This window comes from Eschscholzia californica, unplaced genomic scaffold (assembly GCF_041429995.1).
Source record: "Eschscholzia californica isolate CP2 unplaced genomic scaffold, dmEscCali1.0.p SCAF_3, whole genome shotgun sequence".
Lineage (NCBI taxonomy): Eukaryota > Viridiplantae > Streptophyta > Magnoliopsida > Ranunculales > Papaveraceae > Eschscholzia > Eschscholzia californica.
In genome coordinates, this window is record NW_028238420.1 from 15,903,287 (window position 1) to 15,975,375 (window position 72,089).

The following is a 72,089-nucleotide window of genomic DNA, read 5'->3' on the forward strand; positions in this document are numbered from 1 at the left end:
CGAAACAAAATTAGGTTGTTGCTCTCGATGGTGTCTTCCTAGAAAGGAGTGATTCAAGAAGACAAGTGAAAGAAATATTCGAATCAGATTCAAACCGAGCAACAAAAGAACACCGAATGGGAGTACGAAAAACTCGCCAAGTAACTTCTTAAAAGAGTTAAGAAGGTTCTACGATATTGTTCAAAACCCCACTGAGCCTTTATAAGACCCACCAAAACTATAGCAGAACCAGACTCTGAAAATTGGCTAAGAGTAAAAAAGGAATAAAAGTAAGAGTTGGTATCTAACATTCGTAAAGAAACTCAAGGGTGATTTTCTGATCAGAATAGTTAGACTCTTGTTAAAAAAAGAAGGTAAGTGGGAGTAAAACAAGACAGTTTTACGTCCTGTATGTGAGACATACTAGAATTGAAAAAAGTTAAGGAACTAGCTCAATATGACACCAAACGTGGGTAAATAAAATTAAATGGGCATCGAAATCTATAAATTTATAGATTAACAGATGATAAGACTCGTTCTAACTAGAAATACTCTTAGAGAGAGATTCTACCCATCTCTCATGGAACCCTGCTTAGCAAGAAATCAGAATTTGGAAGTTCTGATGAGCAAAAGCACACATGAGGGAAATACTAATGTAACGAGACATGAGATCGATTATAAAGATGATAGATGTTTACCCGCACATCTAGAAATACAGAAGTATTTAATGTCGTCACCCATAAATAATAGAGAGATTCCTAAGATACTTGGAACATCTAGGAGAAAATCTCTAAAAGTGAAAGTTGAAGAAAGTCATAAAAGAAACCTTCCGAATATAAAGATAAGAATCTTTTAGGAAGGACAACCAAGTGAAAAAGGTTTTTTCACAGTGGGAGTCGTTGAAAACTCTCTTAGTATAGAAATTTATAATGTGGACTTAGGAAGTTTTAGTCTCAGTTTAGTCTTCAACAAGATAATAATAAAGCAGAGTGAAATAAAACGTGAACAGAATCCAGAACAAAACTATCACCCTAGATCGGACATGGAAGATATGCGAATCTAAGGAATTAGGGTCACGAAAGACTGCCCTAAAAGACTTGTAAAATTGGGCATGTAAAGGAATTTACGTGGGGAACTCACTTTTACAAACTCTTGTTATCTGAAATAAATTAGTTTATTCTTCATCTAAATTGTGGTTTAGAATTTACACGACAATCCAAAATAGTGGAAAGTTCCATGTAGGTTTATTAGATACGTGATCTAATGAAAGAAATCCTGCTAAGTGAACATGAAAGCGTTCCATTATATTATATCCCTAGTCCTGGTCATTGGTTGGACAACAATGACTTAAGAAGACTAGCATGAGTAATTGACAAGATATCGCTGTTTCTTGGGCTACAGGAATAAGGGTATTCAAGTCAACTTCATGGGTGTATAAAGATACACTGGAAACTCACCAAGTGAGAGTGCTTCAAGAGTTGAAGATACGAACGTCATGACTCTCATTTACCAAATTGGAGAGATTTCTCAAAACATGAGTACTCGCTCATCTTATTTAAGGGATGTCGAGCTTTGGTCTCGTCAAACGCCGCGTCGTAAAAGGATATTATAAAGACGCATGCCAGCTAAGACAGGATAGACATTAAGCTGAGTGGGAGTACAAGAATGGAATATGTCTTCCTAACGAGAGTTAGGATAAAGTATCTCTAGGCCACTTGAAGAGTGACAACTGGAAATCCATGGTCGTGCTCAAATGAATTAAATAGTTAATCATTTTATTTGACAGTCTGTCCTCCCGATCAAGAAAGTCTGATAAACTGTGATATATCAGATGAGATATGCAAAGACATAGGAATCGAGCATTGCACTTGTTTTAAGTATAAGTGGAAGACTGAAGGAGATATATTCTAAGTCTGAAGGTATGACCTTCCTGATAGAAATATATCCTAAAGGTCTGAAGGTATAATCTTCCGAAGGAGTATCCTTCGACCAAGATGGCAATGCGTACGATTTGGCTTATAGGATAATGATGAACTTATTTAGAAGATCAATCAATCCGGTTCAATTAGGAGTCGTAATGCTTAGCTAGAAGCCGCTTACGATTGTCGGATCACTTCGGTTATCCGCGGCTAACATAAACTGGATCCTACAACAGATTACACATAAGAATGGTAACTTGAACAATGAGAACAAACTGATGGGAATTAGTATATAGTTGGATATGATCTAGTCTGATAATACTTAAAAGGTAGAAAAGAATCGGGCTTGAAAGAGAAGACCGAAAAGGCAAAAACATACTTTTTGGGCCGGGAAGGGAATCCCTTATAGGGATTCCCTTGGCCGGCCATATAAGAGAAGTGGGCCTGTCAAAACAAGCCCATAAGGGGTTGTTGTGGCCGGACACACTAAAGAGGCCTAATTAGGGGTTTTCCTTAATTAGGGAATCCTAGATAAATAAAACTATTTTGTGCTTATCTTTTTTGAGGGACTTTTGGGATTCCTTATTTGAGTAGGACTCTACTAAGGTAATGCCTATATAAGCCTCAGTTTAGAGTTCAGAAAAGGTGTGGAAATTTCTCAGAAGGAAATCACTCTCTTCACACAACTATTGGAGAGAGAAGATTTTAGAGAAAAAGTTCCCAATCTATCGACCAAGTCCAGAAGAAGGAGTTCTTCATCTCAACCTTCAAGAAATTCCTAGCTGACTGAAAGGAGGGAGTTCAAGTTATACATTCGGTGTCTCAAGTAGAGGAGTTACACTTGAATCTCTATATCTTTCGATTAGTTCGTGGGAAAGAGAATCCAGGTATTCTTCTTTCTTCTAGTTCATTGATTAGTTCATTATGATCCTGGACAACATAGTGTTAATCATATGATGATTGAGATTCCGCTTACAACACTAATAACATGATTAGGATATGTATTAGATACATGTAATTCCCAACATTGCTTGCTCACATTCCTCTTTAGATGAGGTTTCTGAAAGTACCGAGATTGGTGTGTCTAATACTTCTGCTTTTGTTCCGAGAACCTTTCTCAGATTTCTTTCCCATTGTATGAAGAGTGTGTTATTCAATTTCTCAAATATTGCAAGGACGTTGAAGATTTCTTCGTTTTTGTAATCCTAGCAAAACTCTAATTTGTCATATTATTCAAGAAATCGTCCCCGTTTGAATAATATTATTCCAAGACCCTGATTTTCGAAGTTAAGCGTACTATGGCAATGCCCTTAACCCCGTTGTCCTGGGTGACTGAATTCTTTATTTATCATACATATGACTCTTGGTGGATGAGTCACACTTAATGTGTCAAACTCATCCTTTGCCTCGATATCCAAAACGTTTTTGCTGACTCGTTGAGAATAACCATTTAGAGGTGTAGACCTCTGCCATAGGTCTACCCATATTGTCCCGAGGTAAATTAAAAGATGAAGATGGCACCCTGCTTTGGCAGACCCACCATCAATAAACAAGAGACTTATATGCTTTTATCATGCATGCATGCATTACTGTGAACTCTAACATAACCATCCACGCATAAAACGTAAATAAATAAGTAAATGCGCGTGAGAAAATAAATCTAGCAGACAAGATCCTAGTATGGCTCCTAACCTAAAAAAATTTAATCTTCTTAGGAAAACTTCTTGTTTCGCCTGGATCTCCATTCTCGAACCTCCATTGATTTGTCCCACTTGAACCACAATCTCATCCTTTGGTTCTTCAATGGATTCTTTAGGCCTTACTGTAATTACAAGATTCAATGATTCACAGATCATATAATTTTGAAATTAAAATTAATTATTACATCGGGCACACATTTGTGCTTAAAAATAATAATAGAGAAACTTCTATGACCATACTAATCTCCGCATTCATAATCATACATACCCAGTAATATGACATTCATAATATAATAAATCATGTATAAGATTCGTTTGGTCTAGATAGCTATTCAGGAGAAAATATTGACATCTAAATGTCAAACGGGCTCTTAAGTCTACTTTCGTAAAATTTGAACGAATGACACGTTTCGTTTCTTCCTTAATGACTTCTAAAATCGTGTTTAGGAAAAACTCCGTTTGGGCTTTCGGATGGCCCGGGTCAATTTTGAAAAAATCATGTACGTGGAACTATAAGAAAGATTGAGAAAAAGACGGAAAAACTCCTACTCGAGTCGACACCCGAAAATCTTAAACCGTAATCCGAGTCCAAACTCGGAATGACCCGGGACAAGTTCCAGTCAAGGCCCGAGACACTCTCGGCCTAGACCCATAACTTAGTCTCGGGTCGGACCATGATATGCTTTGGCATATGCCGAGGCGCCGAGCATGCCTTGGCCTAGGCCCAACACGATCTGGCCCTTTCGGACCGAGATGCATCCTAGGTCGTCTCGGGTGGAAGGCCGAGATGTCTATGGTATGCCCAGACGCGTCTGGCATAAGGTCGAGTCCTAAGCCATCTCAGACTGGAAGTCAGATTTGAAATTTTTTTCAAAACCTTGTTAAAGCATTAAACTTTCTTTCAAAAACTATTTTCGAAAAACCGAAATTTGAAAGCTTTAAACTTATTGAAAATCTTTCAAAACCTATTTTATTAAGCCTAAATCTATTCAAACTAATCAAATTCATGTTCGAATATCTAAATGAACTTATCTATCTAACTAACCAAGTCCGAATTTAATTCGTTTAGCCAAAGTTAGTACGTGCAAGAGGCTCTGACTCCACTGTTGGGATTTGGTGTTACCTCGTGTTGTTAGCGAAATCTCAGACGTCTAATACTAGTTTCCATGATCACGTGCAAGAACTAAAAATGAACTAGAATGGGAAGAAGAATACCTTATTTACTCTCGAACTTAGATTTCGGCGCCTTTTTGGAAGATAAAGAGCTTCACAGTAGGTTAACTTGAACTCCCTTCCTTTAGTCAGCTAGGACCTTATTGGAGGTTGAGATAAAGAACCCCTTCTTCTTGACTAGATAGATAGATTGCGAGTTTTTATTTAAAATCTTTTCTTTACTTGATGTTGTAGAGATTGGTTTTCTCTAGAGAAAATTCCACTCCTTTTCTGTTCTCTAATTAATCCTTATACAGAAAAACCCTAATTAGAATCATATTCAAACTAAGATTCAATATGGACCACAGAAAAGATGAAGTCAGAAACCTTCTTACTGGGATTCCTAGATGGAACCAATTTCCATCTAGGTTTCCCCCTTTACATGTAGCCGCCCAGATCAGCCCATTAGTGGGCTTGGCCTGGCCGGCCCATAGCTCTAGCCGGCCATAACATGGCCAACCCCTTTAACTTATCCCGGACATTCTCTTTCGGGCCCGATACTTTCTATCTTTGTCTGAACTCTTCCGAACCTTTTGGGCATGTTTAAGTTGGATCTGATCCACTTACTTGGCAAGTTCCCTCTAGTGAATTCTCCTGTTCAAGCCACCACTCTTTGGTGTCACCCGTTGTAGGATCTGGTCTATTTTAGCTGCGAATCATCGAAGTAATTCGACGACCGTAGTTGGATTCTAGCTAAGCATTACGATCCCTAATTCAACCGGACAAGATGATCTTCCGTTTAAAGTCATTGTAATCATATTCGATAAATTGAGCGCACTGTCACCTTGGTCGAAAGACACTCCTTCGGAGGACATCTCTTTAAGAGCAAAAGGATATATCCTTCAATATCTTGGGTCAGACGGAGAGAGAATGGCTCATCTTCTATGGACATGAGAGGTGTTTTGGTCGCAATTCATAAGTGTATCTTGATGACCCTAGTTTCAAAAAAAGTTTAGTTTGTTAATTAAATTAGATAATTAACCCCAATTTCAAAAGCACCTCATTTTCCTACTAACCAATCAAACACTTGAAAGGGTCTATGTGGATAAGGCCCAAAATAAAACCCAAAAAGGGAGTAAGGTCCTATCTTCCCACAAAAAGGGAATTTAGTCCTTTATCACTTTGGACTCAATTACCATAAGATAACAAAATCTATTCCAACTCAATCCCTCCTCAATTCCCGCCCAAATCAATACCCTTGACCGTCATTTCTTGAAACTCTTACCAAAACCATCTCTTCATTAGTCTTTCTCTCTCTATAAACAGGTTATTCCTCCCTCACATGAAACCGAGATGAAGCATATATCCCTCTCCCTCTCTCTCTCTCTCCCTTTTTTTAGATCTCTCAATGTTTTTTGTTTCTTTACCTTCCATTTCTGAAGGTTCATTAAACACATTGGAACACGCAATCGGAACCCTAAAAGTTAGAAATAAAATGCCATGAATGATTCATCATCTACATCTTCAAGCTTCTTTTTATTCATCTTCAAGTTCCATTAATGTTTGTTAATGCTTCATTAAGGTCCCGCAATGCTCTTGAGAAGCTTTGGAGAATCTTGAAGCTTCATCTCCTTTTTTTTTCTTTATGCTTTCATTTGTACCGTTTCATTTTCAAGGTTATGTTTCATCTTCTTCATCTTTTTTTAGGATTTCATCTTCAAAGTTATGTTTCAGCTTCCGTACCATTTTACAAATTGTTGATTACAAAACACATTTTGTATCATCCATTTCATATATTTTCTTTTCATAAACATGTTTCAAATTATGTTTGTATTATGATTTCCCATATTGTGATTTACAAAACGAGATTTTCACCCATAATAATGTGCAATTTGATATACGTGGATTCCCATCAGTATTTTTGTCATATTTTTTTTTTAGTGTGCATTTTGCTCTATACAAAAGCAATTTTGCAATACCTTATCACGACAAAAGATAATACCACAAAATACTTTTTGTATGGTATGTTTGTCCTTGATTGTTTCAATCACATCATTTTCAAATATAAATACAATATGGTAAAAGCAAAATATGTTTGCTTCATATAAGAGAAAAAATAATAATGCATTTGTTGTTTATTTGTAATGTTATTATATAAATTTCCCCTCTTATTGGTAATACTTGAGAAAAATGATAATGCATTTTTTGTTCTTCTGTTTTGTGCGTCATATGTTTATATGTTTGAGTTATCAAACACATGATAACCGAAGAACATTCAATCAGTTTTCACTACTCACCTCCTCAACATCAGTACTTCGACTAATAACAACTCTGACCCCAATATTCTCAATCTTTTTCATAACACCATTACTCAGCCCAGAATCAAGAGCTTGTCAAGATTCCGGATCAAGAGGAGATTAATAGGGCCATAAAGAGTCTTAAAAAAGATGCGCCCCCCAGCCCAGATGGATACCCTCATTTCTTCTTTCAATCTAACTGGGACACGGTTAGTCCCAACATTCATAGCCTAGTTCAAGATTTCTTCAACTCTGCGGAGCTCCCTTAGAAGACTAACCACACTCATATTTTCCTGATCCCCAAAACAATAGCTCCTCAAACCCCTGCAGATTATAGACCTATCAGCCTCCTCCAATACCACTTATAAGGTCATCACTAAAATTCTGGCAGATAGACTTAAATACTCTTTACAGAATATTATCTCCCCCTTCCAAGCAGCCTATATCCCTGGTAGATAAATCACTGATAATGTTATCATTGGTCAGGAAATCATACACTCACTTAAAACTATGAAAGACGCTACTGGATATTTTGGACTTAAGCTTGATATGTCCAAAGCTTTTGATAGGATTGAGTGGAATTTCCTAACAGATATGAATACTAAATTGGGATACTCGGATCACTGGATCAAAATGATTACTCAATGTATTTCTACTTCCTCTATGGCAGTTCTCGTCAATGGTCGTCCTGGCCCCATTTTCCAACCCTCGAGAGGGATTAGGCAAGACCCGCTCTCTCCCTTCCTATTCACTATCGCTATGGAAGGTCTGAGTCGCCTCATTAGTGCTGACCTAGATAGGGATAATTTTAAGGGTTTCCTCACTAATAATCCTAACCTTACTATTTCTCACCTTCTTTTTGCGGATGACTGCATTATCTTTGGTCGTAACTCTTTGGATAATATTCATACACTCAAAACCATCCTTAAAACTTTTTGTGAAGCTTCCGGGCAGATGATTAACTGCAGCAAATCCAATATTTTTTACTCTAAAAATTCCCATACTAAGTTCAAACGTCTGATTATGCGTACGCTAAAAGTCAAATATGCGACCGCATCGGAGAAATACCTTGGGGCTCAATTATTTATTGGGGCTCAAAAGAAGAAGATTTTCAACGACATTCTTCAGAAGATCAAGAATAAATTAGAGAAATGGAATCACAATTTCCTATCTCAAGCTGGGCGCACCATTGTCATTTCGACAATAGCGGCGGCGGTACCCCGATACCAAATGCAATGCTTTGCCCTTCCCAAAGGCATATGCAAAAGCATTTCGACAATGCAAAAGTCGTTCTGGTGGGGTAAGTCCAAAGGCATATGTACCAAGTCTTGGTCCACTATTTGCCTTCCTAAGAAGCTGGGAGGTCTTGGGATTCACTCCCCGGAGCTGGATAATCAAGCGATGTTAAGTAAGCTTGCTTGGAGGATCAAATCGGAACCTAAAGCAATTTGGGTTCAATCCTTAAAAGCTAAGTATTTCAATAATTCTGATAATCCTGGTCCAGCAAAACCTCACCACTTCTGGCATTGGAAAAACATAAGTAAATACATCAATCACATTGATAATTACATCACTTGTGAGGTACACAATGGAGAACAGATAAATATTTGGAAGGATAACTGGATCCCCTCGCTACCCAACCCCCCAAGTAATAACTATAACTCTCGCATAACTAAGGTTTCGCAGTTGATTGATCAGGATAAATGGAACGAGGATCTTCTCAATAATATCTTTGATGTCACTACAAAAAATTTGATCATGTCGATTCCAATAACAGGAGAAAACGATGATCAACGAAAATGGACCCTAACTAAGTCAAACAATTTTACGGTCAAATCCATGTATCAGCATCTCTGTACGAGCATGAATTCGCCGAAGCCGATATCACCAAACTGGAATTTTATCCGGTCTATCCCTGTAGTCCCTAGAATCAAAGTGTTTATATGGAAAATATGTGTCAAGGCTCTCCCCGTTAGGGAAAGAATAGGTAAATACATTGACAATAATTTGAATTGCCCTAATTGCAATGAGATTGAATCCATAGAACATGCTCTGCTCCATTGTCCTTTGGCTAAAAACATATGGTTCTACTTTAATATTATATCTGACAAAATCACCTCGGTGGCAGAATGGATATTCTCATGGGAACAAAAATCTCAAAATAGTAACACTGCTAATAACATTCATTATGCTACTATCCTTTGGAATATATGGAAAACCCGTAGCGATCACTGTTTTCAACACGAAATTAATTCGATAGACAGAATCAAAACTATGATTATAACCTTCCCCAAATATCAATCTAATAATATTAACAAAAATCAAATGGAACAAGATAAATGGAAACCCCCTGAAACGTCTTTTGTGAAAATTAATGTGGATGCTTCTTTCATCGACATTCAGAATGTTACAGACACTAGTTTAATTATTCATGACAAAGAATCTAAATTCATAGAAGCACATGCTACTACCACTAGAAGCAAAAACTCTGAGGAAAGCGAAGCCATAGCTATCCTTAACGGAATGTTATGGGCTGAAGAGAATCAAGATTACATCTAAAAACTTTAAAGATGTCTGCTCCTCATGTCAATTGGGAAAAAGTCAAAGACTTCCTTTTCCCACATCAGAAAGCTCTACCACTGCTCCTCTTCAGTTGGTGCACTGTGATATCTGGGGTCCAGCACCTGTACCAACAAAGACAGGTATTAGATATTACATCATGTTCCTTGATGATTATAGCAGGTTCTTTTGGGTTTATCCCATGAAGCTTAGATCAGAAAGTTTGAAATGCTTTCAGCATTTTCAAACACAAAATGAAAGGTTATTCTCTTTGCCAATCAAGCAATTTCAGAGTGATGGTGCACCTGAACTTAGCAAAGGGGAGTTTCACTCTCATCTCACAAAATGTGGAATTGTCTTTAGAAGCTCATGCCCATACACACCTGAGCAAAATGGTCGAGCAGAGAGGAAGAATAGGCAAATTACATCTGTGGGTAATACTCTATTGTTTCAAGCTTCTATGCCTAAGGAGTTTTGGTTTCATGCCTATGCTACTGCAACATATATCATTAACAGAACTCCAAGTAAGCTTCTCTCTTACGAAACCCCATATGAATTACTTTTTGGTAAGCCTCCTGACTATACTATGATTAGAGTATTTGGGTCACTTTGTTATCCCTATTTAGGAAATACTAAGAATGATAAACTTAGTCCAAAATCATCAAAGTGTATATTCATTGGCTATAGTCCTACTCACAAAGGATATAAGTGTCTAGACATTGAGACTAGAAAGGAGTATGTCTCTAGACATGTCATATTTGATGAATTTACTTTTTCCTATGCCACTGAAAATCTTTCTTCTCATTCAAGTTCAGAGAGGGACATTTCTCTGCCCTATCAACTCTTTCAATTACCCTCTCTTCTAGCTAATGTGGATATGTCTGTTCCCTCTTATCATTCGACCTACTCATTAGATGATCAGGTCTATCCTTCTTCTTCTAGTGGTTCCACAACAGAACCCAGCACAACTTCCAATCCTGAACATAATCCCTCTCCCATCACACAACCTCAGGAGGTGGAGTCTTCTACACATGAACCCATACCCTATCCTAACTCACACTATATGCAAACAAGACTAAAGAGTGGCATTATTAGGCCAAAAACTATTCCAGACCATGTAGGTCATTTCTCTACTCCTCATGCTTTTACTTCTGTTCATAACCCTATTATGCCTTCTATAGAAGAACCATCTAGCTATAAAACAGCTATTAAGGATCCAAATTGGAAGAAGGCAATGGAAGAAGAGTTTCAAGCCTTGCTGAAAAATGAGACATGGTCTCTCATACCCAAACATCTAGACATGAATGTTCTTGGATGTAAATGGGTTTTCAAAGTAAAATACAATTCAGATGGCACTTTACAGAGATACAAGGCTAGGCTTGTGGCTCAAGGTTATAATCAACAAGAGGGTATTGACTATATGGAGACATTTAGCCCAGTGGTGAAGATTCAAACTGTTAGAGTGGTTCTTGGCTATTTCTCAAAATTGGCCTATTCATCAGCTAGATGTATCAAATGCCTTTCTCCATGGGCATCTAAGTGAAACAGTCTATATGAAGCAACCACCAGGGTTTGCAAATCCCAAATATCCCGAGTTTGTGTGTCATCTCCACAAAGCTCTTTATGGGCTCAAACAAGCTCCTCGAGCTTGGTTTACAAGAATTGCCACCTACCTTCAAAATTGGGGATTTCTGAAAAGTGCATCTGACACCTCTATGTTTGTTTTTCAATTTTCTGGTCATATGATGATTCTCCTTCTTTATGTGGATGATATCATCCTTACTGGTTCCTCTTTAGCCTTACTTGATAGGTTGCTTTCTGCTTTGGCTAAAGAGTTTGCTATGAAAAAGCTTGGAAATCTCCATTATTTTTTGGGTATAGAGGTGAAGAGAAAAAATTCCTCTTTACTTCTTACCCAAACTAAGTATTCACTAGAGCTCTTGGATAAGTCAGGACTTTCTGATTCCAAGCCTAGTTTGGTTCCTATTTCAGTTGGAAAGAGAGTTTCTAAGCTTGATGGATTACTCATAGACAATCCAATATTTTTCAGAAGTATGGTTGGGGGATTGCAGTATGTCACATTGACTAGGCCTGATTTGACTTATAGTGTCAATTACCTGTCCCAATTTATGCATGAGCCACGAACAACTCATTTGGTTCTTCTCAAAAAGGTCCTCAGATACTTGAAAGGAACAATTGGGGCTGGTATAACTATTGAATCAGGAGATGTGTCTATCTTAAGAGGTTTTTCTGACTCTGACTGGGGAGGATGTCCTGACACTCGAAGGTCTACAAGTGGATACTATGTCTTTCTTGGTTCTTCATTGGTGTCATCGTCTTCTAAGAAGCAAGTTACTGTCTCCAGGTCCTCTACTGAAGCTGAGTATAGAGCTCTCTCTATGGCCACATCTGAGCTCTTATGGTTGTCCTATCTACTTGAGGAACTTGGGATTAAAGTCACTATACCCTTTACTCTCTCTTGTGACAACATGGGAGCAAAATATCTTGCTTCAAATCCAGTATTTCATGCTAGAACCAAGCACATAGAGATTGATTATCATTTCATCCGAGATCTTGTGATCAATTCGACTTTGGAGATCAAATTCGTAGCATCTGAAGCTAATCTTGCTGATATTTTTACAAAGGGTATTCTCTCTTCTCAATTTGATTTCTTTAGGAGCAAACTCATGTTTCTTCCCACACAGAATCATTCGTTTGAGGGGGGCTGTAAGCAAGAGTATATGGCTGAACAGTGAAGAAGAAGGAAGATGAAGTTAACGACTTTAACTAACACTCGATATGGGCGCTCTCACTCTTAATCTGCGGCACTCAGTTCTATACAAAGAAGCGCACGTGAAGAGGGTGCTAATAACACAAGTGTTAAGTCCAACTAATCAAAGATTAGTTAGTTAATTTCTGTTAGGTTTTACTTTCTCTCTCTAAAACTGATTTACACTTTCTGTTTTCAGTTTCTACGCATTGAATATTATGACTCTCCATCATAGACAAATGATTGATATTTCTAATGCCTACTGTTTTCTTAGATCATTCATACGGCACTAAAACGAAAAAGTCATATTATATAATAATGTATATATATTAGTCCATAATAGTATTAAAAATTTCAACTGCAATGCCATATTTTCATTATAGATTTGTAATTTGTTCTTACATAGGTCATGGTTATTTGCTTGATGTGCATGAACATTGATAAATACCCACAACCTGTCATAATGTATTGTCATGATGCTTAGGTTTAACAAAACAATTTGTACTTAATCTGGTCGAATTTAGCCAATAAAAGGCTCATCCATATGGGTAGAATTACTTTTTTTTTTGATGAGAGGGTAGAATTACTTGTTCAGCATGATATTGTCTGTCTAATTGAGTTACATATTAAACAAGTCTTCCTCTCCCATACAACACATCATTCATCAGCTTTAGCAAAATTTACATCACCCACAAAATGTTTTTATCTTCTTCACATCTCTCCATCAGTTTTTTGGAATTCTAAATACACAAATTTGCAACAACCTCATGCACAATCTTTTGATCTGCTTTCAGGATTGCTATCTCACTTGCCGGGAGCAAAGTTGGTGGCGTAAGTGTTAGAATATTTCACCTTATTATACATGCATATAACCAAATACAAATACCATATAATATGACATGTATAATTTAAACTAGACATGCTCTCCACAAGATTCAAAGAGATTAAACTTAATCACGGAAGCGTACCTTGATCCATAGCTAAAAGTTGGTTGGGTAGGGTTGATCTTCCACTTGGTTCTTCTTCTCCTTAGAATCTCTCTTGTGATGAAGGGATTTCACACTTAACCAAAAATGTAGAGATTAGGGAAGAAGCCCAAATGGGGACCATAACCCCTATTTATAGACTTTTATTTCTAATTTGGCCCCTCATCAAATTAGAAATCACTTAATGGTCTCTACACGTTTATTCCATGACACTTTGATACCTACTAGTCAAGTCAATCCATATTAGACCACTTTACGACTTGACAATTTACTGAGATAGCCATACACATGTCTATACATATGTGAGCCCACATATATTGGAATTTCTTCCAACAATCTCCCACTTGGGCCACATATGCTATCTAGAAATGTGTACATCCTTATGAGCTCAAAATGTGCTATCAAATATTAGGTATCCCAAACAATCTGGTCCATCAGTTGTGCTAGTATGGGATTAAAGGGACTTTCGTAACATTCAATCGTCACTAAATCCATCAGTAGTCACACATACCAACATAACCAAATGACATAGATCAATCATGGACGCGTAGCATGGAAATTACATGCAATGTGATCTTACCATGTCTATTTCCAACTGGTTCTACCGAAACTTTATTGAGATCGACCTTAACATAATATCACAAAGTGTAAAATAACTGAATACCTTATTTCTGCAGAAAATATCCAAAACATAGAGCAATGTCTAAATAACACCAAACCATATGTGTACAAACTCCCACTAAACCTTATTACCATATAGTGATATAACACCAATGAGAACAATGTTCTCATTAAACACCTTCGGTGTTAATCCCTCAGTTAGCGGATCCGCAATAATGGAGTTTGTCTTAATATGCTCTATAAGAAACACACTCTATGTTCTTTTATTCACAACCGAGAACTTTAAATTTTAGTTCTCATTGTTGTTAATATGAATCAGATGCAAAATAATTGTCACAATATGACTTTAATGGTATTTTAATACCCTTAGAATGACATTTTTAGTGACAAAATACTGCAATCCTAATCCAAAATTGGATGTCTTAAAACTGCTACAAGTTCTATTACATGATCCAAAAGAAGCTATGGGTGTTTAATTAACACTCTTCCTAACATAGCTCTTTCAGTAAATAGATGAATGTAGCCTTATACTGATTTGTAATTATTTGCATCCACTATAGTCGGAATCAAATGCTTTATGATCTCCCAGAGGATCCGACTTCTTGTATGTGAGCATATAATCTTTATTTCTCTGTTAATATCTGAAAACCCTTTTGACTGCTTTCCAGTGATCCATTCCAGGATTACTTACATATTTGCCTAACATAACGACAATGAATGCTATATCTGAACGTGTACAAACTTGAGCATACATCAGACTCCCAACTGCTGAAGTATAAGGAATCTGTTGCATTTCTTTAATTTCCAGATTGGTTTGAGGGCATTAGTTTAGACTAAATTTGTCTCCTTTAGCGACTAGGGGGTCTCCTGGTTTCGACATATAAAACCAAGAATACCAAGTTACTCCCACTGAACTTGTGATACACACAATCCTCAACAATATTTGTCTCAAAACCAAATGAGAATACGACTTGATGAAATTTGTAGTACCACTGACGGGAAGCCAGCTTTAGCCCATAGATGGATTTCTTTAATTTGCAAACCATATATATTGTTTCATCAATGTCTCCATTGAGAAACGCCGTTTTGACATCCATTTGATGTAGCTCAAGATCAAAATGTGTTGCAAGTGCCATAGTTATCCTAAAAGAGTCTTTCAAAGAAACTGGAGAGAAAGTCTCTTTATAATCTACGCCTTCCTTTTGAGTGAAGCCTTTAGCCACAAGACGAGCCACATTACCTTTCGAATCCCTTTTAGTTTTAAAAATCCATTTGCAACCAATGGGTTTCTTACCTTCAGGTAATGGGACAAGATCCCAAACTTGATTGTCTTGCATTGATTTGTATTCTTCATTCATGGCGTTGATCCATTTTTCAGAGTTAGAATCCTGCATGGCTTGACGAAAGTTGATTGGATCATCTTCTGTCAATCCACCAGTGTCCTCATGTTCTAGGAGATATACTACGTAATCATCCGAAATAACACTTCTACTCTCTCTGTTGGATCTCCTTAATGGCACTTCCTCTTGAGGTTGTTGAGTTTGTCCTTCAGGAACAACTTCCTGAACTGGAGTGAGGAGTTGTTCAACATTGTCTTCTAAGGGTTCCAAATCTCCTTCTTCGACAATCGTACGCATGAAGATTGGTACATTGTCAGAAGTAGTACTAGAGATCACAATCGATTCCTCCTCAAAGACAATGTCTCTGACCTTATTTCTCCCCCCAAACTCAACATCCTCAAAAAACACTGCAGTTCTCGTCTCAAAAATAGACTTTCTTGTGGGATCATAAAATTTGTAGCCCCTAGATCGCTCCGAGTATCCAATAAAGTAGTTGCTTATTGTTTTGGAGTCCAAATTCTTTTCGTTCGGCCTATAAAGCCTTGCCTCAGATGGACATCCCCAAATATGTAGATACTTTAGACTTGGCTTTAGCAACTGCTTTAGATGGTACTCTATTAAGGATTTAAGCTGCTGTCTTTAAGGATGTATAGCTTATCATAAGCACTTAGGGAACCAGTACCACACTTATTTGAATTTAAAGAAAGACTAAACTGATTGTTTCCAAATGAACAATGATAACCAAATTTGTCCAAAACAGAAACTGAAACCAAATTTAGTCTGAATGACGGTACAATAAAAGTGTCTTTCAAATCCAAATAAAAACCAGTTCCTAATAATATCCTGAAATGACCCGTTGCCTTGACCCCTACTGCCTGCCTGTCTCCCACATAGATGTATCTTTCACCATCAATTGGCTTTCGGTAGCTCAGACAACCCCTTCTTGGCACGCCAAGTGGCATACTCGGTACATTCTTTCTTCATATGCCTAGGTTTTCCGCAAAAGAAACAACCGTTTTGTTCCTTAGGCTTCTTTTGCTCTGGACCCTTAGCAGCTTCATTATCCTTATTCCTTTTCTTGCCCTTCCCTTTTGAGGTACTGGCCAAATGAGCACTTTCAGAGTTCTCATGCTTCACTCTTTCCTCTTCTTGCACACAATTTGAAATGAGCTCATTAAGAGTCCACTTCTCCTTCTGACAGTTGTAACTGACCTTAAATTGACCAAATTGTGCAGGAAGAGAATTCATTACCAAATGCACGAGTAAGTCCTCAGACAGCTCGAGCTTCAGTGCCTTAAGTTTGGAAGCTATATGAGACATCTTCATGATGTACTCCCTTATGTTTCCCTTGCCTTTATACCTCATAGAAGTCAGGTTCGCCAAAAGCGTTCCTGTTTCTGCCTTATCGTTCTTTTCATACCTTTTTTCGATTTCGGCAAGGAAATCAATGGCCTTAGTTACCTCAGCAGAGATTGCGCCTCGAAAAGCTTCTGGAATGCCGCGCTTAATGATCATGAGACTCATGCGATTGGAGCGATCCCACCTCTCATAGTGTCTCTTTTCATCAGGAGAACTATCATCCGTAAGAGGGGCAGGTTGCTCCACCCTAAGTGCAAGATCCAGATCCATGCAGCCCAGAACGATCAGAACGCTCTCTTTCCAGTCCTTAAAGTTGTTCCCATTGAGAATGGGAATGTTGTTAGCATTCATTGGTATATTTGCAGCAACTACACAGAGAATAGACATAATAAATTTACATGTTCACATCATAACTAAAGTGAGATTTAAAATTTAAACAATAACTTGATACAAAGCAGAATACCGAGCACAACATTAGCATCAAGTCTTTGGACAGTAATACTAATTTGTAAGTGGTATCTCTGTTGCAGTAATCAAACATAGACGATAAATCCTGTCATAAACAAAGTTTTCTCAATGAAAATTCTACATGTGTACTTTAGTTTTATTGTTTTTAGGCCATTAGCTAAATGTACAATGAAGATAACTATATAAGCAACAAAGATCTCAAAAAAAAAAATATCTAAGCAACAAAGACCTAAAAAGGAACAAAACAAAAGGAAAAACAACAACATTTCAAAATTATCAATTAAGTGACTTAAATGACCAAAGTACTCTTTTGTGTAACTAGTTATTTTATTTTCTCTTTTAACTATAAATACATATATTTTCTATTACCTGGTGCAAATAAAATATTTTATAGAGTATTAAGCTTGGACATAAGAGCCTTTAGCCCGGCCAAAAACTCCATTGGTTCGGCCAAGAGAGGAAAGGCATTCAACAAAGAGCTTGAAGAAGAGCATCAGCTCGAAGTTCCATCGGGAATTTCTTCGAACACCTAGGGTGCATTGCAAGCACAAACCAATATTGTGAATCTACATTATGGAAAGCTGAGAACCGAAACACATTCTTAAGCAGTGGCGGATCCAAAAAATTTAATATTGTCGGAGCACTTTTAGTTTTAATAAAAAAAAAGATCCAAAAATCTAGATGTAATGTTCAAGCGAGTCTCTTTATATCTTATAACTACGACACCGACCAACTCGACTATTGGTGACTTGTGAGTTGCAATCACTATATATACAAAATATATGTATAAATTATCTTATTTACATTCAAATTTTATAAAAAGAATAAAATGTGTAAATTTTATTTTAAAAGAAAGAAAACCGTTTATGTCTTGAATATTGATCACCGCATCATATGTTTGTAAAAATGTAAAAAAAACAAGAGACAATAGATGGAATCTAGAAAAAATAGTCAAAATATAAACATAAAAACGAAATAAAAAAAGAAGACGTAATAATATAAAGAAAAATGACTCTAACAAAGTTAATGGGAGTCAACATCGAATTGACAAAGAGAAGACCTAAAAAATAACTGATTTATAATTAGGGGTTGAAAGGAAAAGTAGAAAAAACTAAACAATAACTGATAACAAAAGAAGGGGCATAATCGAATTTAACCAAAGAAAGTTTAATGAAAATGAAAAAAAAAACATAACTAAAAAATTGAGGATGATGAGAGTTGAACACTAGTCTCATGGACAGTCAAATCTATCTCAACCCATCCCATGAAACCTTATTGCTTTTCACATAACGGTTTTTGACTTTATATATTATTTACTTCTATTCGATATTATAAGTAAACGTTGGGCCCGTGGAGGCACGTGCTTCCACGAGCCCCTACGTGGGTCCGCTCCTGTTCATAAGAAAGAAACTAGTAAAACAGGTTGAAGAACAAAAACTCTAAGGTCTTTGAATAACAAGAACACAAAACATGAAGCCGAGGTTGGAGATCAAAATGGATACTTGCTGTTTCTTCAGTTATCAGGAATGGCTTCAGGGTATTTAAAGAAGATTTAAGTTTTTTGAAAGTTTCTTGAGAAGCTTCAGGTGTAATATGGCAGTAAAGAGCTGGAAAGAACAAAGGTTTTGATGCAGGAGCACTCGGGTCGGGCCCGTTAACCGTGGGCCTCTCGGCCATATAGGCCAGTCGACCGTAACGTTAAGTTTTAGTAAGAGTCTTAGTTTAGTAAGATTCGTATTGAATCTAGGTTTAGGAAGTTGCATTATTTCAATATTTTCAATATTTAGGGAAGTCTAGTTTGAGTCTATCTAGGAAAGTCTAATGTTCTATAAAGGAGGTCTAGTCTGTCTTTATTATACATGTTGAAGAGAAAAACCAATCAAACTTAATAAAGTTTTCAGTTATTTAGAGTTATTTGATCGTTATTTTATCGTTCTTCGTTTACTTTTATCGTCTTCTTTTAATTCCGCTGCGACTACATCAAGTGGTATTCAGAGCCATCAAAATTCTGGATTTTTTTTAAAAAAAATATTATAAATAAAATATATATGGATACATCTCCTCTTGAATGTTGGAAAAGTTCTCCACGTTTATGTTGTGATCCCATTCGAGATACAACTCAATTTTATATTGATCGGTTCAGAAATCAAGATGTTCATGACAAAGATAAGGTCTTTTTGATTGAGAAACATATGTCTGAAAGAATCTATATATGAACAACTCAATGGAGACTTCTTGATCAAGGTAAACAATTCATAGATAATTGGGCTATATTTAATAGCATCCTAAAGTTTGATTTTCTTCCTCTCGATGAATATTTTTCATATATAGAAACAGAGACTGAATCGAGTTGACGGTTCTCTAAAGTTACTTCGATCATTGTGTCCGATGATATTGAAGGAGAAGTGCTTGACATAAGGAACAAAATTCGTTCGACGACGGAGAAGGAAGAAAGAAGTAATTTTCGTTAGTTAGACGTAAACCCGAGTGGTGATAGGAAGCACCCATGCCTAGCCGAATTATTTGATGCATATGCAATTCCGGGAGAAGACATCATTGTTTCGAATCATAAAATTTTCCCTTGGTTCGAATTTAACACTCAAACCCTAATCGGAAATTCCACCATCTCTCCATTACCACACACCAACCGTCCCTCCTATATTGGTTCTACCCACCAAACACACCACTCTTCATCCCCATACCCGCTAACAACCGACAACCCCATAAACAATTTCCCTCCACACTACCTAAGTGTTTCATCACCAAACCCTAAAGCTGATTCCATTGATATTGATGGTGAATTTCTTCTCATGGAACCTCCACCAAATTACAGAGATTGTGATAAAGATGATTCCATCGATATTAAACACTTTACATCCTTCGAAAATCTAGAGGGAAGACAAAAAGGTCAATCTGTTGAAGGTTTGAATCAACTTCAACAATATCTCAAGAAATATGGTTACGTAAATCATAACAAGGGAAATGATAGAGTGACTTAGAAATTGGTACTTAGAGGGTGACATATTTCCTCATTTAGAAATAAAAGCAGTCCCCACCGTAGTCAAACTTTGAAAAAACCTTGTCTTTTATTGATTCCACATCAGCTGGGCATTAAAATGCCCAAAAAATTGGGCTCTCTAGCATCTCCCAAAATGACTATGCATACTCATGCACATGCAGACCATGAGAACGTCTTTGATGAGGTTTTAGAGTCAGGAATCAAGGCTTATCAACTCCATTACAGATTAAACCCCACAGGAAAACCTAACACTCCAGCTGTTAATCCAACGATGAAGCATAGATGTGGAAACCCGGATTTTGTTAACGGCGTAAACTTCATGCTTTCCGACATCAAGAAAGAGCATACCCGTAGCTTGTTACATATTGTAAAACACTGTGCTACTTATCCTGGAAACCTAATATGGCCATTAGCATCAAAAGTTCTACTCACATACAGATTCAATTCTACAGCAAACCCAGACCCTTCTATTCCCATTGAAACTCAAAGAGCAATAATGAGAAGAGCTTTTTGGACATGGTGTTACTCCATTCATATTTACAGAAGCACCTGGTATTGTTTCTGATATTGAGATTGGTTTCAAGAGACATGATCGTCGTGATAGTATTGCTCTTGATAGCCCATCACGAACTTTAGCTCATTCTTTTGCGCCAACAGATAGAAGATTTCATAGTGATGCGGATAAAAAATGGATTGATGATCCTGGTTCAAATTCAGATGGAATTGACTTAGTATCCGTTTCTATACATGAAATTGGGCATATATTAGGATTACAACATAGTTCAGATCCAGATGACGTCATGTTTGCCTCTATTGCAGGAGCCTAGAAGAGATCGACATCCTTCGGTGTTGTTTTGAATGAGATGGGATTAGCTTCTGTTCAAGTATATAAGATTGATGTAGTTGCTCAATTATTTGAAAAAGCAAGGATCATACTTGAACAAGAGTGTCTCAATATAAATCATACTATGAATCATCAAAACTTCGGCGAGAGAAACATATGGCGAATCGAGCTTATTTTTGAGTTGCATAAACTCATGGTTGAATTTTCCATCGAGAGGAATGTAGTGTTTATGATTTTTTTCATCGAACTACAAGATGACAGAAGCTCGACTTTACCATACAAGAGGCCACACATGTGCCTGTTCATTGACGCCTCTATCATGTTCGATAATATGCTCCTTAGGATAATCAAGGAGATAGGAACTTTGGCTACATCGCCTATTGCACAACGAAAAACTGCGGCCAAAACAACTAATTTTGGTGATATATTGGTTTGGAAAGTAATTCAATTTCCAAGTATTGATCACGTTAGAGTATATAAACTACATGAAGATGAACGTGAGAAAGTAAACTTTGCGTGGCATATCAACACTACATGGTTCTATATCGATATCTTAGTTAGCGTTGGTTATGCTTATACTTTGGCTATTGATGAAGTATTTTGGAGATTCGTTACAATTACTCTTCCGTCACACTTGCTCATAGAACTTCACACTTTCTTGAAGATTATGAAGTGGATGAGCCTACTGTGGGAAGATGGCGAGATGAACGTTTCTTATTCACATAAACTATTTTTGTGAGACTCATCACAATGTAAGAATGCGGATGCTGATTTATTGCCAAGTGTTGATTTCTGGAATATTCGTTGGAAGTGGGAGTTAGGAATCGCCTTGGTGGAATTCATCTTGTGCGGATACATCCAACTTTTTTTCATCAAACGGTTCGGGACGAACCTCGTGGGAGAAGGGGAAGCTGATGCAGGACCACTCGGGCAGAACCCGTTAACCTTGAGCCTCATATAGTGTAACGCCCCAAGCCTTAGCAGTTGCCGATATTGTCCCCGCTTTAACCACCTCATATAGGTATGGGGTTTTGTCCTTGGCGAAGGCACCACAAGCCTACCCAAAAGGCCTCGGTATGGGCGACGACACACGATTCGCCCGACCATCAGAGTACGCAGCGACGCCGTGGACCCCCCACAACGATTTTGTCCTCACTTAGCCACCACTCAGCGTGGTGTGAGGTTTTGTCTTGGCGAAGGCACCACGACCCTCCCAAGAGGCCTCGGTACTTACTAAGCTTGAGCTTACACATATAGCCCAGTCTCTGGACACTCTTGTGAGCAATGTGGGACTATTACAATCCCCCACCCTCAGCGAAGAGTCGTCCTCGGCTCTATTATGAGCAATTGTAACACCCCTATTTTCTACATATATCAAACTAGGTGGGAATAACAAAACTCTATGTCAATTTTGGGTTGGGCCTAATATGAAGAGTAAGTTAGTGTGGGCTTGAGCATCATAAAATAGAAGTGGGTTTGAAGGAAAACTAGGGCTGCTTGAGTTAATTATATAAAAAGGGTCTAGAGCTCTTTTTGTAGATCTAGAACAAAACTTAGAGAGAGAAAGAGAAATGGTATTCTTTGGAGAAGATTTTGATGAATAAGTTGAAGAAATTTATGTATTGCTTATGTCATGGTTAGTATATCTTCTTAATCTTCAACAAGCCACTCTTAGTGAATGAAGAATGGATAAAGAAGAAAAGAGGTAGAGATGGAGTTTTCTAGAGAGAGAAAGAGACATGATTGTGGTCTTGATGTCATCTAAGGCAAAAGAGGTAGATTTCTTATCTCCTAATTCTTTTGTAGACTTTTCAATTTATTCCATGATAGGTTTAGTATTGTTAATCACTTAAGTTCTATAAAGAATGATTTAATGATTTAGATATTAGTTCTATCTTGAATTCCATAAAATATCTATATAGGACAATATTGTGATCTAACTTCAAAATTAGATCTGGATTGATTGGTAACGAATCTAGGTGTCTATCTTATATGGTTGGAAAGGTCTGCTTGTCTACTTTCTATTGGTTCAAACGGTGAGTTAATTGGAGTTCCGAGCGAGGAGTTACAATAGTTTTCGTACGAGGTGTCACAGCAGTCCCTACTGTATTTCGGTCTAGATTAAAAGTAAATCTGATATTGATTGATAATGAATCTCGGTGTGTATCTTATATAGTTCGAAAGGTCTGTTTGTCTACTTTCCAGTGGTTCAAACATGGAGTTAATTGGAGTTTCGAGCAAGGAGTTACAATAGTTTTCGTACGAGGTGTCACAGCAGTCCCTACTGTATTTCGGTCTAGATTAAAATTAGATCTGGTATTGATTGGTAATGAATCTCGGTGTGTATCTTATATGGTTGGAAAGGTCTGTTTGTCTACTTTCTATTGGTTCAAACGGTGAGTTAATTGAAGTTCTGAATGAGAAGTTATAATAGTTTTTGTACTAGGTGTTGATACAATCTCCAATGAGCGAATTGATTGAGATAATTCACATGGTTTCTATTCTTTAAGCAATTTATTTCCTAGGTATATGATACCTTATATTGGTGAGTCTACATTTGTTAACTATTATTGTTATTTGTTTGTTTGAGGTTGTAATTCACGTGAGGATCTCTCATGAGCATCATCCATTTTGACTTGCCATTTGTTGTTGGCTTGAATGATTTGGTGAACTTGTTTGTAATTCTTTATTAGAGCCAATGTTTTGTGGTGTGATGCTATTATGATTGTATGATGCTATTATGTGTTTGATGCGATGGATGTGATGGAGGGTTGAATGAGTTTATGTGGTTGGTTCGACCCTCTCTACCGAAGGTGATGTAGGTATAGAGCGTATGGGGTCGGTGCTAACACAATGGATGACCTTGTGGACCACACTCTCATTCGACTTATGTTTGTTGTATGATTCTATTATGTGTGTGATGTGATGGAGGGTTGTATGAGTTTATGTGGTTGGTTCGACCCTCTCTACCAGAGGTAATGTTGGTATGGAGCGTATGGGGTCGGCGCTAACACAATGGATGACCTTGTGGACCACACTCTCATTCAACTTATGTATGTTGTATGATGCTATTATGTGTGTGATGATGGAGTCGATGGAGGGTTGTATGAGTTCATGTGGTTGGTTCGGCCCTCTCTACCGGATGTGATCGAGGTATGGAGCGTATGGGGTCGACGCTAACACAATGGATGACCTTGTGGACCACACTCTCATACAACGTGGACACCAACTTGTCATATCATTCGATGAGAGTTCGATGATTGTGTCTTTTGGCATAATGTTTTGTCGACTTACTTGTCGAGTTAGGGTTCTATAAAGGTCTATCTTGGTGAATAGTGTGATCTTTTTATATCTATTGAAATAGAGAAAGATTATTATCACGAGAGTTAATATTGGATTAGAATACGAGGACGATGAAAGCTAATAACCAAGAACATAAATTACTAATTTCTACATGCGTGTGGTAAATCTCGTTGTATTATGTTAGCTGTCACGTTAAATTTCAGATAACGCCACTAATGAATATGAATGAAATACTTCCTTGATTGGGGATTGAGCTTGCCTACCCGAGACTTAGGTTTGAGGAAATCTACTGCAGTTAGGTTTTAACCCAGCTATTTTGTTTTTCAGGTATTGATTGTGCACTCATGGTAGGCATCGCTCGTCGATCCAGTTTGAAGGTCTCAAATCTTCGATTTCAAGGCGGGCTTGAGATTTGGGATTTGGGGCGCTACATATAGGCCAGTCGGTCGTAACGTTAAGTTTTAGTAAGAGTCCCAGTTTAGTAAGATTCGTATTGAATCTAGGTTTAGGAAGTTGCATTATTTCAGTATTTCCATTACGTAGGAAAGTCCAGTTTGAGTCTATCTAGGAAAGTCTAATATCCTATAAAAGGAGGTCCAGTCTGTCTTTGTCATACATGTTGAAGAGAAAAACCAATCAAACTTAATAAAATTTTCAATTATTTTGAGTTATTTGATCGTTATTTTATCGTTCTTCGTTTACTTTTATCGTCTTCTTTTAATTCTGCTGGACTACCTCAGGTTTTTTGGACAAAGAATATGAACTGGCAATGGAAAAGAGGTGTGCGCTTGAATTTGATGAGATGGGACGGTTGAGTATAATGGTGAGAGAAACGTGGATGGTCGACAGATATTTTAAAGATTTGGCGAGAATTTTGTTAACGACAATATCATGATTTTTTTTTTGAAAAAATACCCTTTAATGTCTTTTCGTCATAGCTTTTGACGCATTGGACCTGCCCACATTTTTTTCGTCTGACACAGACTATCCGCTTATTAGCGTTTTGGTTTTTGGCCTTTGGCCCAAACCCTCAAGTTTATAGCATTGTAGTCTAACTTTAACCACAACTACTAAGGTTGTGTTTGTTTTTAAGAGTCTGATATCTGAACTGGATACATAATTGTACAGGCGTCTCCCTTTAAAGTTACTATAGGTGCCTCTCGTGAGTGTTTGAGCGTACTGTTGCGTTTCCCTTTGGACTGGGCCAGCCCGAGAGAAGTCAGACTGTCCAGATAAGTCAAACCTAAGGTTTCTACTTTGTTAGTTTCTTAATCTCCAAATTTAGGGTTTTATTCATCTCACAAAAATATTCCTTTTAATTTCAGCTTCAATTTTGTTTAGATAAGTCATATCTATTACTAAAATTATATTCTTTTGTGTTTAATCTTTTTGATTTATTAATGGATTTGTGTTGATTTAATATTCTGGAGTGAAATAAAGAAGCCCAAGAGGAAAAGAAGAATTGGGGGTGCCAGTTAGAGGTGTTTCGGAAGCGGCTACAGAGGGGAGGCGCTTACAACAGTTTTGGGAGACGCCTATAGAGACTCCTTTAGTTGTTTAGCATGGTAATGTCTGTCTAAGAGTCACATATAAAACAAGTTTTCCTCTCCCATACAATGTGATTTCAGCTCGAAAAAGAAATCTAATTTTGGTTAAAGGTTTGTTTTCACTCTCAGATCTGATTTCACCTGGGAGAGAAATATATCCACCACTATGTTAATTTACCTACTGTTATGTCTCAACTTTTTAGTAGTTCAGTTTCCCAAGAAGTTAATGGAAGAAATAAAATAAAATATGTTCACAATTACTGCACACAAGTACACAACACATCATTCATCAGCTTTAGCAAAATTTACATAACCCACAAAATGTTTTTATCTTCTTCACATCTCTCCATCAGTTTTTTGGAATTCTAAATACACAAATTTGCAACAACCTCATGCACAATCTTTTGATCTGCTTTCAGGATTGCTATCTCACTTGCCGGGAGCAAAGTTGGTGGCGTAAGACCAAGCGTTGTTGTTAACAGGGTCAGCGAGATGGTCGGCCAAATTCTCCAAAGGTCCCTTGCCAGTCACAATTGCTTGAACAAAGAACCCAAACATGGAGAACATTGCTAATCTCCCGTTCTTGATTTCCTTCACTTTCAACTCGGCGAAAGTCTCCGGATCATCAGCAAGTCCAAGTGGATCAAAGCTGCCTCCTGGGTAAAGTGGGTCAACAACCTCTCCTAGTGGTCCACCTGCAACACGGTAACCTTCAACTGCACCCATTAAGATCACTTGTGTAGCCCAAATAGCCAAAATGCTTTGAGCATGAACCAAACTAGGGTTACCCAAGTAGTCTAATCCTCCCTCACTAAAAATTTGTGAACCAGCCTTGAACCATACGGCTTCACCGAACTTTACACCGTTACGTGAAAGTAATTCAGGGAAAACACAACCTAGGGCGCCAAGCATGGCCCATCTAGAGTGAATTACTTCAAGCTCTCTGTTTTTAGCAAAGGTTTCTGGGTCAGCTGAGAGCCCAGCTGTATCCCAACCGTAATCGCCGGGGAATTCTCCTGTAAGGTAAGATGGAGATTCACCAGAAAAGGGTCCCAAGTACTTTACTCGGTCTGAACCGTACCAAGGACTACCAGATGAAACTTGTTTAGGCTTGGCCGCCGTCTTTCTCATGGTTATCCTTCCTTCGCCAAAAACATTGGGAGTAGAAGGTGAAAGCTTCACTCCCTTACCTGCAAGAGATGGAGAGGAAAGAGCCATGGTTGAAGCAGCCATTTATGGGATTTTGTAAAGGTTTTGGAAGTGAATCAAATTACAAATTAAAGGTGAATGAGTTTGTGTTTTGAGAGTGTTGTTGGTGTTTGGGTTGTTTAAATAGCAGTAAAGAGGTAAGGGGTCCTTATCTTTAGATATCTCTATCTCCCTTTTCATTGGGTTAATCGATTTTATGGTTCTGGTAGTGTTAGTATCTCAATAAGTTGTGGGTTGAACTCTCTGAACCACCAATTCAACCTAGAAAGTTTGTGTGCCTCTCAATCCTAAACAAAGTTGAAGACAATGAAGTTTTATCCTCTCAATAAAAATTCTACATGTGTACTTTATTTTTATTGTTTTTAGGCTATTAGCTAAATGTACAATGAAGATAACTATATAAGCAAAAAAAGACCAAAAAAGAACAAAACAAAAGGAAAAACAACATTTCAAAATTATCAATTAAGTGACGTAAATGACCAAAGTACTCTTTTGTGTAACTAGTTATTTTATTTTCTCTTTTAACTATAAATACATATATTTTCTAGGTGAAAATAAAATATTTTATGGAGTATTAAGTCTGGACATAAGAGTCTTTAGCCCGGCCAAAAACTCCATTGGTTCGGCCCAGAGAGGAAAGGCATTCAACAAAGAGCTTGAAGAAGAGCATCAGCTCGAAGTTCCCTCAGGAATTTCTTCGAACACCTAGGGTGCATTGCAAGCACAAACCAAAAGCTACTTCAGCAAAGGTCAGGCATAGACCAAAACATAGGGGGAAAGGTTGGAATGCTACGGAGCATCTGGTGGCCGAGACGCGGGCATGGAGTTCCCTCTAGCATCTGGTCAAATAGTTGGTAAGCATTAGAAGCACAGACCAGGAACATGCTCAACTCGGGACGGAACACACATCAGTATGAGTCAACTAGCTGGCCCGGGCCAGTAGTTTTTTGGTCGGGGCAAACGACTTGAGTATTTTGACTTTTGCTCGAGTCGTTTGTATTTTTCTTTATTGTTCCTCCTTCCTCGAGCATTTTAGCGTTATTTAGTTGTTTTGGTTAGGGGTAATTTTTAGAAAGGTCAAAATAATATTGAAAATGAGTAGAAAAGCACAAAACATTTGAAAATTATTATTTAGGTCAAAACATGTGCAAATACTAAAATATCCATTTTTGTCATTTTGTGTAACGAAATTCTTTTATTTTTTTTTTTAACTTTAAATCGATATAACTTTTGTTTGAGATGTCAGATTTCTATAAAATCTATATATTTAGAAATGATTTTTCATTAGCTTTCTAAAAAGATCCACTTCCAATACTTTTTTTCAAAAAAAAAAACCATAAAAAAACAACGTTTTTTTCCTTTACGTTTTTCTACAAACGTGCTTGCAACAATCTGTTATGCAAACGTGTTTGTAACAATCTGTTACGCAAACGTGTTTGCATAATGTAAACTGCAAACACGTGTTTGCAAAATATAGATTGCTAACACGTGTTTGCATAATGTAAACTGCAAACATGATTTGCAAGCTTTGCAGAATATAATATTGGTTGCATATCTTGCAAACTCGATTTGCAAATCGAGAATATAAACTAAGAATATGTATCTATGAAATCTTGAGGTTTCGCAAACTGAGTTTGAATTTGAGATTTTGCAAAGTGTGTTTGAATTTCAGATTTTACAAATTGAGTTTGAATTTGCGATTGTGCAAACTCAGTTTGCAAGATTGTACAAACTTCTTCTCTTAATAACTTGTTATGTCTTCTTCCACAAGGGCGATGTAACTTCTTCTCTTAATAACTTCATTCACATTTCTCTTCCTGTATTAAAAAATATGTGAATCAATTTAAGTGATTACCAAAAGTCTCGACATGTACAATTTCCATCTTTGAAATGGTGAAACCTGAAGGAATCTCTTAAAGTGATCTGAACCCCAACAATCATGGACATGAACTTGATGGCATTATGGAAATCTCCACAAACTCTTAGGTTCTTGAACACACGTATAGATGATTCGCCATTCAAATTTAGTATAGCAAAAGCAACGACAAGCTTCTCACTATGACTGCACAAAACTTGTTTTTTCTCTTCTTCATCCACATCTTGGAGAACGTAATCCGTGTTGGGTAAATAACCAGCTAGCCTCATCTTCTCTCCCAACTCATCTAGAAAGTCACAGATTTCATAGCTCAGATCGTTCTTCTTATCTCCTGCTACAAAAGTACAGACCTTATTCTTCACTTGAACCCAACTACAACCTGGCATTTTCACTATCCCTTTTTCTCTCATTAGTTTCCTAATTATGGATGCATCATCCCATTGTTTCGCACCAACTAGTATGTTAGAAAACAGTACATAGTTACCTGGATTATATGGTTCGATCTCAAATAATTGTTTTGCTGCAAGTTTACCTAACTCTACATTCTTATATACTCTACAAGCTCCTAAAAGTGCTCCCCAAGCACCAGGATTTGGTTCTATTGACATTTTTGTGATAAACTCGCATGCTTCTTCTAGCTGACCTACACGGCTAAAAACATCAATCATACAAGAATAGTGATCTTTATCAGGTTCAATCATGTAAGTTTTGTTCATTGAGTTAAACTACAGTCAGATAAAACTCAGGTGAAGGTAACAGAGTTTGGCTTCATACCCAAATTCAACATTGTGTGGAAAAGAGATAAAGCTTCTTGTCCATTCCCATGCATTGACTTTGCCAAGATCATTGTGTTTTAAGCAATTGTGTCTTTTCTGGGCAAGTCATTGAATACTCTCTGAGAAAGTTCCAATTCACCACATTTTGCGTACATGAAAACAAGACAGGTTGCTACCACTATATCTTTGATATGTTTGTAGCTATATCCATGGATTTCTTTGCCTTCTCTTAGGGTTTCTAAATAGGTGCAAGCTGGTAAGACACTGGCAACTATTATATGATTGGGATTGTATCCAAAATGCTGCATCCGTACAAGTAAATCAAGTGCTTGTTTCGTTCGTCCATTTTGTGTACAACCACCAATCATGGCATTCCATGTTGCAGTATTGAACTTAACTCCTTCATTCCCCATCTGCTCTAAGAGATTTAGAGCTTTCTCACATTCTCCATTATTGAATTTCATAGTCAAAACCACATTCCAAGATACAGTGTCTCTCCTAGACATTTTATCAAAGACAGATTGGGCTTGTTTTATGCTTGAACAATTAGCATACATTTTAACTAGTCCACTAGTAATAAAAATGTTATCTCCCACCATTCCTTATAAAAAAAAACCATGAATCTCTTTACCCGATTTCAAGTATTTTAAATCCGAACAAGCGGGAAGGATGGATGAAACTGTCAAAAAATTGGGACCCCATTCAAAAACATTTGACGAAAAATCGTAAGAGCTTATCTTGGATACCCACAGTTAATATAACAAGCCAAAATTGAAGTCCACGAAATCACATCTCTAATAGGTAATTCATTAAACAACTTCTGTGCACCTTGAATAAACTTACATTTCCCATACATATCGATTAATAAACTTACATTTCCTCTTAGGTTCGATTTTTATCATCATCATCATCATAGGTTTCTAGATCTGGTCCACAATCAGAATCATCTTCATCCTTTCATCTCAAAGCATCAGGAACACCAACTAGTATTCTTCCATCAAATTCATCTTTTCTTCTTCTAGATTCAAAATCAACAGGTGAATCGGCAAAAGAAATCAACTATGAACTGATCAAGCATTTAAATTGATAACTAAAAATTTGAAGTCGTAAGCAAATCGAAGAAGATCTGAAGAAGTAAAAACATTGAAGAAGACCCTAATAATGTTTGTGTTTTTGGAAGAGAAAGTATCCTCTAATGTGTAAAGGGAATTTTGGGAATCAAAAAATTTTGAAAATGACCTTATCAATAATTTCTCATATTTTTTTTTTTTTTTTTTTTTGAGGAAAAACACTTAACATACACATAAAAGTGTTACAACAGTACTCCCACACCACAAACACGATGAGGGGTAAAAGTACAAAACAACAACGTTATCCCTAGGACTAAACTTGAAAACTTCCCAATTTAAGGGGGTGAACTGCCAGTAGCCAACCCGTGTGCCATTGAGTTGAATTCACGTGGGCAGTAAGCCAGAGTTAACTTCAGCTGACGCGTGCGGGCTCTGAGATCGTTGATTTCATCCATTAAGCGCCACGGAATTGTTGGTTCGACGGCCGAGATTAACTCTAGTAAAACCCTAGAGTCGCCTTCGATGATATAAAACAAATCCCTCCTCTCTTCTGCCATTTCGACCACCGACCGAAACCCTAACATCTCGCTGTGTAATGGCGAAATCGGCGAGAACTGATCTGTTCGAACATCTTGTATACTCCCATTCTCGTCTCTTGCTACTGCTGCGCATGCAGCTCTACTCTCTTTGTAGGAGCCATCGAAGTTGATTTTGATGAAACCCATCGGTGGAGGACACCATCTGTCTGTGCTTGGGGAAAAGTTAGAGGAAATCGAGTTGAAGGTTAAAGAAGCATACCTTAGATCTTCCCATGTCTGCCACCAGCATCTGTTTAGATCCGGAATCTTGTTTCGAAAGATAAGTTCATTCCTAGCTTTCCACCAGTTCCATATTAAAGTTGTAATCTTATACCACTTGTCTTCTCTTTGATTCTGAGATTCGAGTATACTCTTGAGTCGATCTATTGGGTTTATACTTATATGAGTTTGGTTATCTTCTCCAGCCAAACTCAAAAGCTGTTTGAACTTTGGACAGGAACCAAAGAGATGGTCTAAAGATTCTGGTTCATTTAACTCAGACATCCGACATGATTGAGGTATAGCATCTATCCTTCTCCCAATGTTACTGAGATTTGCTAATCCGTCATGTATAAGTTTCCATATGAATATTTGTGTGTTTGGTTTCATCTTCCAAAACTGCTTCCATGGGAAATTTTGTGTTTTTTCACTAAGATTTGGTGGTTCTTTGATCTCTGTATAATACGACTTTGGTGAGAATTTTCCGTTGTCTATAGGACACCAAATTAGCCTATCCTGATTAGTTCTAGAAACAATTTTCATCCCTGTTATAGCCTGAACTGTGGTATCATCGAAATAATAATTTATCATCTGCATATTCCAATCGTTAGTTTGACGATTAATTAGGTCTGCAACCCAAAAAATATTGGATGGAAGATCTCTTTTCATGATGGGCCTGTGGTTAGGTGTAGATGGGATCCAAGGATCTAAATTAATCTTAACAGTCGAACCATCACCTATGATCCATAATACATTCTTCTCCATGATCTCTCTCGTGTGGAGAATAGATCTCTAAAAAGGAGAAGGAGATGGAGGGGTAGGGGACGACCAGAAGTCGTCAGAAATGACATATTTGCCCTTCAATAACTTGACCCAGACTGCTGTTGGGTTGGTCAATAGTCTCCAGGTCATCTTGGCTATAAGAGCCTCGTTGACCTGTGTTAAGGTCCTGATGCCTAGGCCCCCTTTCTGTTTGGGGCAGCTAATAATGTCCCATCGAATAAAATGAAGTTTCTTTTCATTTTCCACATGACCCCCCCAAAAGTTACGTTCAGCTTGTTCTAGTTTGTTAATGACCCCTCTGGGTATAAGTTGATAGCTAAATGGGTAGGTGCAATATGGGCCCAATACGGATTTAATTAGAACAGTCCGACCCGCTTGGGAAATCATTTTTTGTTTCCAACCAGATAAAGATTTTTGAAATTTCTCGACTAACCACTCATGGCTTTTAATTCGATTACCTGGTTTGAGAAGGAGAGCTCCTAAATACTTAGCTTGGTCCGTCATGATTGGTGCTTTGAGTTGGTTGATGAATTGATGCTGGATTGTCCCTGGTACTCCTCGGCTGAAAAGTAGAGAAGACTTCTCGAAGTTCACCTTTTGCCCCGAGAAAGCTTCATATTGAGCCATGAACTGTAAAATGTATTCTAGATTTGTAGTATTAGCATTACCAAAGACAATCAAGTCGTCCGCAAATAATAAATGTGTAATGCTCGGACAGGCTTGATTGATCTTATACCCTGTAAATTTCTTTTGATGTTCGTAATGAGAAATTGAGAGGGAGAGTGATTGGGAGGTAAGAATAAAGAGATAGGGTGATAATGGGCACCCTTGTCTCAGGCCTCTAGAGGTCGTAAAGTCGCCCACTAAATTCCCATTAACCTTGACCTTGAAACGGGTGGTAGAAATAAAACACTTAATCAATTTAAGGATTGTCCCCTGCAATCCAGTGGCTAAAAGGACTTTATCTAGAAAGTCCCAGTTGACCCTGTCATAGGCCTTAGCCATGTCCATCTTAAGAGAAAAAACCCCATTTTTTGATTTAGATAAATTCATAGAGTGAAGAAGTTCCTGGGTGATGATAATATTGTCCATAATTTGACGCCCAGGAACAAAGACATTTTGGGTCCAAGTAATATTGTCCTCGAGGTAAGGTCTCATCCTATTAGCAATTATTTTCGTGATGAATTTATAAACTGAGTTGCAAAGGGAAATGGGCCTAAAGTCCGAGGCCTTAAATAATTTCTCATATTATTTTAAACCTTATATATCAATATCCATATTATTTTGACAATTTTTAGTTAATACAAAATATTATATGCTTTTTTAGTTACTAGGTATACCGTGCCTCGGACACGACAAAATCCATTAAACATGTAATCCAGATGTATTTACATGACGGTAGAATTAATTGACAAATAGTCAAATTAGTCTTATTAAATTTGTCAAAATCAAAGAACATAGGGAGAGACATGGTGAGGGGTATACTAAAGAGAGATTACAATAATGATTAAGTTCAAAGATACCAGTCAGATATTACAAATTAGATATATATAGAAATGCATCTAGTTAGATTTAAACAAAAAAATAAAATAAAATTTATCTGAAGTACAAAGATCTGAGGGAGGGAAGACTATACAATTATTTTATTATTCATGTAAATATAGTATTACACAACAAACATGAATTAACTTCAAACAGTATTTTTGTTTGTATACAAAGTGGAATTTCCTACTCTGTAATATGCTTCAACAAAAACAAAATCTTCATGTCACTTTATAACTTATTTGTTGTTAGGGGAGTAGAGGAGGTTCAAAAAACCATTCGAATTTTATGGAAACACTTATAGGATTTTATGGAGGAGAAGTTGTTGGGTTAGAATTCCACTATATGGAATGGGTTAAAAATGCCATTAGTTGTGAGGGTTATGGAGTCATTACATTTAAGCAATTATGGGGGGTCAAATACAAAGTGAAGTTTGAGGGTTAAATACAAGGTGTAATCTTCCAATCTAGTTGACAATTTTTCTTTTTTTCTTGTCCTAGTCAGCTTGTCCTAGTCACAACTTTTGTGTTACATAGGGAGAGACATGGTGAGGGGTATACTAAAGAGAGATTACAATAATGATTAAGTTCAAAGATACCAGTCAGATATTACAAATTAGATATATATAGAAATGCATCTAGTTAGATTTAAACAAAAAAATAAAATAAAATTTATCTGAAGTACAAAGATCTGAGGGAGGGAAGACTATACAATTATTTTATTATTCATGTAAATATAGTATTACACAACAAACATGAATTAACTTCAAACAGTATTTTTGTTTGTATACAAAGTGGAATTTCCTACTCTGTAATATGCTTCAACAAAAACAAAATCTTCATGTCACTTTATAACTTATTTGTTGTTAGGGGAGTAGAGGAGGTTCAAAAAACCATTCGAATTTTATGGAAACACTTATAGGATTTTATGGAGGAGAAGTTGTTGGGTTAGAATTCCACTATATGGAATGGGTTAAAAATGCCATTAGTTGTGAGGGTTATGGAGTCATTACATTTAAGCAATTATGGGGGGTCAAATACAAAGTGAAGTTTGAGGGTTAAATACAAGGTGTAATCTTCCAATCTAGTTGACAATTTTTCTTTTTTTCTTGTCCTAGTCAGCTTGTCCTAGTCACAACTTTTGTGTTTTGTTATATAGACTAGGTATAACCCGTGCCTCCGGCACGGTAGAATTTGTTTGATACAACATCTAACATACTTTTTGAGTATTAAATGTAAATGAGTACTAATGGATATAAGTCCATACAATGTTTTCTATGCTTTCTTTTAAGTTTTATCCCTGTATGATGGGGAATCAGAATCACAAACATGTAGTAACTAAATAAATCTGAAACTTTTATCAATAAAAATGTCATTTTTAAATTTTACATTGGGTTAAAGTATTCAATCTCTTATTGCAACAAAAACAGAAGTATTCAATCTTTTACAATCTATTCTCCCAAGTGCTGAAAATGAAGATTTGATGCGCTAATGAAGCTAATCAAACTTTGGCAATAATGAAGATTTGATGCGCTAATGAAGCTAATCAAACTTTGGCAATAATGAAGATTTGATGCGCTAATGAAGCTAATCAAACTTTGGCAATAATGATGTAGTCAAGACTCTATGCCTGCTTAATCTCCATTAGGAATTACGACACCTTTTGTGGTAAATTCATCATCAAAGCAAACATGTGATGTGCATTTTTAACAACGTAGACAGGTGTTTGCAATATTACATTCCAGAGCTCAAAATTTCCATCATCTGAACCAGATCACATGAATGTCTGCAACAACAAGCCTCTAAGGATAGGGCACGAAATACTAACTGGGTTTTCATCAAGCACCTAGTTGAGATGATCATACTAACAATTCCATTAAGTTAAACTATACCTTTGTTTTAACTTCAGAAGGGTTTCATAAATCTGAATACGTAACTCTCCCTTAGTACAAGCACCAAAGCTGATGAAAAGTGTAATTTACCTGCAAATACCAAATACAATAACAATAATGTAATCTTGTTCACAAATAAGCCCACTTAGATTAGAAAGCACAACCACACAAAAAAAAAAAAACAGAACTGAGGTAGTGGAAAAATGTAGGTAACAACACTTGCTTTGGTGGATGGCACGAGCTAACAATTTGAAATATTGAATCGACTCTCAAATAAATAAATAAAAAACACCTCCTTAGTTTATGTAGCCTGGGAAGGGCCATCGTCTCTTAAAATCCTAACCCTTTCACCCGACTTTCTATCTGGGTAGTGAACTTAAGAGCATTATATTTTACCCGACTCTATAACTTCTGAATATCTAGAGGTAGTCCATTATTAGCAAGGCGAGCATCGGTTTCGTTTAGGTAGACGATGTTGTACTTCTTATCAGAAACAACTTACTGGAAAGCAATACGAAGGGAAATAAAATGTATTTCAATCAATAGAAACATCACCGAAAATATAAAATGGTTAAATATCATATTGAAATGAAGACCAAACTAACCTGAATGAAGGTACTATGAAATGTTCACCCAACTAATTGGTGACAGAAATACAACAATCCTTGCTACTCGTCTTAAGACCAGGTTGTAATTCGTTCAATATTCTAACCTCGTCCCTCGAGGATACAATGAATTGATCCATATTAAGTTGATCTTGGAATTCCCTGAAATATATCAAGTAAAGATAGAATGAATGAAGGGAAACTCTTTAAACCAAAAACAAATATAGGACTTCAAACGAATTTGGATGGATATAAAACTTATTCAGGATCGACCCAGAAAGAAGTTTTAAGAAGCGAGACTTGTTAGAAAAGTCCAGCGAGAAATGGGTAACGATTAACGAAGGATAAATCATAAAAAAGGGTATGTAACAACTGATGGAAACTGATTAATCCCGCCATTACAGGAAATTAAAGGTACCCATTGTTCTTGTAAACTCCTACAAATAGAAAAGCTAAAACTAAATCAAGATCAAATTGGTAAAGCCTCAGAATACAAAATTCACAGTTTGTCCAATGGTTGAATTTTGTCATTTCATTTTGAGATATCTTTAAAAAGCATAAAAAATAGAATTAAATCACCCACAAGCAAAAAGAGGAATTAAAAGCAACCACATACAAAAAGAATCATAAAGACACACAATCATGATATTTCCTGTCGATTCAGACTTAGTGATGAAGAGCATAAAGAGTTGTTAATTAGATTCCGATGAGATTATGTGCATCTTCATGAGAAGTGCTGAAACATTGAAGGAGAAGAAAGATTGATTGTTGTGCCTTTCTTCATATAGGACAAATAAGGAATATCTTCAATACCAATTTAGTTGTTGGTAGTATCAGTTTTAGGCGCTTTCTTTGTTGGCATATATTTAGGTGCTTATATTTTACGCTTTGTTATTTTATAAGAAGTTAAGATAGAAGAACAGAAGAATTAAGAAAGTTAACCACAAAGAAATTTAAGAGGATGAAGAAAGATGAAGAACTTGTTGTATCTCATTGTTTCTGGGAAATCATAGTCAATTTCACCACCTCACTGCATCAATAACAAATAAAAACTAAAATTTATCATGTCTCTATGTCATTACTATATACAATTTGTATCAAACTCCATCTATTAATTTGAAACTATTCAAGCTTCTTCAACTTTGTTTCGATTCAATTTTTGACTAATGATATGATATGATAAAGAACTATTAAGAAATTCGGCGCAAACAAAATCAAATCTAAAATCCTTACAACAAACAAAAGTTTATCATGTCTTATATCATTAGGTTTCTAGATAAACTTCATTTTATATCATAGCAACAAACATGTTTAACTTGCAGACCTAACTCATTTCTTTATTTATATAAAGCTAATAAAGTTCGATTTTGAACCAATATCTTTCCTCATACCTATACATCTGGTGCTTCTAATTTTTTTTTTCTAAATTTTACGAGGGATTTAAAGAGCCTTCAGTCAGAATGCAAGTAATCAACAGTTTGAAAACAACATTTAGATTAAAAGGACAAAATAATTACCTGATTAAGAGGCCCAATCTTCTTGCTCAATCTATTTGCTTCTATGAAATCACAACAACTGAAAACCTGTAAAGGAAAATTATAAACTTACCAATCAGACTCTTTATTTCTAAATCAACTGCAGAAGAAACCAAAGGATATAAATTTGGATCTTCTAGAGATGAAACTGAGTATAGCTGACCTAAGCAGTCCGACTCAGATTCGATACTTTGTTTTGTTATTGGACTGGTCTAGAGTTGTATTGTATAAATCACTCTCTAAAAGTGTATTGTTATAACCCAATTGAAACCCAAAATACAATAATTCTATGTGATATTGTTACCGGAACAGTCAAAGAATGGAATGGAGAGAGTGATAGGGTTGCGATGGAGAAGATCGAGCACTCGATTTATAGAGTAGGATAGTAACTGACCTTCTCTCATCCATGGTCTTAAACTATGTTGCATTTGTTCATTTTCAAACTATTTCACTTCCTATGAATGAAATCATTAATCACATTATGTACGGAACAAAAAAAAAGTTTGAATAATTTCCTTAAAAAAAATCCAATACAAACTCCTTATTAATTAACAAAGGAAAAAAATGCAAATTTTAAAAAATACAAATAGAACAACAAATTCCTCGAACTCTTTGGGCTGACCTTGGAGTTGGATACGATGGTTGTCCAATTTGAAGTTTGAACAAAGAATAATCCTTGAAATGAATCATGTACTGGTGGAAAATGAGAAAAAAAAAAGATCTAACACTTAATGATGCTATATTAAACTCAATGATGTTATATTAAGCTAGACATTTTCTTGTCAATATCTCCTAAGCTACTCTAGCGGATATAGTATTGTAATACCATTTCTTGACTTACCATTATTTAAGATGTAGTCAAAAGACCCAAGTGCATCAGAAATATCCTGATATATTTTTTTGTGACAATAAATGACCCAGGTGATTATCAATACACCTACATTGTCATAGTAACAAACATCATCAACTCGGTAAAGCAAGGTATCACATAAAAAATCAATTAGAAGAAGTAAAAATAATAACCACCAAAAGCGCATTTGAGAGATCAAAATCATTAACAATAAATTCATTTAGAATTAGATAATGTTTGCACTAATCTTATCAATAATATCTACAAATGAAATATGGGCTGTTAAAGAAACAATATCTCAACTACTGTAAGAAGAAAAAAATCGAAAAAAGCACCAGAAGATTGAATCAAATATTTCTATTTACAATCAAGATGGGTACTTATAATTTGTCAAAAAAACTATTAATATAGAAGTAAGGGTTTTATGTTTTTGCAGGAATAAGCCCTGAAAATGTCAAACTTAGGTCATCAAACTTCAATTGGATATGAAGCAGAAATCCAATATCAAGCTATAAAAGGGCAAGTACAGGTAAAAACGAAAAAGCAAAAGATGGATACCAAGTTATAGAAGTACGACTCACCATAGTTGTAAGTGGATGGAGAGGCTGAGAAATTACCGAAGGCTTCAACAAAGTCAAAGAATTGAAAACAGAAGATCATCCACCTAAATATCAGACCCTGACGAATTCAAAACATTGAATTGAAGTTATCAAAATCAAATAACGATGTAACTACTTTGATAAGAAAAAAAAAAAATTAAACCTCTCTCTCCTACTCTGCGACAACATGTATGTCTTCAAAATAGTTCACTCTTCTTATTTCTCAAGTATCGCCAGATTGGGAAGAATAAAAAAAGTCAAAGACAAATTATACCATTTTTATGCAGTTTAGTTGTAGGAGCAACATTACATCTAATCTAAAAGGCGCGACATCTTTGGGTGTGAATGTTACATTCATATACTCTCACCAAATACATTGATGTCCTATACGAACATCCATGAACCTAAAACAAACCAAAAAAGTAGATCTCTCACCTTCACCAAAAAAAATTCATGAATATACAACAGATGTAGAAGATGAAGAATATAATTACTTAATGGCACGAATAACCTTCTTGATTCTTGATTCTTCATCTCCCACCTATAATAAAACGATAAAACCAAACTATTAGACGAACTGAGAAAAAAATTTGAGAAATTGTAAAACCCTAATAACATAAATTCTTCTTCTGAAAAATCAATCAACTAAAAATGAAACCCTAAAAACCCAAATTATGAAGGTTAGGAGTTACCAGATTTCTTCACTGGGTTTTTTCCTTTTTGCAACCTCTAGAGAGATGTAACAACCATTTCTAGATAAACCGTCTTCCACTTCCTTTTTGCAATCTTCCTCCATTGATGAGAGGCCCAGGGAGTGGTTGAGAGGCACAGGGAAAGGGAGAGAGCGAAGCGCAAAGGGTACTGTCGACTGGGAGGAGGGTCGTTGAAAAAAAATGTTTCCACTGAAGATGGTGAATTAATTTTTTTTCTAGATAAACCGTTTTCCACTTCCTTTTTGCAATCTTCCTCCATTGATGAGAGGAAGAATGTAACGTCTGATGAAGAGAGAGGGGTGCAGGGGGAAAGAGAGAGAGAGAGAGACGCAAAGGGTACTGTCGATTGGGAAGAAAAAAGGTCTCCATTGAAGAAGGTGAATTAATTTTCTTGGAAGTGGGTAAATGATCTAATGGTTGAGATGCTAGATGAAACGAAACAGACGGCTAGATTTATCTAGGGTTTTGTCCCAGTCAGCACTATTCAACCTGTTTTATTATATAGACTAGGTATCTCCCGCGCCCTGCGGGCGCGGTCAATCCCGTCGGGCTTACGCCAGTCGTGATTAAAAACCTCCACCGCATGAGCACAACGAGTTTAAACATTCTCTCGGGTGCATGTAACACAATGTCTGCGTAAATCGTCGTCTGACGTCACCCAGACCGAGTCCATACCTAGACGTGCTAGCACTATACGAAGAAACACATACACCATAGTGCTAGCACGTCTAGGTTTGGACTCGGTCTGGGTGACGTCAGACGACGATTTACGCAGACATTGTGTTACATGCACCCGAGAGAATGTTTAAACTCGTTGTGCTCATGCGGTGGAGGTTTTTAATCACGACTGGCGTAAGCCCGACGGGATTGACCGCGCCCGCAGGGCGCGGGAGATACCTAGTCTTAATGAATTCGTATAAAATAAACAAAAAAAACAAAAAGAAGTAAGAAAAGTACGTAAATGACATTGCAGTGAATTAAAAAAATTTTGGCAACATTTGGTAACCTTCTTAAAATTGATCAATGACCTTTAAATTTACTTCCAAAAACTTCAAGCAATTAGAAAACTATATATCATCATTAGAACGACAATGATTAACAACTTTTATGTGAATGAATGATTTCTTTGAGATTGTCCTACCTGCAAGACGGGAAAAAATTTAATGAATAAAAAAAGACAGTCAAAGAGGAATATTACTTCTAAAACTAAATTTCTTAATTGTGAGTTAGTCCATGCAATTATAGTGGTATATGAGAGGGTTAGAAAACCTACCTCTAAAGAGAAAAGTGGGTAGATATGATGGTTTGTAACTCTTTATAAATTTCCAAATATTTCCAAACATTGACATACATTAGAAGCATGAATGAGTCTCGTGGGCAACAAATTAACATCATAGTTACTTTTTTTTTCAGAAACATAAGTACAAAGAGAACACCATTAAGAACAAACATGATTAGTAACATAAATAAGAAGAACCTTATAGATTTTCATTACACTGAAGTGAGAAATGGTAGGAGAGCACAAACTCAAAAGAATTAAATAAATCTCAGACATTTTTTTTTTCTCTTGGTCTCTTAACTGGTTATCTCTCTCATAATACTACTCAACATAACTTTGGAACTTGATGAAGAACGTACAAATCCTGAGATGACATTAGATATTAGAGTACACATACGTACAATGGAGAGTAACACAAAAGAGCAAAAACCTTCACAATGACGTTAAATTCACATAATCATGAAAAAATAGATTTTCAGTAATCACAAAAACTTACTTCCAAACTAATACAATGAAAATCATAACTATTTACCAAAACAAATACTTATAACATAAAAAAACTTGAAAAATGAACTTTAATTTAAGACTTCACCAGTCTCAAATATATTCAGTAAGCCACCACCATAAACCTTCAATTGAAAATCAGAATCATTTATCAAAACAAATATTATTAGAACATTAAAAAAAACTAAAAAAAAATGAACTACTTTCATTCCTTTAAGAAAAAAAGGTTAGAATAGATCATCATTTATATTTGAAGAGAAAAAAATAGAAAATAAATGGCAACCCGGAAGACATCTAAGGAGAAATCTAACGGAATTTAGAAAGAAAAAGAGTAGTTGTTTGAGGAAGTTAGTCTGAAACAATTAACGAAGAACATGATCGTTACAAATTATTTTTGTTTCAAAAACATTTAAAATAATGTGCAACTAAATATCGATATAAGCATTAGAACCATGAATACACCGAAACTCATAAACATAAACTCTACTTTATTGTCCCTTGGTCTTAAGAGATTATCTCTCTCAAAAAATGAAAAAAATACACAAATTAATGAATCTAGTTAAACATATATCGATATAAGCATTAGAACCATGAATACACCGAAACTCATAAACATAAACTCAAAACAATGAAAAAAAAACACAAATTAATGAATCTAATTTACTTCAAAACCATTATCCATGAAACTTGGTGAAGGATAAACAATGAATCCATAAAACCAAGATTAACAAATAAATAATGAGAAATTACATGAATCTCTTCAATAGAACTAATCTCTTTTAAGAATCTATCCAACTTGCACTCATTTCCTAGATAAATAACTATTAAACAATTCTTACGTCTTCGACAAAAGCTTCGACACCGTTTTTCAAATGTATTGGAACTTAAATATGAGACGTTCTCTCCATTAAATTATTTTTCTTTCATCTTTTTTTCTCCCTGAAAAAAAATAAAGACCAAATATATCAAACAAACAAATCTATATCTAACTTAACACCAACATAACAGAAAATGTAGAGAAAAATTACCATAAAAATGGGAGCAAGAAATAGTGAAAGTGAAGTGTAATTAGCAAAAACCTTGATTGTGGTTGGAGAAAAATAAGAAATGTAATTAGCAAAGTCAAGAGTTGATCCGAGAGAGATATATCTTGTTTATTTTCATTTATGGTTTTGAGATAAATGTGGAGGGAGATGGAGAATTTTAAGGAACATAGGTTCAATCGATTTATTCTTTGCAAATTACATTAAGAAAGATTTGTAAAATAAAGCTTCGTTTGTTCACCAACCCTGTATAAATGGAAATAAAACTAAGGAATTTTTTCTCTTTTTCTCCAACATTTTGAGTTACCTACATATAGAATGTAAACACAATTCAATGAGTTCCCAGAACAACAATCATCACATTCTTTACCGATTAAGAACATCAAATCACCAAATAATGAAAGAAAGAGGGAAAATCGATATGGCAAAATAAAACATTTGATGAATAGAGGTTTATCTATGTAGACAACTAATTTCTTATAGGTGAAAGGTTCAAATTCCATAATATGGAAAAGGGAATAAAGTCTTAATATTCAAATTTCATACAATAGATTTACAACCAACAAACCCTAGTTAAAAACAAAGAAGAGTTTATGACTAATGGAAACAAAACCACAATAAAACTAATAAAACTATAACCATTGTTATAAAGTTTTTCCAACCATGTTACCCGTACTGAGTCTAACCATGTTGCCTGTCCAAACGCCAAAATAGATTGTTATAAGTTTTTAAAGGGTTGATAATCTAAAATCAATTTGGATATTAAACCAAAACTAAATAATGAACTGGAATAATAAAACAAATAGAAAGATATAACTACACATCATATTTAAGATATACATTTACCTCCTCTCGGCTTAAAAAAAATGAAAAAAATTACACATAACTTTAAACAACCTACAAAATAATTAGATAGTCACCAAGAAAATAAAAAATATTGTTGATTGAATGAAAGTGAGAGAGAGAGCAGAGAACAAATTAGAGAAAGTATAATTGGTAGATATTCGGTTTTGATGTTCAGAGAATGAAAGGATAAAAAGCAATGGGAGGATACGGGTATTTTGTAACTGCCAATTATACTTTTTTAACTCGGTGGGGATCATATGTAAATGGTAGATATTCAGTTTTGATATTGAGTATTTTGTTACTACCTATCTAATTAGGTGGATGATGGATGGAAAGTTTAAAAAACTGGATTTCAGTTATTGACTTAAATCACCGGATCAAAATTACCTCAAAGTATTTAGTGTTCAAGATTCAGAAACAAATACTTGCAGTTTGACTCTAACATCAATTAGCAAACCATAATCTATAAAAAAAAAATCATGATATCAATTAGTTAAATTAAACCTAGCTAAAAATAAGAAACAAATAAGTTTCTTGCAAAGAGGAAAGAGATTAGATAAAAAAGAGGAAACAACCAAAGAAGATGATATTACCTGCAAACAAAAGTTAGAGGTATATAGACTCATAAATGAGCAGAAAATAAACCGAAGAAGGTTACATTACCTGCAAAAAAACTTAAGATAAAAAAGAAAGAGATGAGATTAAATCAACAATATTAAATGATGATCGATGAGCCAAAAAGAAGAGGAACAAACCAGAAATTCAAAACTCAAATTTTAAAGCAAGGGAGTTTGATGAATCGCCCACCTTTAAACTCCCCACGATTTCCTCCCATATTTTAGGAGTTAAATGTTAAATGATGATAATACCCCTTCATCTATATTTTTAGATGTTAACCCACATGTTATTTTTGTAAAAGATGAGGGTATAAAAATAATTAGATAGTTTTGAAAACAAATAAACAACCGACTAAATCATGCTTTGAGACTTCTAAGAGGACAGTCAGGATTCACAAATGAAGATTGCACGGCCAAGATTTATAATTGTTATTTATGACTAAGCAAAAAACCTAGCTGAATTGTTATATAGATGATTAATAATATATTGACCAAATCAATCATTTTCTCTTTTGGTTAATCTTAGGTTATTTAGTTCATTTCTAGGGTTATTTAGTCGTAACCTGGTTGAAACCCCTGAACATGTTCTTCTTCACTGTCACTTTGTGAAAAATATTTAGTTCTATTTCATTATTATATCAACTAACATTAAGTCGGTTTCTGAATGGATTTTATCTTTGAAAGATTTAGACAGTATCTAATGTACTTCGAATGACATTAACTTTTTTTCTATCTTATGGTATATTTGGAAAGCACAATGTGATCAATGGTTTGAAAAAATCATTAATAGACCCTCTCAAGTTATTAATCAGATTTTATCATTTCCTTGCACACCTGGTGTAGTTAAAACCACAAAACGATTATGTCCTTAATGTTGGACTCCGCCGGTTTACCCTTCTATAAAATTAATACAGATGCCTCGTTTACTGACATTAACAATTGTATTGGAATTAACTTCATGATTCACAGGCCAAATTCATTGAAGCAAAAGTAGAAACTCTTCGAGCTCGTTCGAGCGAGGAAAGTGAAGCCCAAGCTATTTTATCCGGAGTACGATGAGCGATTACTCATAACTACAAGTACACCATTATTGAAAGCGGCAACCTAAGTCTAATCCAGCATATGCATGATTCTAGAAAATCGATACATTGCCATTCGACAGCTCACATTCAACAAGTCAAAGTTCTCATACCTAACTTCAACAGCATTCAGTTCTCGTACGTAGCCAGAAATCACAATATCCCTGCTGATAAGCTAGCGAAATGGGCTAAGAAAATTCAAAGCAATAGATTCTGGAAATACATTCACAAACTTATCTCTAATATGTATTGTAATCGCGCTCTTACCTTTTAGACTTTTAGTAATTTAAGTTATCTTAAAAAAAAAAAAGAGGAAATCAAGTTCTTATGCACATTTTTTTGTTCTCTATGATTGAGTCCTTTAATACAAGATTGAATGTTGTTTAATAATCTCCCCAGTTCTTGATTGCTACTTGTTGTTATTCTTACTAGTTCATACAAGTGAATTTAGTCGATTGTTATGTCATGATCATGATTCTAAATTGGATCTCATTTCTGATCATGACTAGAGCTTTTCAACTAGCCAAGAAGACAGTGACGAGACCAAGATTTTTTTCATGTGGGGGAAATTTAAGTCAAAGAAAACATATGCTACAACAAAATAGCTTTTATTGATTCATAAAATTTTACCTATTTAGATAAAGAAACTTAAAATAATTATTTTGAATTCATATCCTTACGTCACCAGCAAGAAAAATGATGAGATTGCAGCAGTGTCATCCAAAACAAATCCAATCATAAAATTTATAGCTTATGTATTCTTTGTATGTTTCCTATTTAATAGGAGTTCCTAGTAATGAGTTTAATTAATAATGAGTGAGAGTGTTTTGGGTTATTGATTGGGTGACTTGTAATTAATAATGGGTTAGACTAATTTGAGCACTCATGGGGCACATAAAGATACCCATTTAAGACTAAAAAACTCAACTTTGCACCCACGGGCCCTACGTGGGCTCGCCCGTGAGGCACACCTAAAGCTGTTAACAATTGAGGTGTCGTTTGACAACCAAAAGAAGAGGTACTTTTGTTTGTAGTAGAAGTTATTTTGCTTCAAAAAAGTGAAAAATTATCATAAATATATTTGACAAAAATGTTGCTTATAAGTCAAAGTTAGTTTAGTAAAGCGATTTACTTTTTTATTTTCTTTTTCTCATAAAGATATTTGATTTCAATTAAATTTATTTATGATTTTTATGATTACTCTTTTGGAAGATTTGGTGGTGATATTGGTGGTGGTGGTGGTGATGCTGGTGGTGATGGTGGTGGAGCTTTTGAGGTATTGATAATTGCGGTGGTGATTCTGATGTGATTGAGGTGTGATGTGGTGGTGGAGGGTAAGGTGGTGGTGGAGGTTTGGTGGTAGGGATATGGTGGCGGTGGAGGTATGCCGGTGGTGATGGAGGTATGACAGTGGTGCTTGAGGTATGGATGGTGGTGGTCATATGGGTATGGATGGTGTTACTTGAGGTACGATAGTGGTGGTAGAGGTACTGTGATGGTGGTGGTGGTTGAGATACAGTGGTGGTGGTGGTGGTGGAGGTTTGAGGTGTGGTGGTGTTGGAGGTGTATAGTGGTGGTTGGTGGTGGTAGTACAGTGGTGTGGTGGAAGTTTACTTGTGGTGTTGGAGCGGAAATAAACGAATAAACAAGTTTGGCAAAGTTAAATTTGTGTATATGTTGAAGAAAAGTTACTTAAGTTTAAAGTCAAAAGCTAAAAATATGAACGTTAAACGAAAGTCAAATTTTAAGTTAAGTGAAGTCGGAAACTTTCACGTTACCAAACTGATTTTTTTACTTTTATACTTAAATAAGCAAAAAAAAAAAAAAAAACTTATTTTAGTGTTGCCAAATGACACCCGAATATTTATAGATAAAGTTTTCAAAATAGACAATTCAGTGAGGATGTCATGACCATAAAAATGAGATTCGCGACAAAAGAAAATATTTCCAAAAGTACAATATAGTGAGAGGTAATTCAATAAACTAATAATAGAAACATCTAATCAAACTACAGATTAAAACACAAACTATTCAAATAAAAATTTTACCCACCATTGTGTATACATACATATATATATATATATATATATATATATATCTAGTACTATGATTTCTTTTTTAACTTTGAACAAATTAAAGAAAATTGTGTTCTTTCGATTTACATATGTGCCAATCTAAATGAATTTAAAAACCTAAAAAATGAAGAGGTCAAAATATAATTTCATAGATCATTTGGTATGTGTGCAAATTTAATGAAGTATAAGATAATCACCAGGTAAGGGGTTTTTTAAGGAAAGAAAATCTCTCGCCTGACGTCAGCAGGCGATTCAGCTTTCTTCATTTTTTCTCCCCAAAACAACAACCCCCTCCCAACACACAAAACCTAATCATCACAAACCAGCAAAACACCCATGCAAAATCACTAAACACTTCCCCTCAACTACCCCGTCACACTACCCAATAACAGAATAAGTAATAATCCTCCATCTCCATTAAATCCAAGCCACACGCCTCTCACAGTCCTAAGACAACAGCCACTCGGATTGGGGGAAAATCTCGTCACGAACCTTCCACCACCCTCGTAATCAGAGCTTGCGAAGCCTTGTCAGAATCTTAATCGAATGGAAATAAGTATACGCAAAACGATCCTCCTCTGAAACAGATAAGTGTTCTTTACTATTTACTTTTCTCTTTTTTCTGTTTTTTTCCTCTTCCACTGGTCTCTCTTTCTCCCATGAGTCTCTCTTTCTCTCCTAAGTCTCTCTTTGTCTCTCTTTTCTAATCCTCTATCTCTCTCTACAAGATAAAGAGACGCCTTGATTAGACTGCACACTTAGGATCAATTTCCAAACCCCCTGCATGTATAGTTATGATTATTCTTTGGCCATTCTCTTTGGTTTTCTTTCACCTCTATTTGTTTTCCTTCTATTTATCTACTCTTAGAAAGTTCTTTAGACAGACTTTCTTACCTTCTCTCTCAACCCTCAACATGGCTTCTCAGATAACCCTGGCCTCTCATGGAAGATTGACAATCAAATATCCTAAACCATCATCCGACCAAGAATTACAACCGCTTAATTTTAGATTTATAGCAAGATGGTGTTGTCCTTACGACGTTGGCCTCTCTCACATCCAGAGACTTCTCTATCCTCAATCACGTTTCTTCAGAGACTGTGATCATTTTGCTTACTTTTCAAGAATGAATACTTTCATCATTAAGCCCCAAACCTCCTTTATCATGAATGTTCTCAACTACGGTAGACCTAGGATTCTTCGTGGCATGCTCTTGGTCATGAAAAATGTAGATTTTCCTCTCACTAGGGAAATCACTGACCTTTTTCATGAACCTATGTGGTGTCTTCTCTAAAAGGGTTACTTTCTAAATAGCCCCCAATTTTATGACCAGCTTCCTCCCTAGCCCCCTACTTTATCAAAAATACCCAGATGGCCCCTTTTTCAGTTACCGTTATAACTCCGTTAACTAGTCATCAGTTTTCTTTCCTCTATCTCATCACCTCTCTCTGCCACCTCATCATCTTCACCGACGAAGGTCGCCGGCTAGCAAAATTTCTGGTCGACGACCTTCAAACATAAAAAAACAATTTTTTTCCTCTCTCTTTCTCTCTAAACAGGAAGATACCTTTCTCTCTCTCTCTCTAACCTCTCTATCCATTGCTACTAAGCTGTAGTGTTATTAATTGATTTTTCTTATGGAAGCTATTGCTCCTGTGACGGGACCCGCGGAGGAATTAATTGGAGTGTTGAAATTAAAGGAGTTGAAGGAGATGTCCTTCGACCAAGATGGCAATGCGAGCTATATGTCGGCTAGGACAATTGATGAATAAGATCATCAAGTCCGATTGATTTAGGGGTCGTAGTGTTTAGATAGAAACCAACTACGATCGTCGAATTACGAAGTAATTCGCGGCTAACTTCGATCGGATCCTACATCGGGTTACACATAAGAATGGGTATTTAATCGGATGATATGACTAGTGGGAGTGTGATATAACATTGGGAATGCCCCATAAACATATCTCACAGGCCTAAATAGAATTTGGGCAAAAGATAGCAAAAAGGCCCGAAATAAGGGTTTTGGGCTTATACCGATTCGGGTACTTCTAGGACTCGGATTGGGCTGAATTTTGGAGGGTTAGTTTCTGATATAATAAAATTATACATGCCAATTTTAGTGGTGTTTGGACACCTCCTCCTTAGGGAATTGAGAAAATATCAATAGTTGCTATTTTCGACAATTTCCCTAAATCTTATTCTACAGGGTGTTTTAGGAAACCTAAAAGGAGGTGGATTCTTATTGGGGTTCTATATAAACACTCTTAGGGAAGAGAATAAAGTGTGGAATTTCTCTCTAAGCTTTCTTACTCTACCACATCAAGTAGAGAGGAGAAAGTGAGCTAATCCCAAGCTATCTTCTAGTCAAGCAAGAAGAAGGTCTTCTTATTAACAAACCACCATTGGAGTGCTAGCGAGCTTTCAAGGAGGGATATTAAATACACTATTCGGTGTCCCAAGTAGAGGAGCTACGTTTGAAGCTCTTGGTCTTCTTTAATCTATTCAACTAGCTCGAAGGAAATATCGATTAAGGTAATCTACTATCTTCTTATTAGTTAATTACTAGTTTTGCATGATGATCTTGGGGATACTAGTGTTAGACATTAGATGTCGTTATCCGCTATAAACACTAATATAAGAGTATAAATCCCTTCAGTGGCGTCAGAGCCTCTTGCAATTAACTAGTTTTTGCTAAGAATCGAACTAATTGATATTTGATATGCTGGATAGTTTGATAGTTTGAGTTTATTAAGTTTTAAAAGTGTTTTAAAAGGTATTATAAACTCATGATTTGATTACAATGAATATGATTCAACTTGTTTTCAAATTAAAAATCGAAATTGATGATTGAAATTGTTTCAAAACATTGAATTTCATTGATTTTGAATTGGTTTTCAAAATTGTTCTTGAAAAAGTTTTAAAAACCTAAAATTTTGATCCAAAATTGGTTGATTAAAAGAGTTGTTTTTGAGTTTTAGGAAACTCCCAAAAACAAAAAATTTGGAATTTAGAAGTATTCTAAAAGGAGTTGTTTTGAGTTTTAGGAAACTCCCAAAACAAAATTTGGAAAATTTAAAACTTTCTAAAAGTTTTTGAAAATTTTTAGAAGTATTTTAAAAGGATTTCAAAATTTAGAAAGAATTTTAAAAAATTGGAAGTTAGCAAATAGAGATTTGCACAACAAAATATAAAAATAATATTTTGGAAACTAGGGTTTTGGAAACCCTACTGTCCGGCCAGGAAGCTTCCTGGCCGAACAGAAGCTGTTGGACGCGTCCAGATCGAGTCTAGGACCCGACCACCAGTTGCGATGGAAGCATCTGGATGCGTCTTGGAGACGCGTCCAGAGCAGCTGGGACGCGTCTTAAGACGCGACCAGAAGCTGCACTGGTAGCTTCCTGGACGCGTCTAGAGCTCTCGATCAGACACGTCTTGGAGACGCGTCTGGGAGGTTCGGGGTGTCTCGGACTAGGTTCGAGACACCTAGTGTTGGTCCGGTCCAGCAGCAGACGCGTCTAAGACGCGTCTGGTACATGGACTAGCGTCCTGGCTCCGGCCAGGACGAGACCAGGCCTTGATAGGCCTCGGTCTGGACATGCCGGCCCTATGGGCCGTGCTATGTCCGGACCTTGTCCGAGCCCTTTTGTGGGCTTGGGCCGGGCCTTGTCTAGGACTTGTCCCGGGCTTTTTCGAGGCTTTTCGGACAACGAAAAGGGACCATCATTCGAGTGGGAGTTTTTGCCAAATTTTCTTCCGATTCCAACCAAATAATTCCAAAATTAATCCGGGCCATCCAGAAGGCCAAAACAGATTTCTCTTTAAATTGATTTAGGAAATCATTAAGAATCGAACCAATATTTTTTCCGAAATTGACCCGGGCTTTCAAAACCTGAAACGGAGTTTTTCTTAGAGTTGATTTTAGAAATCATAAAAGATAAAACCGGAACGGACCATTGATCGAATTCTTCGAATTTAGACTTAAGGTCCGTAATGTGACATGTGATGTCGACAAAAGTGTCTCCCAAGATAATCATGCATATATAATTCTTAGCCTTAATATATTATATGAATGCATGTGATGTGAATGAGGGAAGTTAGTATGGCCATAGATTTGTTTCTATATTCTTGTTTTAAGCACGGATGGGTGCATATTTGTAATTAATTTTAATTTCAAGTTTGTACGATCTGCGAATCGTTAAAGTCTTGTAATTAGAGTTTAGGGTCTATGAGTCCATTGAAGAAACTCAAGGAAGGAATCCAAAGACGAGTGGGAGAAATCAATGGAGGTTCAAAGATGAAGATCTAGACGAACCAAAAGGCGAAACAAGAAGCAAACCAAAGGAGATTGTATCTTCTAGGTTAGGGGCCATACTAGGATCCATATCTGCTTGATTTATTTTCTCGCGCGCATTTACTTACTTATTTACGCTTTATGTCGTGGATGTTAGTTAGGCTAAATAGTTCACTATAACAAACGCCAGACTCGCGTAAAAGTCCCCAAAACGTAATCTTGAGTAATCGCCTATCTAGATTAAGACACTTGTTGCGCCCTTGTTCGAGGAAGATGGGTCGGCCTTCGCAGAGTACCTCCTCTACCTTAGGACAATGCGGGTAGGTCTATAGAAGAGGCCTACACGTCTAAATGGTTCTACTCAACGAGATCAGCAAGAGAGTCTTGGATACTCGAGGCAAAAGGATAGATTAGTCATTTATTAATGAAATCTATCAAACAAGAGTCATAAGGTATGATAAGTGAAGTGGTTCACTCACCCGGAACAACGGAGTCAAAGGGTAGGGCCTTCGTTCGCTTTACTCCGAAGAACTGGGATCTTGGAATCACTTATTCAATCGGGGACGATTTTTATTGAATAATGTGGGAAAACTAAGTTTTTCAAAACGATAACGAGTTTTAAAACTTTGCCATTTCTTTTATGTAGTTTTAAGATGACACATGAAAACGGTTTCAATATTGAATCACACCTAAGGGAGGTGCTAATCAACTTCCTAGAATGGAAGAATAAATCTGAGAATAAATCTCAGATTCAAAAGGAAAGCGTCTAGAATACCCAATCCTAATGTTGACTCATACCAGATAAGGTCAAAAGCCATTTGTAAGCAATCATATAACATTATCTTTGGAAGAGTACTGGATGCTAGCACGACCATTAAGACAAACTGAGGAAGAGGTTCCTACAGAAGTCACAAATGGAGAGGTACGAGACCTCCAAGGCAATTTGAATGTCATCCTAATGGAAGACAACAAAATTCATCTATCACCCAATTCAATATCGATTGAACAAAGATAGATAAGACCTTAGATGAGTCACTCAGATTGTTATGAACAACTGAGCAAAACACACGGGAATATCGACTCTAAGAAACAGTTCTTGAGATTCAATGGAAGGAATCTAAGAAAGAGTTCTTGAGATTCAATGAAAGGAATCTAAGAAAGAGTTCTTGAGATTCAAAAGGGCAAAGGGATAGTAAAGTGAGAAAAAACATTTGATCAAAGAAAAAGCAAACAGTTGCTGAGTATATGATCAAGAATATTCCTCATTACTGTGAATGTTTCCAAACAATGGCTAGACCATTTAAGAGGAAACTACCCTTAGCACCTGGAGGACAAAAGGAATGGAATTATGAATTCCGGTTCCAGTATCCTTGTTAACAAAGTTAAACAAGTATCATAGAATTCCTTCATCAGATATTTAAGACCAGATGAGCGGCTCAGTGGGAGCTTAAGGGAATTACATACTTGACCAAAAAGAAGTAAAGATCCAAGAGGGAGCAGAAGCAGTAATGCTAGGGATGCTGAAAGGGATCAAAGTCTTCTTTTAGACACTGTCTAGCTTAGAACTTAATAGTGATTATATTCTTCTAGAAACATCTGATGTTTTAAACTAGTGATAAATTAACTAAAGGTTAACATTGATAATGGCTGATATCAAGAGATTCAAACTCATTAACTTCAACATTGTCAATTAGGTCTTAAGGACTAAATTGACATAGTCACCCTTTTCAAAAGGCATAGAGACTAGTAATCTATTAGGACTCATACATTGTTATGCAGACCTATAAGTTTACTTGCAGAAGCTAACAAGAGAGACTTCAATACGTACTCTGACAACTTCATGAAGTATGGAAACGTACAAATCATAAAGTATAAGTCGGAATGTTTGAAAGGTTCAAACAAAGTACAAACCGAAGTAAAGAATCATTTTTGACAAGAGAGTTTAAGTCATCCGATTAGATTAGAGTGGTAAAAACTTGAGTCAAATACTTGATAACCATCAAAGGAGTTGAGAAACCGTTTCCCAACTCGCTACATGGAACACATCTGAGGGATGGTGGATTTAGTGGGAGTAATCGAACACTACTATGCATGATTCATGATGGGTTTAAGCCAGTCTTCCGAATATTTTTGGGATATATTCTAGAAATGATTGTTTTCACACTTACCAAAGTTCGTCTAACAGCTAAGCTTGTAAAAGCGTTACAAAATTAGCTACAAGTCTGACGCAATTTCTTTAGAAGAAATTTGGGCTTCTTCCACAACCAATCAAGAGAACAAAGTGTTTGTTGCTCATGATAATATTCTTCTAGTAATTAGCACACCTAGTAGTCTGGGAGAAAAGTACTAATTATTACAAGAATAAGTGGGAGAAAAGTACAAGTCGATTTAATTCGATCATGAGAAAAATCATGAAGGGTCATGAAGAACAACCATGAAACTTGTACAAGACGAATAAATTCGACCAAGAGCAACAAATTGCGGCTCCTTGGAAAAGGAAAGGTGTCACTAAAGGAATATCTCAAAGTAGTTGAGAAAATTCCAAATTGTTGTTCAAAAGCCCTAAAAGGTCAAAAGTAAAATCTCAAAGACTCAGAAAATAAAGGTTATTTCTGAAGAGATAAAAGACCTGCGCAGAAACAGATTCTGACTCTAGATTTTGGTTGGAAGCCAAAATCATCATGGAATCCATATCTCGTCAAGACATGAAGCTTGATAATTTAAGTCAACGGAAGACCTAAATTGGTTTTCCAAAGTAGAAAACTGAGAAGGATGGAAACATTCATGTTTCCCGAAACTAGACAAGAAGAATAAGATTCTTCCAATCAAGTTATGTCCATAAACATGCTTCAGAAATCCATCGACGGATTAAAAGCACGCAAGAGTTAGAATCTTCGATTCAAAGAGGCAATCAAAGAAGTTTGATTCCTGAGGAATGAAGAAAAATCTTGAATCACGAGTTTCAAGAAGGTAAGTGGGAGAAACAAACCTTCCGGATCCGTATGCAGAGTACATATAAAAGATTGAGTACGACATAAGATGTTATGTAACAGTGAACACACTAACTCAATAAAAGGACCACACACAAGGATGAAATGCCATTTTTGGGCATCTGAAGATCTATAAGCATAGATCAAAAAGATGATAGGATTAGAGAGACTCAGTACGCTGAGATGCTTGAGATCCGAAACAGAAAATCTAAGACTCGGAAAAGTCTAAAAGAATTTCGACCCAAAACTCATGACAAAGAGCGTTGCCAAATCGGAGTTTGAAAAGACACCGATGGAGCAAGCACGCATGAGAGAGACGTGTATGTTTGAAAACATAAAGTCAAGTCATGTTGAACGTGATGAGCATTTGGACATCCAATTCAGATTGGAAACCCGAAACACTACAGAAACATCCTAGAAGGCTAAAGGATGAAAGTAGTACAAATTGTCATCGTAGCAAACTTCCAGACATGGAAGGAAAGTAGGCTTAAAAGTGTTTAAGCCGTAACCGTTGCAAATTCTACATAAGAAATTAAAAGCCTTAACTCTAGTAAAGATTACTAGATATTATCAAGGTTGAAGATAGCAATCTTCAAATTAATTGATAATAAGCAAAGATTAAAACCGACTACCACGGTAGTCAAACTAAACTGTCACCAAAGACATAGTATGAGATTCATACATAGTCTAAGGCATGAGGTAAATTTGGAATAAACCTCGACAAGTAAAACTGAGTGGGTAAAAAGGCTCAGATTTAAAACTCTCGATATCAGAAATAATAGAGTTATTTCACAAGTCGTCTAAATTTGGTTTAGTGTTTAAACGACAGTCCATTGATGATAAAACATTCCGAATAGGTTTGTCAGATACGTGATCTGATGAATGAAACCCTATTAAGTAAACTTGGAATATTTATTGTCAAATCCCTAGTCCAGGTCATTGCATGGACGACTATAACTCATGAACACTAGTACGGGAGTCGATGGGATACCGTAGTTTCATGGGCTATAGGAATAGTGTATTCGATTCGACTACGTGGGTGTGTAAAAGGTTTATACACTGGATAATCCTCTAATGAGAAGTACATCACTCTTGATGAACGTCAAATACTTCTTACAAGACAAGATTGAAGAGATTCCTCAAAACATGAGTGCTACACTCATCTTATGTAAGGAATGTCCGACTTTGGTTCCGTAAAACACCGCGCCGTAAAAGGAAGTTATAAAGACAGATACTGGGAGGGACATGAGAGACATGAAGTTAAGTGGGAGCGCAAGAATGGATTGTGTCATCCTAATCACATTAGGTCAAAAGTGTCTCAAGGCCACTTGATGAGTGACAACTGAAAATGCGTGGTCGCGCTCAAACGGATTAAGAATTAATCGTTTGTCTTTTACAGTTGTACTCGGAGATCAAGAAAGTCTGAATGACGTGACGTATCAGATGGGATACTAAATTGACACGGGAATCGAGGCATTGCACTTGTTTTAAGTCCAAGTGGGAGTTTGAAGGAGTTGAAGGAGATGTCCTTCGACCAAGATGGCAATGCGAGCTATATGTCGGCTAGGACAAATGATGAAGAAGATCATCAAGTCCGATTGATTTAGGGGTCGTAGTGTTTAGCTAGAAACCAACTACGATCGTCGAATTACGAAGTTATTCGTGGCTAACTTCGATCGGATCCTACATCGGGTTACACATAACAATGGGTATTTAATCGGATGATATGACTAGTGGGAGTGTCATATAACATTGGAAATGTCCCATAAACATATCTCACAGGCCTAAATAGAATTTGGGCAAAAGATAGCAAAAAGACCCGAAATAAGGTTTTTGGGCCTAGACCAATTCGGGTACTTCTAGGACTCGGATTGGGCTGAATTTTAGAGGGTTAATTAGTCGCTGATATAATAAGAATTATATATGACAATTTTCATGGTGTTTGGACACCTCCTCCTTAGGGAATTGAGAAAATATCAATAGTTGCTATTTTCGACAATTTCCCTAAATCTTATTCTAAAGGGTGTTTTAGGAAACCTAAAAGGAGGAGGATTCTTATTAGGGTTCTATATAAACATTCTTAGGGCAGAGAATAAGGTTTGGACTCTACCACATCAAGTAGAGAGGAGAAAGTGAGCTAATTCCCAAGTTATCTTCTAGTCAAGCAAGAAGAAGGTCTTCTTATGATCAAACCACCATTGGAGTGCTAGCGAGCTTTCAAGGAGGGAGATTAGATACACTATTCGGTGTCCCAAGTAGATGAGCTACGTTTGAAGCTCTTGGTCTTCTTTAATCTATTCAACTAGCTCGAAAGAAATAGCGATTAAGGTAATCTACTATCTTCTTATTAGTTAATTACTAGTTTTGCATGATGATCTTGGGGATACTAGTGTTAGACATTAGATGTCGTTATCCGCTATAAACACTAGTATAAGGGTATAAATCCCTTCAGAAATCATATCAAACAATGTATTATTTCTTCAGGATTTTTAAGGAATCATGTCTTAACCCTAAAGCTCTTCTAAAATCAAGACATTATGTCCTAATATCACCAAGTTTCAAAGTTTGAAGTACTTAGGGCAGGATGGGTTTCAAGTTTCAATCATCCAGGATAGTTGAACTAGGGTGTGAAAGAACAACGAAAAATGGTAATCTTTTTTCCTTCTTGCGTGGATTTCAGATATCAATTGAAATTACTCCTTATTAGTATTCTCTTCAATCCTTTGCTAACCTTAGATTCTACTGTTTAACCTAAAATTTTCATATAGATCTAATGCTTTAATGCATTTTTTCTTAATTTTTTCTTGAATTTCTTCATGGGTTTTCATTAATGAACTCTGGGTTCTAAAATCAAGACAAAAAAGGAAAATGGCACAAGGAGTTAACATATAATGAAGGTTCAAAGAAAGTCGTGTCTGATATGTTACTTGAAACTATTTTGATGGGTTATTTCTCAAATTACCCTGTAGTTTATGACCAGCTTTCTGCCTAACACTCTAGTTTATCGAAAATACTCATATAGTCCAATTTTTCTATTTTTCCGCACACGATCCGAAAACGTCAACATTTTAATTCACATTTTTCCCTTTTATGTTGTATTCATGTTAGAAATTTTTATTTCCTAAATCTTGAACAAATTAATCATCATCAAGACTTCAAAAAATAGTTAATCATCATCAAATTCAGGGGCAGCACCAGGATTTTAGGTCTGGGAGGGCAGACCCGAGGAGCCCTAGAAACTAGTTTAACTTGCCACACCAAGCCTAGCTTGCCACTGCAATCTTCAAACACAAGTGAAGCATCAATATAGAAGCTAATATAACAGAGACAACAAAATTTAAGTTTGTATCAAGTAGTCATTCAAATCATATATATATATATTCATTACTTATATTGCATCTTCAAAATGAAGTAGAAAGTAACCAACATTCCTAAATAAACCTACACTCTCTAATCAAAACTATAAAGTATGGAAACAGGTACGTTGATGATAATCTCATTAAAAGGAAGAGACAATTTTGCTGGATGACTATAATTTTAAAGATTATAACCTAATTTCTTAATAACAGACAATCCATTAGAAAAGTTGCTAAGAACTTAAAACCTGTTGAAAAACAAACCATGGCTTAGATTAATGAAAACTAGATTTTATTTACAACAAAATCACTAACATTCAATTGGGGTTGATCCTTAAAGGGTAAGAGTAGAGAAATTGGAGTTCCTAGTTAGGGTTTTCTTGAATTTCTTCCTTGGTTCGTGTGATTCCTCCTCGCCTTCGGTCGTCCAATTCTATCAGACCTAAAACTACCAGAGAAACCCTCACCCCTAAAAAATTTTATAACAAGGAAATTACACATTTACCGTTGCTTTTGTTCAGAAATAACGAAATCCAGACCGGGCAGCCCGGTCTGGTCTCTTAGTGGATCCGCCCGTAATCAAAGTCATCATCATGAAAAAAAAAATTTATAGTTTACCTTATTCATCTACACTTTACTCCATGAGGTCCTCCGCCTTGATCACTACCACCTATGGCAAGCTTGAAATTCATGTTCTTATTAATGGTTATATTATGATCATCAAAATTTATTATTATTATTATTATTATTATCAAAATCTTTGTCATCAAAATAATCATCATCATCGTCGTCAAAATCTTTATCAAAATCGTCATCATCGTCAAAATCTTCATAAAAAACGTCACCATGGTCAAAATCTTCATCGAAGTTTTTTTTTGTTGAGTACAAAGCGATAATATTAATCATAAATGATACAAATTATCCATGTCTAGGTACTGTTCCCGAAAACCAAAGGAAAACAAGACTAAAGTAGCAAAACACAAAAGATAAGGGATCCGTTTGCAATGCTTTTAAGTAGGAGTGAGTAGGATTTGAGAAGCCAACAAGTGTGCTTCTTGATTTGCCACACGTCTGCAGTGGGTGAAAGTAACTCTGAATCTTGAGGCATAACCCTTTAATTCTTCGAGATAAGGGATTAATTGTCAGGGCACCGTTGGATCATGATCCTTAAGAAATTCCCAGAGTATCCTTGAGTCGCCTTCTACTATAAAGTTGTCAACTCCAATCAGTTCCGCCACTTTTAACCCTAGAATGAAGCTCCATATTTCACTATGTAGAGGAGATAAAGGAGGAAAAGTGGGCGCCGTCGATTATACGATATGTCCTCGAAAGTTCCTAACAACTGCTGCTGCAGAGGTCCCTAAAAGCTCCATCTACATTTATCTTTGATGATCCCATTGATGGAGGTATCCATTGATCCACCTGAAACAGATTAGAAGAAGAGATGGTTACATCAATAGAGAAATCATGGAGATTTTGAAGAGCAATAGTTGTATTTAACCAAACACGACGAGAATCGATGGGTTTATTTTCGAAGATGGATGCATTCCTCGCTTTCCACCATTCCCACGACAGATACATATAGGTTAACCAGATCTTGTTTGTATTTTCCCCTTGTAGTAATAGATCTTTAAGGTTAATTTGTTGATGGATCTGTTGATAGGTTTTGCAGATCTCGGCATCCTGTTACCCTAAGAAGGGATTTAAATCTCGGACATTCACCAAACAGGTGATTTATGGTTTCTATTTCTCCAATGTCACAAATCTTGCATTGTTGAGGTAAGGTACTAAATCTTCTTCCAATGTTTCTCAGAGTGGGTAACCCATTATGAACTATCTTCCTTGCGAATAGTTGAATATTTGGGTTCATTGTTGATTTCTTCCATAATAGTTTCCACGGAAACGTCTGAGCTGGATCTGTTAGGATAGGTACTTGTCTAATCTGTTTGTAGTAAGATTTGGGGTTGAATTTGCCATTTACTCTTGGTTTTCAGACTAGCAAATCTCTGTTGAATTCCATGCTTAATTGTATGTTAATTATTGCCTGAAACTGATGTGCTTTCAGAATATGTGTTCAATAATTCTTGATTCCATCTCTTTGGGTGAGTTAGCATTAGATCTGAAACCCAAAAAATATTGTTTGGGAGTGTTGAACGTAGAATAGGATTGTGATCTTTTGTGTTTGATATCTAAGGATCGAAATTAATCTTAATGGAAGATCCGTCTCCAACTAACCGTAAACAATTCTTGGCCATTGTATCTCGAGTTTGTAATATTGCCTGTCAAAGAGTTGATGATGAGTAAGGCTTCGGTGTGGACCAAAAGTCATCACTTTTCACATATTTGGCCTTTAGTAACTTAACCCACATTGCATTGGAGTTTATAAGCAATTTCCAAGTTATTTTACCAATTAGAGCTTCATTTACTTCTCTTAACGATCTGATTCCCAATCCACCATTTTCTTTTTGGCTGTTGATAATTTCCCATTTTATAAAGTGCATTTTCTTTTCCTCTTAATTGTGTCCCCACCAGAAGTTTCTTTGATTCTGATCCAATTTTTGTATGACTCCTTGTGGTATAATTTGGAAACTGAATGGGTAAGTGCAATATGAATTTAAAACCGATTTTATCAACACTGTTTTTCCTGCTTGAGTAGTAAACCTCTGTTCCATCCAGATAAGGTCGTGTTATATTTGTCCAGTAACCATTTGTAACTTTTAATTCTGTTACCTGGTTTTAACAATAATGATCCCAGATATTTCGCCTCGTCATTCATCTTTGGAGCCTGTAATTCAGAAGTAAATTGGACTTACGTAGCCAAAGAAACACCTTTGCTGAAATATAAAGAAGATTTGGCAAAATTTACGGATTGGCCAGAAAAATCCGAATAGACGTTCATGATGTCCTTAATGGCCTGGAAATTGTTGTTTGTAGTATTACCAAATAGTTTAAGATTTTCAACAAATAGTAGGTGTGAAATGCCAGGGCAGACATTATTTATTTTATACCCTGTAAATTTATTTTGTGACTCATATAATGAAATAAGGAGTGAGAGGGCTTGGGAGGATAGGATAAAAAGGTAGGGTGATAACGGGGACCCTTGCCTAAGGCCTCTAGTAGCCTTGAAATTTCCTTGTGGTTGACCATTGACATTGACCCTAAAAGTGGTTGTAGTAATACATGACATAAGTAAGTCCAAAAATTTTCCTCCAAAACTAGTGGCCCTAAGAACAGATTCGAGAAAAGACCAGTTGACTCGGTCATAGGCCTTTGCCATGTCCATTTTAGGGAGCAAGCCACTTTAGTTTGGCCCTCGAATTATGCATTGAATGTAGAATTTCCTGTGATATGACAATATTGTCCACTATTTGCCTCTCCGGGACAAACGCACTTTAAGCCCACATTATGCAACCTTCTAAGTATGGACGGATTCTATTTGCTAGGATTTTCGTGAAGAATTTGTATATAGTATTGCAAAGAGAAATTGGTCGAAAATCTGAAGCGAAACTCGGATTCCTACATTTTGGAATTAAAGCTAATGTCGTAATATTAAGAGAAAGATCAATACAACCTGATTAGAAAGCTTCCCTTATGTAGGCCACCAGATCATGTTCCAATTGTGTTGAAAGAAACGACATGGGAGTCCAGGGCTCTTTATTGAGCCCATATGCATAACGACTGCTTTTATTTCATCATAGGAAGGGATCCTTGAAATGTCGTTAAGTGCTTCTTCCGATAGTACTTGAGACGCATTCAATATCTCTAGGGGTGGAGTGGTAACTTCACCCGAGGTAAACAAATTCTGAAAAAAAATTGATCAACTCATTTGCAATAGTATCCTGGTCTGAGGTTTGTTCTCCATTTTGAAGCGTTAAGAGTTGGATTCTGTTTTTATGCCTTCGTTGTGTCATTGCCGTATGAAATGCCCTTGTATTTCTGTCGCCATTGTGAGTCCAATGGGTTTTTGATCGTTGTTCTGCTTTTGTTCTTTGGAGTTCCTCTAGGTGTATAATTTGTTCCTGTATATTGCTTTCAACGGTGAGAAGGGAGGGAGTGGATTCCAAAACTTGTATATCCATTAGACGTTTACGTAAGATTTTTAAACGAATATGCACAACACCAAAAGTTTTCTTACTCCATGTATAGACCGAATCTTTTACGGATTTAACTTTATCATAAAAAGGTTCTTCTGTATTTTCCCAAGTAGTATTAAAGGTCTCTAAAAATTGACCATGTTGTGTCCTAAAGACATTTTGGCAGTAGTATTGATGTTTGGTCCTTTAACACTAAGTTTTAGAAGTAGGATTTTTGAGTCAACAGTCCAAAATCTGGAGGGTAAACCCAAAAAAAATCCACTCTTGCCCAAAGGTCCAAATGTCAGTTTTTTTTTTTTTATTCCCCTCTTGCCCTTGGACAGGACATGCTAACGTTTTCCTGAAAAAAAAAATGTCTGGTAAATAAAATAATTTACCAGTACACGAAAAATTCAAAGTTTCAAAAATTTTTTTGAAAATTTGAAATTTTCAAACGAAATTTCAAATTCCCGCCCAGCAAACATCTCTTCCCGGTAAATAAAATAATTTCCCGTACACAAAAAATTCCAATTTTCAAATTTTTTTGAAATTTTCAAACGAAATCTTTTTTTCGAAATTTTGAAATTTTCAAACGAAATTTCAAATTCCCAGCCAAATTTTCAAATTTTTTTGAAAATTTTAAATTCCTGCCCAGCAAAAGTGTCTAGTACAGAAAAAAATTTCCAGTTAATAAAATAATTTCCCGGTCACAAAATCTTTTTTTTCGAAGTTTTGAAATTTTCAAACGAAATTTCAAATTCCCGCCCAAATTTTCAAATTTTTTTACGAAATTTCAAATTCCCGCCCAGCAAAAATGTCTAGTACAGAAAATTTTTTTCAGTAAATAAAATAATATCCCGAAAAAAATTTCGTTTCCTGGGAATTTTTCGGTGGCAGTTCCGTAAATTTCTGAACAGTACACATTCTGATGGACGGGTTGTCAGATTATTTTTCAGAAAAAAAAATCGTTTCCCGAGAAATTTTGATGGCAATTTTGTATATTTCAATGGCAATTTTGTAATTTAAATACTTTATTTTCTAAGGGCCCTTTACGTAATTTTGACCCCCAAACTGACACATTGGACCTCCTTTTCATTTTTAGGCAACTTTGGGTGGGATTTTCATTTTGGTCCCCTTTTTGGACCAATGGCCCAATCCCTCTTAGAAGTATGGGTGCATGGTCACTATTGTATCTTGGAAGATGAAAGACCCTGCTTCTGGATATTTCGAAAGCCATAATGAAGAACATAGGGTACGATCCAGTCTTTCCTTAGTTAAGTGTTGGTGGGCTTTGCTATCCAAGTAAATCCGGGACCATTAAAACCTAGATCCAACAGTCCTGATTCACGGATGAAGGACTGAAATTGGGATAGAAAAAGAATGTGAGCGTTTCCGCCCCATTTATCATTAGAAGAAAGGAGAGCATTTAAATCTCCAACACAACATATACGATTAGCGATAGACTTAATTAAGTTTAACATATTGTCCCAGAAGGGTGGTCTATCTTGTATTCTAGGGGGTCTGTAAATACAAAAAAGGTCCCAATCAGGTTTATTGGAAATGGTTGAAATAGTGGTGTGAATGAGATTAGAGGAACTAGATTTAACATGAGCGTTAATGTTATTAGACCAAAATAGCAGCAAACCCCCACTTCTGCTCTAAGACGGGACAATATAGGAGTTTGTGAGGCCATAATTATTAAGAAAACTAAAATTATCTAAAGATGTAATATGAGTTTCTGATAGAAATACTAGATCTGGATGAATAGATTTTAGGAACTGAGTGAGAGTGTTTCTTGTCGGGGTGTTCCCTAATCCCCAGTAATTCCACGCAAATAGATTCATAGTTCCATCGGCATTTGGGCTGCCGCGGCCTCTTCCTGTGATTGTGTTCCTGATCGATTGGTTTGCTTGTAGTGTTTCGCCGAACGGTCATTGTTCACATCCGAAGTGATTGCCAATCCATAAGTGGGTGCTTCTTTATCGTATGTAGACTTTTTCTTATGGCGAAGAAAACCTTCATTAGTAAAAGTGATTTTCTGTTCACTGTGTATTTGATAGTTTAAGTAATTTGCTATTCACTTATCAAATCCTTTATAATAAAATAGTTTAAACATGTAAGAGAGAAAGAAGGTGGGTTAACAACTTCTACTAATTCTCAATTCATTTCTTATCCCTGTAGCATGTACATGGTGGGGGTATAAATACTCAAAAAGAAACACTAATGAGACAACACGTATGGAAGATAGGTAGAAGCACTTTAGCTTGAATCCTTCTTCTTACAGGCACCTCATGCTTTCCATTTAATGACTCAACCAATTTTCCACCTCATGTTATCTCATAACTTAATTCCTAAGTTAATTTACATGGGCATCTATTGGGCATCCATTTATCCGTAACACTCCCCCTTGGATGACCATTACTCGAAATATCGCCTAACTAAAACTGTCAGAAAAATCTAGTGAGATATTTCAAGTGTCACTGGATACGCAAAATGCTGTCTCGTTAAAACCTTGCCAGAAAAACCCATTGGGACAAAAACTAGACAAAGGAAAAAGAGCACAGAACATAGATATCCAGTACCAGTGATGTGGAAATCTTCACATAATAATATTCTCCCCTGATGAATATAATACCGTGAACTAGTGTAGTTTTACACCATTTGATTATTCATGCTTCGCATTCCGATATCTGCTACTAGTTTTCTAAACGTTGTAGTAGGCAAAGACTTGGTAAACAAGTCAGCATAATTCTCACATGATTGTATCTTCTGAATATATCAATTTCACCAATTTTTTGTAGATGGTGTGAGAAAAATAACTTTGGCGAAATGTGTTTCGTTCTGTCACCTTTAATATATCCTTCTTTGATTTGGGCAATGCAAGCCGCATTGTCTTCATAAATATTGGTAGGTGACTTTGTAATTTCAGGGAGTTCGCATGAAATTCTAATATGGCTGATAATAGATCTTAACCATACACATTCTCTGGTAGCTTCATGAAGCGCAATAATCTCTGAGTGGTAGGAAGATGTAGCTGGCATACTTTGCTTACTCGATCTCCATCAGAAAGTTGTACCACCACTAGTGAAAACATAACCTGTTTGTGAAACTCCTTTATATGGGTCAGAGAGATATCCTGCGTCAGTGTATCCTATTACTTGTGAACAACCATCGGACGAATTCTTCGAATAAAATAACCCCATGTCTGTAGTTCCTCGAAGATATCGAAGAATATGCTTTACTCCCATCCAATGTCGCTTTGTTGGTGCCTAAGTGAACCTGGCTAATAAATTTACTGCAAAAGAAATGTCAGGTCTAGTACATTGAGCCAAATATAATAAAACACCGATTGCACTTAAATATGGTACTTCAGGACCAAGTAGTGCTTCATTATCTTCTTTAGGAGGATAAGGATCTTTTCCAATATCTAAGGATCTGACAACCATTGGAGTACTAAGAGGGTATGCAGTGTCCATGCAAAATCTTTTCAAAACCTTCTCAGTATATAAATTTTGATGGACAAGAATGTCATTTGTAGTTCTCTCAATCTGTAAGCCAATGCAGAATTTTTTTTTTTTCCAAGGTCTTTCATCTCAAATTCCTTTTCCAAATATTCTGAAGCTTTTGAGATATCTTCAACTGTCCCAATTAGATTTATATCATCGACGTATATTGCAATGATAGCGAATCCAGTATACGATTTCTTAATGAAAACATATGGACAAATAGAATTATTTACATATCCTTCATTAGTCAAGTATTCACTGAGGTGATTGTACCACATTCGCCCTGATTGCTTTAAACCATATAAAGCTCTATTAAGTTTAAGTGAATACATGATACGTTGTTTTCCCTCAGGTAATTTGAATCCTTCAGGGACCTTCATATAAATATCAGTATCTAGATTGCCATATAGATACACAGTAACAACATCTAGTAGATGCATACCGGGTCCTTCTTGAGTGGCTAGACTGATTAAACATCTAAATGTAATTACATCCATAACAGAAGAATATGTTTCCTCATAATCTATCCCAGGTTTTTGTAGAAAACTGCCACAAGTCGTGCTTTGTAGCGAATGATTTCATTACTTTCATTTCATTTTCTTACAAAAACCCGTTTGAACCCAACCGGATTTACATCCTTAGGTGTGAGGACCACTGGTCCAAAAACACTACGCTTATTAAGTGAATCTAGTTCTGCCTGAATTGCGTCTTTTCATTTTGACCAATCGGGTCTTTGTCGACATTCCTCAATAGAGCGTGGTTCATAATCATCATTCTCTTTCAGGATTGAGGTCGCCACCACAAAAAAGAATTCGTCATCGACAATTGTTTCATTTCGATCCCACACTTCTTTCGAACATCCATAATTTATAGAAATTTCCTCATTGTTTGGTATCTCTGCCTCATCAAGGGCTTCACCTTCTTCAAGGTGTAATTGTTCAGAAACTCTGATTGTGTCATTAATAGTCTCTTCTAGAGAATTGTTATTTTGTGATTGGTTCTTCCTCTTTCTAGGGATAGTATCTTTAGAACCAATTGGTCGTCCACGCTTCTGACGTATTTTAGACGACTCATTCTCTATAGCAGTTTGTCCTGGTCCTTTAGGAATATTAATTCGTGCACGAGCATTAGCAGCAGGGATATATAATTTTGTTACCCTTGCTGCATCATTAAATGCATCTGGTAGTTTATTTGCAATGTCTTGCAAATGTATTATCCTTTCTACTTTTAGCTGAGATTGATTTGTATAAGGATCAAGATGAGATAAACTTTGTGTACTCCAACACAACTCAATTTATTTGTTATTCACTGTAGATGAATTTTCTCCCCTAATGCCGGAAAAATTGTCTCGTCAAAATTACAATCTGCAAATCTTGCAGTGAAAGTATCACCTGTCGTAGGTTCTAGATACCTCATAATAGATGGTGAATCAAAACCAACAAATATCCCAGACGCCGCTGAGGTCCGAATTTTGTTCGTTTAGGAGGTGTAATCGGCACGTGCACCGCACATTAAAAAATACCCAAATGCGCTATGTTTAGTTGATGACCCAAAACAAGTTGCGAAGGAGAATGTTGACCATTCGTTGTAGGTCGTAGGCGGATCAAAGCAGCAGCATGTAATACTACATATCCCCATGCAGAAACCGGCAACTTGGTTTTCATCAATATTGGACGTGGAATCAGTTGTATATGTTTTATGAGTGATTCGGCTAGACCATTCTGTGTATGAAAATAAGCTACATGATGTTCAACATCAATACCAACTGATATACAGTACGCATCAAAAGCCTTTGATGTCAATTCGCCTGCTCCATCAAGGCGTATGGATTTAATCGGAAAATCGGAGAAATGAGCTCGTAATCTAATAATTTGGGCAAGCAACCTTGCAAATGCATTATTACGAGTAGACAGGAGATTAACATGAGACCATCGAGCAGAGGCGTCAATCAATATCATAAAATATCGAAACGGTCCACCTGGTGGGTGAATAGGACCACATATATCTCTTTGGATTCTTTCCGGAAATTCAGGAGATTCGATATGGACTTTTGTGTGAGACGGTCTTACTATTAATTTCCACAATGAGCAAGATGTACAACAAAATCCTTGCTTATTAGAATCTTTTAATTCTGTAGTGGGTGTCCCTGAGAATTTTGAATTATTCTACTCATCATGGTAGATCTCGGGTGTCCCAAACGGTCATGCTAAAGTATCGCCACACTTGGATCATAAAACTTCTGGTTTATGACAACATAAGATTCAACCGTTTTTATCCTTGTAATATACAATCCTGAAGAGAGAGTTGCCAATCTCTCGAGATCATGCTTCAGGCCTGAAGCAGTTGAAGTAATATACAAATATTCTTCATTATTTTCATCTCTAGTCTCAAGGTGATAACCATTTCGACGTATGTCTTAAAAACTTAGCAGATTTTTTAAAGATATGTTCTAATACAGTGCATCGTCAATGGTTAACTTCGTACCACTTGGTAATATTATAAATGCTCTGCCAGAGCCGTCAATGAGACTAGATGAACCACCGATAGTAATCGCATTAGCCTTAAATAATTTCAGGGTCAAGAAATACTTTTTACTTCGAAAGATGGAATTCGTAGTTCCACTGTCTGTCAGATAAATATCTTCATCATTTCGCAAAAATGTACTTCTAGAATTCATACCTTAGTGAACATAAGAAAATAATCATAAGATATCGGAAGAAAACATGTAAATTTTATATATTACATTGCTATACAATAGTCAAAAAGTAAAACATTAATATTATAAAAACACTACTAAGGAGAGTTAAGAATTCGATTAATCATTTCGCCAAACTCATCATTGAGTAATTGATCGAACTCATTACTAGTAAGATTTTTATATCCACTACCATAGATATTATTTTCTTCGATAGGGTACTGTAACAACGATGCGGCTCTATTCAGATTAATCCCATAATCTGTTATTATTGACTCGGTCCTGACTTCAGTAAGATGTATTTCAAAATCGTCAGTTAAATAGTCAGATACATCAAATCTTGTGTTACAAGAAGAATCATTGATTTCCATATGATTTGTTTCCACATTGGCAGTATGTTTCTTCAAGGATGTTTGATAAAGATCTATTAGATGTTTAGCAGTCCTACATGTTCTTTGCCAATGCCCTGTCATACCACATTTAAAACAGGGTTGATTCTTCATTTCAGAAGGTTCATTTACTACCTTTTTCCCTTTATTTTGCCGATTATACGGCTTGTATATGTTACCCGAGTTATTTGCCCATCGGCCTCGGCCGTTTGCCACGATCGCGCCCCCTAGAACAGTAACCACCACTTCTGGTATCTTTATTTTGATCGTCACCATGACCATGTTCCTCCAAATTTTTATTGTGGTAGTTGCCACGACCACGAACCTTATGGGTATGTTCCCGTCTTTCAGTAGAGACGGATGTAGAATAAGTTTCTGAATAGTTGGTATATTCTGTTGGACGGGTTTCTTGACTTTTCATAATTACTTCCCTATTTTGTTCTGCTACAAGAAGACATGAAATTAACTCCGAATGACATTTAAAATTCATATTTCTAGACTGTTCTTGCAGATTCATATTGGATATATGAAACCTGGAAAAAGTTTTTTCTAGCATTTGTTCTTCAGAAACTGGATAACCACAGTGACCTAATTTTGTCGTTATTTTAACTAAGACAGAATTATATTCAGAAACTGTTTTGAAATCCTGCAGCCGTAGGTTTATCCAGTCATTCTGGGCCTTTGGTAAAATAACCTTTTTTAAATGACCGTATCGATTTTCTAAACATTTTCATAGTACAAGTGGGTCTTTTTTATTTAAACATTCCGATTTAAGTCTTCACATAAGTGATGTCGGATTACAATCAGAGCCGCTGATCGTTTGTAAAGAGGTTCACTATTTCCCGCGTAAATTGTTTAATCAAGTTGTTTGGCTTCTAGATGGACTTCGATTTCAAGCTTCCATGTGATATAATTCTTCCGAGACAAGTCGAGGGCTGTAAAATCAACACTTGTTAGATTCGACATATTAAACTTGAAAAATTACGAAATACCTGTAGATTATGGTTATCTCTTTAAGTTGGATGAAATCTCCTTTATAATACAGCTAGAGACTGTCGTGCTAATAACGTAGTAAAAGTGATTTTCTGTTATGTGTATTTGATAGTTTAAGTAATTTGCTATTCACTTATCAAATCCTTTATAACAAAATAGTTTATACATGTAACAGAGAAAGAAGGTGGGTTAACTACTTCTACTAATTCTCAATTCATTTCTTATGCCTATAGCATGTACATGGTGGGGGTATAAATACTCAAAAAGAAACACTAATGATACAACACGTATGGGATATAGGTGGAAGCACTTTAGCTTGAATCCTTCTTCTTATAGGCACCCCATGCTTTCCATTTAATGACTCAACCAAGTTTCCACCTCATGTTATCTCGTAACTTAGTTCCTAAGTTAATTTACATGGGCATCTATTGGGCATCCATTTATCCATAACATTCATCCTTGTGGTTCGAATAATTAGAAGTTTGACCTGTTGTTCCTGAAACATTGACTATTTTTTATTTCTCTGCCTGGGTCAAATAAGATAATAATTACGGATTTTTGAGTTTAAGGTCCAAAAATAGGGGGTAATGAGTCATATATCCACCCTAATTCAATAAATAAAATAAAACCAAAATAAACCGAAAATGTAAAATAAGTCCAAAAATTAACTATTTTGTGGGCCCCATGCATCAATCTTTTAATTATCTCTCATTTTTGCCCTTTCATAAATATTTTTTAACCATTGGTAAACTAAAGGTTTATACTGGTTAAGTTAATAACTCTTTCGATAAATTTTATGAAAAAATATTTATGTTGGATAGTTAATACCAATCTTTATTTCCATAAACTCCATAAATATTTAACCAAATCAGTGGATATTTAACAAAAACGAGTTGCCCTCTCAAAAAAACGAGTTTCTATCTATGTAACTCTATATTCTTTGAATTCAAGAAACTATATTATTTCTAAATCCGTTTTATTTGATTAAAGTTACCTACCAAATCAATGGATATTTACCTAAAACGAGATGCTCAATCCAAAAACGAATTTCTCTCTCTGTAACTCTTTGTTCTTTGAACTTCAAGAAAGTATGAAGTTGTGATTTGCGTTTTATCTCTACCTCGATCTAATTAGACATCTACAAATTCGTTTGTGAGGTATGTCCAACTTAAATTGATCGTTAGAATCTATAAATCTCTATTACTACAATCTTCTTACAAAATTATTTATTCGAACAAAATGCTTATATTTAACATTTTTTATCACTTTTTGGTAAAAAGTGAATGTTGAAATCTCTATCAAACTTCATAAAAAAAATTTATAAAGTGAAATTGTGTTTGCTACATTTTTTGTATTCTACTAGCATTTTCTACATTCTATTAGCATCTGTTATGAATTTGTTACAATAGGTTAAAAAGCAAATACTATTTTGTTAGCATCTTATTGATTCCAATAACATTTTTTACATTCTATTAGCATCTGTTGATTGTATTTATTACAGTAGGTTAAAATGCAAATACTATTTTTCTAGGATCCTATTGATTCTACTAGCATATTCTACATTTTATCAGTATCTGTTGAATGAATTTGTTACAGTAGGTTACCAAATACTTTTTAGTAATTAAAATGTATAAAGTGAAATTGTTTTTGTTACATTTTCCGTATTTTACTAGCATTTTATCGATTCTAGTGACATATATTATGAATTTGTTACAGTAGCTTGTATATGAGGTATGCTCATTTCCTACCCACTCTGTCAATCTCATTAATCTCACATGTAGTTGCACTAGGTGGTCGATAGATGGTATCCCTTGTCAACATGCCATGTTGTGCATCAAGAATTATGATGGTGATACGACAAATTTTTTTGATCATTTTCACCAAACAAGCGTTTGTCAACACTTATCAATATTATGTCTACTCAATACCAAATTCTGATGAGCCAATGGAGTACATCGATGAAACAAAAACACTACCTCTGTTAAAAAAGGAAAACCGGAAAGGCCAAGGACACTAAGAAGAGAGAGCTCGGGAACATACCCAAAAAAATGAGGGTTTGCGGTCGGTGTAAAAAACGGCTTATCACAATAGTGCCTCATGCACGACAGGTATATAATAACTAACTTAAATTTTGATTGTGCAGGTTTACTTATTCTACTAGAAACATAAATATTCTACTTATGTCTTTTATATGTTTAGAGAATTTGATCAATGTTACCAGATTATCGTATTTAAACAAGAGGATT

The 72,089-nt window shown here is 36.0% G+C and overlaps 4 protein-coding genes, 2 long non-coding RNA genes and 1 pseudogene across 6 annotated transcripts; 3 read left to right on the forward strand and 4 right to left on the reverse strand.

The window, feature by feature from the left end:
• Positions 1-16,202: 16,202 nt before the first annotated feature.
• On the reverse strand, positions 16,203-17,111 carry LOC147548686 (uncharacterized). The gene has a single exon (XM_086670296.1). The coding sequence runs from the start codon at positions 17,067-17,069 to the stop codon at positions 16,233-16,235; it is 837 nt and encodes a 278-aa protein (XP_086526422.1). The 5' UTR covers positions 17,070-17,111; the 3' UTR covers positions 16,203-16,232.
• A 2,849-nt stretch (positions 17,112-19,960) lies between these two features.
• LOC147548687 (metalloendoproteinase 2-MMP-like) lies at positions 19,961-20,996 on the forward strand. The gene is made up of 3 exons (XM_086668101.1): positions 19,961-20,144; positions 20,331-20,519; positions 20,713-20,996. Exons 1-3 carry the CDS (start codon positions 19,961-19,963, stop codon positions 20,994-20,996), a joined length of 657 nt encoding a protein of 218 aa, XP_086524227.1.
• A 1,560-nt stretch (positions 20,997-22,556) lies between these two features.
• Positions 22,557-24,987, forward strand: LOC147548688 (uncharacterized). Its single transcript, XR_015236938.1, has 2 exons — positions 22,557-22,788; positions 24,644-24,987. It is a non-coding gene; the product is annotated as an uncharacterized LOC147548688 (long non-coding RNA).
• A 1,147-nt stretch (positions 24,988-26,134) lies between these two features.
• Positions 26,135-27,514, reverse strand: LOC147548689 (chlorophyll a-b binding protein, chloroplastic-like). Its single transcript, XM_086666008.1, has one exon. It carries the CDS (start codon positions 27,094-27,096, stop codon positions 26,293-26,295), a length of 804 nt encoding a protein of 267 aa, XP_086522134.1. The 5' UTR covers positions 27,097-27,514; the 3' UTR covers positions 26,135-26,292.
• A 1,409-nt stretch (positions 27,515-28,923) lies between these two features.
• Positions 28,924-32,356, reverse strand: LOC147548690 (putative pentatricopeptide repeat-containing protein At5g52630; annotated as a pseudogene).
• Positions 32,357-35,250: 2,894 nt separating this feature from the next.
• Positions 35,251-50,759, reverse strand: LOC147548691 (uncharacterized). The gene is made up of 11 exons (XM_086666010.1): positions 50,630-50,759; positions 40,089-40,615; positions 39,832-39,937; positions 39,379-39,475; positions 38,789-38,884; positions 38,570-38,640; positions 37,930-37,995; positions 36,413-36,574; positions 35,808-35,897; positions 35,448-35,701; positions 35,251-35,403 (listed from the first exon to the last, which is right to left on the reverse strand). The coding sequence occupies exons 2-8, from the start codon at positions 40,190-40,192 to the stop codon at positions 36,554-36,556; spliced, it is 561 nt and encodes a 186-aa protein (XP_086522136.1). The 5' UTR covers positions 40,193-40,615; positions 50,630-50,759; the 3' UTR covers positions 35,251-35,403; positions 35,448-35,701; positions 35,808-35,897; positions 36,413-36,553.
• An 8,663-nt stretch (positions 50,760-59,422) lies between these two features.
• Positions 59,423-60,820, forward strand: LOC147548692 (uncharacterized). The gene is made up of 2 exons (XR_015237932.1): positions 59,423-59,772; positions 59,860-60,820. It is a non-coding gene; the product is annotated as an uncharacterized LOC147548692 (long non-coding RNA).
• Positions 60,821-72,089: the final 11,269 nt, after the last annotated feature.

Excerpts from the sequence above, each read along its gene's own strand:
- LOC147548686 (XM_086670296.1), bottom strand. The coding sequence starts at position 17,069 with ATGTCTATTCTCTGTGTAGTTGCTGCAAATATACCAATGAATGCTAAC.
- LOC147548687 (XM_086668101.1), top strand. The coding sequence starts at position 19,961 with ATGGAACCTCCACCAAATTACAGAGATTGTGATAAAGATGATTCCATC. Across the intron at positions 20,145-20,330 it reads CAAGGGAAATGATAGAGTGA|ACCATGAGAACGTCTTTGAT; the intron begins CTTAGAAATTGG and ends ATGCACATGCAG. Across the intron at positions 20,520-20,712 it reads CATCAAGAAAGAGCATACCC|AAGCACCTGGTATTGTTTCT; the intron begins GTAGCTTGTTAC and ends TCATATTTACAG.
- LOC147548689 (XM_086666008.1), bottom strand. The coding sequence starts at position 27,096 with ATGGCTGCTTCAACCATGGCTCTTTCCTCTCCATCTCTTGCAGGTAAG.
- LOC147548691 (XM_086666010.1), bottom strand. The coding sequence starts at position 40,192 with ATGGAGGAAGATTGCAAAAAGGAAGTGGAAGACGGTTTATCTAGAAAT. Across the intron at positions 38,885-39,378 it reads TCCATCCACTTACAACTATG|GTGTATTGATAATCACCTGG; the intron begins GTGAGTCGTACT and ends ATGACAATGTAG. Across the intron at positions 38,641-38,788 it reads TGACTACATCTTAAATAATG|TACATGATTCATTTCAAGGA; the intron begins GTAAGTCAAGAA and ends ATTTTCCACCAG.